This window comes from Marmota marmota, unplaced genomic scaffold (genome assembly GCF_001458135.2).
Source record: "Marmota marmota marmota unplaced genomic scaffold, marMar, whole genome shotgun sequence".
NCBI classification, from domain to species: domain Eukaryota; kingdom Metazoa; phylum Chordata; class Mammalia; order Rodentia; family Sciuridae; genus Marmota; species Marmota marmota.
This window is the reverse complement of record NW_026000294.1, coordinates 5436651-5508739: the sequence shown is the minus strand read 5'-3', so window position 1 is coordinate 5508739 and position 72089 is coordinate 5436651. Positions and strand designations below refer to the sequence as shown.

Here is a 72089-nt window from a genome sequence, read left to right as displayed (position 1 = left end):
TATAGGATCAATGCAGTATTGCTTGTGTCTTAAAGGGGGAAGTAACAGACACAAACAAAAGTACAGAGACAAACAACCAGAGAGAATCCCCCAAACCATGGCCAATATACAGGACGGGGAACAATCCCCTAAGTTCCCTACCTCCACTTAACCATGACTTCTATACCAGCAATGCCATAAATGTCTCCAAGAAAAGGGACCAGATGTTTTCATGAAGGGGAACCAGATGTGTAAAATTATAGTTCAGTGTGTACACTGGGGGAGCTTACCAGATGGTAAAGGTGTTGTGCCTTTACTGTGTTCAGTTTCTTTTTTCTCAAGATATACCAATATGAAGCATTCCCTACCATTCAGGGAGAGAAGGCAGGCAATCCCCTGAAGCAAAACGAGCTTTTGGGACAGTCCCTCAGTCCCCCCCTTTACTCACAGAAATATCTCCTCTGGTTTTATACAAGGCAAATTTATACTTCTCCTGCCATTCTGTAGTTGTCTCTCAATAAATTCACCTTGCATCTTCAGCATGGAAGTGGAGATGCTTAGTGTTTCAGGCCTGCCCAAGAAAACTGGAGTGGTGATTGCTCTCACATTTTATCTGCATTGCCAATATGTTACCAAAAGCTCAGTCCTTGTCCCTGATGCCATTCTAATAAATGAAGACATGTTTTTGACAAAAAGGAAAAAAGAAGTTTCATTGCTTTATTAGAAAAGGAGAAACAGGAGAATTCTGTCTTGGAGGTTATAATTCTGCCCATCAGAGAGAATAGAGGGTTTTAAAGAAGTGATTCATTCCAGATGTTCCCTGAGAGGGTGGGTTGTGATTCACTTGTTAAGTTGGGAGACAGCCATTTCTTAGATCTTCTAGAACCATCCCTGAAGGCTGAATTACTTGGTTTCTGTGGTGTGTGTGTGTGTGTGTGTGTGTGTGCGCACACACACACACACACACACACACACGCTTGTGCTCAAGGACAGATAACTCAGCCTAAGTTGGGGAAGCAAAGATCATCTTATTTCCCCTGAGTTAAGGGAGGGAAGAGGGAAAAAGAGAGAGGGGAACAACAACAACAACAAAGCATGTCACTTTGGGGTTAGGGTTGTGGCTCACTGTAGAGAGCTTGCCTAGCACATGCAAGGTCCTGGGTTCGATCCTTAGCACAACATAAAAATAAATAAATAAAATAATGGTATTGTGTCCAACTACAACTGAAAAATAAATATTAAAAAAAACATGTCCCTTTTAAAATAAGTCTCTGTGGCAGAACAAAAAGTGCTATATTCAAAGCACGAGGTGAACCACTGACTGATACATGATAACTGCTTGCAACAGTTTGTCTTTGGTTGAGCTATTATAAGTCAGGTATTAGGAAAAGGACCACTATCATATTTATATAGGAAAAATTGTCTTATCTTCTAATGTAATTTTTAAAAACAACTGAGGGAGTAAATTATCTAGAATAATATCAGTATAAAGAACAGCATTAGGAAGAAAACAGCCAAAACAGGTTCATCTTCTTCCCACCCTCACCTCCCCTCCTTCTTGGCCAACTTCTCACCCTCTACCAAGAACCTCAGCCTCCTAGGATCCCTTAGAATATGATTCAGATCTTTTCTGATTCTACTAGATTTGCCCCTCAGCCCTGGTGCTATCACTGCACTGAAATCAAAGAAGGAATTGTTATTGATTTCTGCCAGCAAAGAAAGAGCACATTCAGGAGGCCAGCTCATTAGTCTTCAGCAGAGCATAATTACATTTCCAACTTGACAGTTGGGATAGCTTTCTAGGACAGTTAGGAGGTATCCATGGTGTTCAGTCTGAAGCTGTACTGGCCATGCAAAACAAGTTCTAACAAAAGGTGAAACATTAGGACACGATTAAGGCAGACTAGACAGCAATCTAAGTGGTGTGATATGATGAGCATGGACAAGCAGGCCCCAGTACATCACCATCCCCTTGTTCAAGGACTAACAAGGGGACTGTCAGTAGAAACAGTGAGTATGATATGCAGTGCCCTGATGAGATCTCAGATGGTAACATTGGGCAGGTTCCTCCTCATCTCTGAGTCTATTTCTCCACCTGTTTAAATCAAGGGGTTGGGTTAAATGAGCTCCAACACTGTTTATTCTACCTCTAGATAGTCCATGGGTCCAATGTCTGTTTTAAAACTAAATATCTCTTCTTGTAAAACTAAATATGTTTCCACCAGGAAATATTTTAACTATATATATATATATATAAAAGAAGAAGAAAAATGATGGGATGCTAAGAATTTAAATTCTCATTTAATCTTCATAATGTGATGGACATACCAGATCTTATTATAAAATGAAATTATAAGAACATTATGATGAAAAACCAAAGCCAGGGAAAGGGTTAATTTTCCCATATTTTGTAACTGTCTGAACTCTGTAGAAATGTAGGTACATCACTTAATTGCTAGGCCAATTAATGGCTGTCTAAACTATAGCCTTGTAGGCTTAGTTCTTAGAACTTTAACTCTTTCTTGGGGGTTAAATTCAAGTTATCTTGAATTACTGCTGCCTGTAGTGAATGCTACTTCGTGATAACACTTGCATATGTTTTATTGTCTTTGTTCTGTACCTCTGAACTACTTATCGTAAATTCCCTGTGCATGGTCTTTGGTCACATAGGCCAAGAATTCAAACCCACCAATGTTGTAATGGTTAAGAAATGATGTCAAATTTCCTATAAAAGCCCCATATAACCTCGGTTTGGGGCCCAGAACTTCAGAGCACCAGTTCACCTGGGTCCTCCAGCATAAGTAAACCTGAGTTCTCCGACTTTCTGAGTGGTGCTTGGTCTCTTGCTAAACATGAGTTCCATAACAATACCAATGCCATCAGGGAGATATATCCCAATTTACTGACGAGAAAACAGAAATGATGAGATAAAAGAATGAAGGCTAACTCTCAAATGTTTGACACAAAATCAGCATGAAGAAAGGCATCACTTGTAGAGATTCTGTGGGAGAAAAAGACCAGTTTGAAGGAAGAATAATAATGTGACTAATATGACCATAACAGGCAGAATAATAACCTGCCAAAGATATCTACATCTTTATCCCTGCATATTATAAATATGATACATAGTGAAAGGGAAGTAGAGTTGCTGACAGAATTAAGGTTGCTAATCACCTGACTTGAAAATAGGTAAATTATAATGGATTATCCACATAGGTTTAATGTAATCATGAGGTTTCATAGAAACAGAAGAGGCAACAACAACAAAATAACCAAATTTTTTAAATGGGCAAATAATTTGAATAGACATTTCTTTAAAGATACATAAAAGGCTAATTAATACATGAAATGATGCTGATAATCATTGGCCCTCAGGAACATACAAATAAAAACCATCATGAGATACCATTGCACACCCATCAGAATATAGGCTATTAATAAGAAAAAAGAAACTAAGTGTTGGTAAAGAGGTGAAGAAATTGGAATCCTTGTGCACTTCTGTGAGGATATGAAATGGTGCATCTACTGTGGAATACAGTATGGCAATTCCCCAAAAATTTAAACATAGAATTTCCATAAAATCAAGCAATTCTACTTCTTGGTATATTACTAAAATAATTAAAATCAGGCATTTAAATGATACTTGTACCCTCAAATTCATAGTGACACTGTCCACAATAACTAAAAAGTGAGAACAAACCAAATGTCCACCCATGGATGAATGCATAAACAAAATCTGGCATATTATTGAAATTCTGACATGAGCTATATATAACATGAATTAACCCTAAAGAAATCATGGTAAATAAAATTTAAGCTACTCACAAAAAGACAAATTTGTGATTCTATTTCTGTGAAGTACCTAAAACAATCAAATTCTTAGAGACACAAAGTTGAAAAGAGTTACAGAGTACTAGTGGGGAGAAGAGGAGTAGGGGTTATTGCTTAATTGGTACAGAGTTAATTGTTTGGGAAGATGAAAATGTTTGGTGATGAATAGTGATAATGACTGTATTGTAAAAATGTGAATATACTTAATATGGTTGAATCCTGAACTTAACATTGTTAAAATGGTAAATTTATGTCATGTATAATTTACTACAATAAAAAATAAAAAAAAATGGATGAAGGGTACAGAAGACAAAGTCAGAATGATGAAGTGTGAAAAGGTCTCAATCCACTATTGATGAATTTGAAAATGGAAGAGGGGTCCATAAACCAAGGACTCCAGGCAGCTTCCAGAAGTTGGAAATTATAAGGATGTTGGTTCTCCCATAAAATCACCAGAAAAAAGTGCAATCCACCAACACTTTATTTTAGCCTGGTGAGATCTGCGTTATACTTCTGCTCAATAAATATGGAAGCTAACAAATTTGCATTGTTTTCAGTCATTTAGTTTGTGTGAATTTTTTTTTTTTTTTGGTACTAGGGATTGAACTCAGGTGCACTCGACCATTGAGCCACATCCCCAGCCCTATTTTGTATTTTATTTAGAGAGAGGGTCTCACTGAGTTGTTTAGCACCTTACTTTTGCTGAGGCTGGCTTTGAACTCATGATCCTTCTGCCTCTGTCTTCCAAGACTCTGGAATTACAGGCATGCACCACTGCAACCCTGTGTGAAGTTTATATAGCAACAATAGGAGACTAACACCTTGACAATAATGATGATAATAATCAACATTTATTGAATGCTTGCTGCATGTCAAGTGCTATTCTAAGATTAAGCAAAAACAATAATGATGGCAACATGATAGCAATAATAATCATAATAATCCACTTTCTCCTACTCTCTATCCCTTCCTCTCTGGTTCCAGGGATTTAACCAAGGGGTGCTTAACCACTGAGGTACATCCCCAACACCTTTTTTTTTTGTATTTTACTTTGAACAGGGTCTTACTAAATTACTTAGGGGCTCACTAAGTTGCTAGGCTGACTTTGAACTTGTGATCCTTCTGTTTCAGTCTTCAGAGTCACTGGGATTACAGGTATGCACCACTGCATCCAGCAATAATTTACTTTTATCAAGAATTTAATATGTGCCAAGGATTATCTTATGAATTCCATTCAGACCATAAACATTTAATCCTTACCATAATCCAACAAATTTGGCATTAATATTATTGCCATTTTATAGATATGGAAACTGATTAGAAAGAAGTTAAATAAGCTTATTCAAGATCACAAGAGACAAACAAAGGGTTAGAACCCAGTCCATCTGGCTTTAAAACTTATATTTTCAACCTAAGAGTTTTAATTTTTAGTATGATGTTATCTTCATCTATTAGAAAGCACAAGATCTTTTTTTCCCCATGAGGATGCTTCAGACATCATTGATGTGTCCTCCAGTCAACCTAGCTAAGCAGCCCTTAGAAAATTCTCATTCAGAAAATTTTTCCTTCACAGAGACAATGTCCAGGAAAAGTGAGGCTTACATAAGGCACAATGGAGCAAAAATAAGTTTAAGACAATCAGTTAAAATATTAGCTACAGGAGTCGCTGAACTAGAAAGAAATGACCAAAGAAGTGGGATGGAGGAAGAGGTCTTAAGAAATTGGAGAAAAAACAAAGGTAAAAATATCAGAGCAAGGTGATAAAAAAACAAGTCCAAGTTGGTGGCCTAAAGTAAGATAATTTGAGTTGGATGGGAGATACCAGTTAGTAGCTCTGGTCTTCATATCATGGCAAGTCAGATGCAATAATTCTAGGTGAACCTGGGCTTTTTTCAGCTATTATCACTATGGCAAACACGAATATAGCATATGTGATATGCTATTGCTATGGTAAATTTTGGACGTGTGTCAGCTTATTCACAATAATTAGTTTCCTTGTATTACTGATGAGGAATAGAGGTATACAGACAGAATAACTGCTTACCTTGTAAACACAAGTTTACATCTAAAAGGAAGAGATATGGGCCCAGGACATTGGGCTCTCAAATCTGTGCTCTTAGTTACTCCATTCAATAGCTTTCTGATTGATGGACAGCTAGATGCTGGGGATGAGCATGGTGAAGGTAGAGTGATATTGATACAAAGAGCTTTGTCATAATGGATTATAAACTTATTATGGTCATTGTGCTTCTTTCTGCTGACATGCTGTATGACTCAAGACCATTTGTTTAACTCTTCTGTTTTAGTGTTACCCAATTCTGAAATGAAGACACTTTTTTCAATCCTTCTTGGACTACAGTTGTCAGAGGAATGGAGGAGAATGTTTTGGAGGATAAATGAGAAAATACTGAAAAAAAGGTCAGTAGATAAATAATTCAAAACAGGGTTAACCTTGCAGTATTTTGGTTTTGTCGTATAATTTACATGTATACAGAAAGGTCTTTGCTAAACCTGCTTGCATTCAGAAGCAAGTTTTTCTGTTGAAATTGTTTCCGTTTCAGTGACAGTTACTTTCATGTCTTGAAAAATGGAAACCCTCATTTTTCTTGCTTCTAAAGGAGTTGGTGAGCAAATGCGGGCCAATTTGTATTCTTTCTACACTTATTTGCCAAAATTTGGTTGAGGACAAACAAAGATGTGTTCTGAACTTTCATTGTTTTTGTCAGCTTTTGTGGAAGGAAATGCAAACCTCAGAGTTTCTTATCAAGGTCATTTCTTAATGTCCAAGCAAAGATGCTCCTCAAAAACACATTGTGATGATTACCTTGTCTTGAAGTTGCTTCTGTGGAAAATGTTGATCTATATTTCAACAGATAGGAATTTTAGGCTGAGCATACTAAAAACACACTGGGTACCCTGAAGCAAGCCAAATCTTTATTATTTCCCCCTTTTAATTTGTCCATTCAATGGACTTAATGAATACTTCCCCTGGTGCTACCTGGATTCCTGTGAGGCTATTGTGGTTAGCATTACAAATGATGCTATTGATTCAGTAATTGATCAAATATTTATTGAGGAACTACTTTGGGTCAGGCACTACTCTAGGTGCTGGAACTGTAATAGTATTACAAAATAAGACAAAACTCTTGTCATTATAATGCTTATAGTTCATTGGTGGAGGGAGAAAGAGAAGGACACAGAAAAGAAATAGACATATAACATTGCACGTAGCAATAAATACTGTGAAAAAATAATGTAGAATGATGGAATACAGCACTAGGAAGGTCAGGAGAGGCCTCTGTGAGAAGGGACCTTTAAATAGAATCTTGAAAGAAATGTGGAGTTATGCCACTGGGACATAAAGATATGGTGAAACGAATTATGCTATGCAGAAAGAAAGGTAATTGTTGTGGTTTAGATGTGAGATGTCCCAAAAAAGCTCATGTGTGAGACGGTGTAAGAATTTTCAGAAGTAAAATGATTGATTATTAGGTATGGCCTAATTAGTGTATTAATTTGTTGATATGGATTAATTGGGTTGTAACTAAGGCAGGTAGGATGTGGCTGAAGGATTTACGTCACTGGGGGCATGCCTTTGGGGTTTATATTATGTTCCTGGTGAGCAGAACTCTCTCTGCTTCCTGGTGATACTAAGCTGCTTTCCACAGCCACAACCTTCTGCCATGATGTTCAGCCCCACCTTGTTACTGAAAGCTCAGTCCTAGTTCCAGATGTCATTCCAATATGAGGACAAGGTTTTGAGAAAAGGGAAAGAGAAGATTTTGTTGTTGTTGTTTTTGTTTTTCCTTTGCTAACAAACAGGAAATACAGAGGCTGTGATTCTGCCCATCAGGAGGAACAGAGGTGTCCTTGTTGTTATTGTTTTTTGGTACTGGGGATTGAACCTGGGAGCTCTTAACCTCTGAGCAACATCCCCAGCCCCTTTTTGTATTTTTATTTAGAGCCAGGGTCTTGCTGAATTGTTTAGGGCCTAGCTAAATAGCTGAGGCTGGCTTTAAACTGGAGATCCTCCTGCCTCAGGCACCTCAGCCACTGTGATTGCAGGTGTGTGCCACCCCACTGGCAACAAAGGGTTTTTAAAGAGGTGATTCAAAGGCTACATTCCAGAGGTGACCTGAGGTGTGAGTAGTAATTCAGTAATTCCCTTTTCAATTTTGGAGATTTCTTAGATCTTTGGGTCATCCCTGAAGTGTGAATTACTTCATTCTTGTGGTGAGTGTGTGCTCAAAGAGAGATTACTGGGCCTAGGGTGGGAAGGATGGTTAATCTTGTTCTCCCCAGACTACAGAGGGTAGATTAGGGAGGGAGAGAGTAGGGAGAAGGAAAGAGAGAGAAAAAGAAACATATCCATTTAAAAAATAAGTCACAGTAACAGAACAGGGAAGGTTCTATTCAAAGCATGATGTGGACCACTGTTACAGGAGGACTATGAAGTTAGTTCAACATGCTCAGCTACCCAGGTTCTCAGAGGCTGCTGTAGCTATGGTTCGCCTACTGCTTACTATGGTGGCAGACTTTGGCATCAACCAGGTGGTGCTGGTTCTGATGAAATTTAGGATGATGGAGTTAGGGGATAATGGAAGCATCCACTGAAATTTAAAAGGAAGGACAAAGTCCCTGTAGGCTGCCCCTGAGAAGACGATGCATGAAGAATTAAGAAAGAAGCCAAAAGTGTAGTGAAGAATCCTGAGATTCAGAGATGCCAGTATCAAGGTATGCCTGCTGAGAAAAAGTTCAGGAATCAAGAAACAAGCCAAGAGAGAGGCCATGTAGACTGTAATCAGCAAGGCTATAGGACTATAGAGACAGAGTAACTCAAGCATTTTGGAGAGAACAACACATTGCCATGTGTCGCAGATGCAGGATGCAAAGCTACAGGATATGTTTGCCCAGCTGGAATTTGGTCTTGCTTTAGCTCCATCCTTCTCTCTCTCTCTCTCTCTCTCTCTCTCTCTCTCTCTGCCAGGGATTGAACTCAGGGGCACTTGACCACTGAGCCACATCCCCAGCCCTATTTTATATTTTATTTAGAGACAGGGTCTCACTGAGTTGCTTAGGGCCTCATTTTTGTTGAGGCTGGCTTTGAACTCATGATCCTCCTGCCTCAGCCTCCCAAGCCACTGGGATTACAGGTGTGCACCACTGTGCCCAGCTCCATCCCTTTTTTCTATGTCCCTATTTCTCCCTTGTGGAATGGAAATGTTTCCTCTGTGCCATTATATATTGAATATATGTAACTTGCTTTTGATTTTTACAGGGGCTCACTCTAAGAATTGTCTTGAGTGTCAGATAATACTTTGGACTTTTGGGCAATCCTGGAACTGTTAAGATAATGAGGACTCTTGGAAATGTATTTTGCACTATGAGATGGGCATGAGTTTTGTGGGGTCAGGGATGGAATGTTGAGTTTTACATATGAGGTGTTCCCAAAAGGTCATGTTTGCCACCATGCAAAAAATTTCAGAGGTGAAATTATTAGATTATAAGTGTGACCTAATCAGCACATTAATCCACTGATATGGATTAACTGGGTAGGGAGTGGCTATAGGAGGTGAGGCCCTGGGGGCATGCCTTTGGGGTTTATATTTTGTCCTGGGTGAGCAGAGTTCTCTCTGCTTCCAAGTGGCTGTGTCCTGAGCTGCTTCCTTCCACCACAGCATTTTGCCTTGATGTTCTGCTTTAACTCAGGCCCACAACTATGAAGTCAGCCATCTATGAACTGAAATCTCTGAAACCAGGAGCCCTAAATAAAGTATAAAGTTTCCCACCCCCACATTGTTCTTGTCAGGTATTTTGGTCACATGGACAAGAAAAGGTAATTAAAATAGTGATCATAAATACCTCAAAGTGGTAGCATACCTAGCATGCCCAATAAATAGGCAAAGGAGATCAGTGGAGTTGTTGCAGAGTGAATAAGAAAAAGAGAAATGTAGGAAGTGAGGTGAGAAAAGTGACAAAGGCCCAGATCATCCAAGACTTGAAGTTCATGAGGAAGTGTTCAGATTTAATTCTGAGGGAAATGGGAGCCATTTGAGGCTGCAGGAGTGGTACAATCTATGTATTTTAAATACCAGTCTAGTGGGCATGTGGAGAACAGATTTCAGATTTCAGGTAGCAAGGGTGAAATAAAAGAGAACAGTTATAGGGCTATTGATATAGTCCAGGTGAAAGTAATAATCATTTTTGTCTAGGGTGATTGCAGTGTAAATGGAACAAAATGCTATGTTTAGAGTATATTTTGGTGAAAGAGCTGACATGATTTGCTGAAATTTAACCAGATTTGATTAAATTTGTTGATGGATTAAATTTAGTATATAAGAGAGACATTGGTCTCTATGAATGATGTTGCTATATGAAGAGATGTGGAGTCTCACTAGAAGTCAAATACAAGTTAGGCAATGTTTTAGAAGTTCAAGCTAGCAAAGGTAAAATTCACCAATAAGAGCTAGAAAATGAGTGCACTGTCCCCCTTATGTCTACGTTCTTCAGGTCCCTGCTATGGGGGAGATCAATTACTCCCATACCATCACTAGATCGCCTGTTCTCTGGTGTGCCCACCTGCTCTCTAGTATAATTTGAGGCATCAGCAAACCTGAGGTTTCATTTAGATTTTGTTGTAGAACCACTGTGAGATCTTAAGATAGTCTTTTTTCTGTCTCTGAGTTTCATTTTTCTCATATGCTAAGAGGCCTAGCATAAATGATGTAGTAGCTCTAAAAATCTTTGATGTTTCCAACTAAACTGTGCTTAATTTCTTGATAAAACAACAAACCCACAAACAAACAAAACCTCACTGCATAGCATAGAACTGGTTTTTCCAACATATGATAGAACATCTAATGTAATACACAATTAAAATGGATAAGATCCCAGGTCATTTAGTTAGATAGGAATATTTCTTCAAGGTGGAAAGACAGAATTTGAAGAAGAAAAGAAAGTCTTTCAGACACTTAATAGAAGCCTGGAAGAAAAATTTGGCTGCTAGTAAACAGAAGGAGCCAGAGGCCAGCTGTTTCTCTTGGGACATATTAAGGTCTTAGTACAAAGCACAATGGCCTTGGAGTTGCACAAACCTGGAATCCAAATTGTATCATGCCAATTCCCTAAATTTTAGGTTCTTTGTCCATAAAATGGGAGTAATGCTAATCTCAACAGTGCAAATCTCTAATGAATGTAAAACACACCACACTGACTGGATTATAAATTCTCACTAAATGGGAGCATTTTCCTTCCCCTTTCTTCATTCTCTCTTCTATCCCCCATCCTCCCTTCAAATCCCAACACAATGCCTAGTTGAAAGAATGGGCTGTTCATACACACACACACACACACACACACTTACATACATACATGAGATTACACTAAATGACAGATTACACTGAAGACATTTTGTAAAACTCATCTCAACTTCCCACCTCCCATTCTGATAAAAAACACGTAACTATATGCATTAGTACAAGCAATATAAAGGTGAAAATTTGTACAAAATAACCAACACTGGCCTGGGGGCCCCCTGCAGCTCTTCAGATTTATAAGCTTTGGTTTCACCGCCTTAATGAGAAGATCTTTAATTCAGGAAACAACTAAGCTAATTTAATGGTATGTGGATAGCCCCAGGAAACATTGCAATCTTGTTGGGTCTCATTGCCAGTTTGTCTGGCTGAGGAAGAAAAAGGGAGGTGGTAAGGGCACCTTGGGGGACAGTCACCAGCCAGAATTGTTTCTTTTAATTTTAAAATAATATTATTGTATTTTTATACCTTCATTTTATTTATTTATTTTTACATGGTGCTGAGGATCAAACCCAGTGCCTCATACATGCTGGGCAAGTGCTACAACCACAGTCCCCAGAATTGGGTTTTTGATAAGCTTTAATCATTATGTTCTCATATTAGAATGAATCTTGGATAAATTTGTAGATTATCAGAGTTAGAAAGGATAACAGAAATTTTTGGATTCAAAATCTCCATTTCCCCTATCCCATCTGAATGAAATAGGAAGATAATGAAGAGATTGGTCCAAAGTTATTCCGAGAGGAATAAAGTTGGTTCAGGAGGATTCCCTTTCACTTCTCCTGCTTTCAGTGAGAAATAAGCATATGAAGATTTTTCAGAAAGTGATGTGAGCATTTTTAGCTACTCTTACTGTGATGCTTAAACATTAACTGTCGAAGGACTTTTGGTTGCCAACTCAGCACATTTTCAGCTGACAGTGACCATTTACTCAGCTGCAGCCCTTAAACTACTTTGCAAAGGAACTCATAAAGCTAAAGTCAATCTCCCCCAACAGAATATTTCTCTTTTAAGGATGCAAAAATTAGTACATAGAGAGTACCTTGCTCAAGGTCACACTACTAATATTTGGCAAAGTTGAAAATGAAACCAAAGGTATCTAATTCCAAATTCAGTATTCTTCCTACCTATTCAATATTATTTGAAAAACTTCTATTGAGCACTAAGTATAAATGAAAATTTTCTTAGAATAAATGTCTGCATGGGTGAGTGGGTATACCTATGTCTGTTAACCATTTTGTAGACACCAAAGAACTAAAATATCTTGGAATTGGGACCAATATAGAAAAGTATTTTCTTTGTAGAATTAAAAAAAACTGATTGTCAAACTAGCTTGTACCACCTCTAGTTCTTTGGGTACCTATTTTGTGCTGGTCATTGTGCTAGGAATCTTCATATACACAAGCATCTCAATCAATAGGTATAATGATCTTGGATGGAGAAGAGATTATTCATTTTTACTTTTAAGTAAACTGAGGCTGATAAACAACAAAAGACTTGGTCAAGGGGCTGGAGATGTGGCTCAAGTGGTAACACATTCACCTGGCATGCGCGAGGCGCTGGGTTTGATCCTCAGCACCACATAAAATAAAATAAAGATGTTGAGTCCACCCAAAACTGAAAAATAAATATTAAAAAAAATTCTCCCTCTCTCTCTCTCCTCTCTCTTTCTTCTTCTTTTTTTTTTTTTTTTTAAAAAAAAAAAAGACTTGGTCAAATTTACAGCCAACTAAACTGTGCTTAATTACTTTCAAGCATCTCAATCAATAGGTATAATGATCTTGGATGGAGAAGAGATTATTCATTTTTTACTTTTAAATAAACTGAGGCTGATAAACAACAAAAGACTTGGTCAAATTTACAGCCAGTTCATACTCTACTAGTATATATAAACTCTAAGGAAATAAAAGGCATAGCAGGAAGCCCAAAAGAATAAATGTCTATATGCTTCCCTAGAGCAGGCTTTTCAGGATTGGTGCTCAGTTGAGGTTAATACTCTGTGGCATGACAGACAGATCTGAATGTATAGTAGGAAGAATAAAAAAGAAAGAATGATGATCAGTACATATGTCAAAAAAATCAGCTCTGATATTTTGCTATGGGCCCAACTCAGAACTTAGCTTCACTCTCAAACAGAAGATGAACTTGGACCCTGAGGAAGCTGGATGGAGTAAAAGTCTTTAGCATTGTGTAACATGCCATGAACTGTGCTTCTCCTCTCTGGTACTTGAGGAAAATAGAGGTTTTGGAGGAATGAGGTGGAGAAGGCAGTTCTAGGGTAGAAAAAGAATACCTGGCAGATTCCAGAAAATATGAAGGCAAGAAAATTGAGTGTATTTATGAAGGAGCTGTGAGACAGAAGCCAATGCAGCATTTGAGCCCCAGAGAAGTAAAATAAAGACATTGAGTACTCAGGTAGTCAAACTCACAAAGAAAGAGTGAGCCCACCCAGAGAAAATGTCACTGGAAGCAATGAGAAATGTAGGGCAGTAATCCAAATTTTGTACTTTCGTCATCTTGACAATGGAGCCACTCATATTACTCTTACTGGGTTGCTGAGAGGCTGCAATGAGATTATGTGTAGTTCAGTTCTTGATAACAGATAAAATGCTACCTCAGTGTGAAAGATGATCATTAACTCATAAGCCAGATAAAAAAGGGAGAGTATATTTTCATTTCAATAAGCTCAGCGGAAGCTGCTTTAAATGGTTTCTCTTCTAATGCATTTGAAAGGATTCAAATTATAGTAATTTTGTTGGTACACAACAGTTCCAGAGATGTCTATTGTGTAAGCAAGGGCCTTTTATAAGGACGTGTCCTTTGAAAACCAGGAAATGGCTGAGGAAGCAGATAGGCTCAAAGTTTAGCAAGGGGCGGGTGGGGCTGAGTGGGAGAACACAGTAATACTGCCTTAGGCCTATGCCTGCAGTTGTAAGATGGAAGGCAGGTGGCAGAGGGCAGTTGTCAGGCACTCGGCCAGGTACTTGCATGCACATTAATACAATGTCAACTCATGCAGTTCTTGCAAAAATAAGTAGTTGTAAAATGAGGTTCAGATAGATGGTGTTAATTCCACAAGTTAACACAAGTGGTAAATGTCACAGCCAGGAGCCAAACCCAGGTCTTTCTGAACTAAATTTGGTGTTCCTGTCACTACTCATACTGACTTACTAGAGTTTCTGTTGAGTAGAGAGGGAGAAAAGTCTTGGAGAGTTTCACTCACACCAGGCAGTGTGGGGTGTTACCAGAGCAGTCACCTAATTCTTTAAGTACAGCTCCTCCATCAAACATCCAGTGAGGTCAAAGGAAAGTAAGTTGAGGTAAGGTTTTCACATTTCACTCAAAAGAGCAGTTGCTACCAGAGGACTGCATAAAGTTGTGTACAAATCGTTTATATATGTTTAGTTTAATTTGTGCAGAAACCACTAACAAAATTATGTAAATTGATACTCTCCAAAACACTATAGACAAGTAAAATGGAATCCTTTAAAATTTTCATTTAGATGGCAGGAGCATGTAAAAGGAGAAACAGAGATTATAAACACAGGAAACAAACACAAAACAAATAATATAATCACAGACTTAAACATTAACATATCAATAATTACCTTAAATATGAATGGTCTAAGGGTCTAAAATGGTCTAAAAATGCTCTAAAAACTCCAGTGGTCTAAATGGTCTAAAAACTCCAATTAAAAGATAGATAAAGAGCTGGGAATATAGCTAAGTGGTGGAGCACTTGCCTAATACGTGCAAGGCCTTAGGTTCCATTCCTAGCCCTAGAAAAAAGGTTGGATAGTAGAGAAGATTGTGAAACACAATCAGACCATATATTCTTTCTTTTATAAGAAACTCATTTTAAATACATGGTATAGTTTGAATATAAAATGATTAAAAGGATATACAAGTACTAAGGTTTGAATACGGCTTGCTTGTGTCCTTTAGGGTTCATGTGTTGTTCATGTGTTCAATTATTTAATCTTCATTGAGAGGTGTTAGCAGGTGAAAATTAAATCCAACTATGATGTTTATAGGTAGAATCTTTGGGAGGTTATCAACATTAGATAAGGTCAACTGGGCATATTTTCTATGATTAAATACTGATGGCTTTATAAGGAGAGAGAGACACCAAAGCACATGTGTGCACTCCCTGTGTTTTGCCATGTGAAACCTTGTGCCACCTTGGGACTCTACCTGTATGAATGTCATCATCAAATGTAGTTCCTCAATCTTGGATATCCAGAGTCATCAGCCAAAGCAAAATGATTCTCTTTATAAAGTTACATGGCTTCAAGTATTTTGTTTTTATAAGGATTAACCAAGCAAACAATGCAAATGTCACTATATTAAATACAGTAGACTTCAGAGCAAAGAAAATCATTCACAACAAAGGACATTGCATAATGATTAAAAGATTAATACAACAGGACAACACAATGATCTTAAGTGTGTACACACCAAACAACAGAAGCTTAAAATAAATGAGACAAAAACTTACAGAGCTAAAACAAGAAATAGACAAATCCAGAATTATAATATGAGATTTCACCATCTCCTCTCAGCAACTGAAAGAATTAATAGCTGAGAAATTAGCAGAATAACAAATTCAATCAACAGGATATAATTGACCCTATATTAAATACTTCACCCCAAAACAGCAGAATATACACTTTTTTCAAGTGTCCATGGTACATTTATAAAAATACAGAAAATTCTGAGTTAGAACACAAACCTCAACAAACCAAAAATAATTGAAGCCATGTAAAATATGTTCTTTGGTCATAATAGAATCAAACTAGAAATTAGTAACATAAGGATATTAAGAAAATCTCCAACACTTAGAAAGCACACCTTTCATTTACTTGAAAATGCCATGATTTTATTCTTTTTTATTGTTGAGTAAAATTCTATTGTGTATATATGCCACATTTTTTTATCCATTCATCCACTGAAGGGCATCTAGGTTAGCTCCACAATTTACGTATTGTAAATTGTTCTGCTATAAACATTCATGTGGCTGTGTCCCTGTAGTATGCTGATTTTAAGTCCTTTGGGTATAGACTGAGGAGAAGGATAGCTTGGTCAAATGGTGGCTCTATTCCCAGTTTTCCAAGGAATCTCCATACTGCCTTCCATATTGGCTACAGAAAACAATGCTAAGTGAAGTTAGGCAATCTCAAAAAAACAAATGTTGAATGTTTTCTCTGATATAAGGAGGCTGACTCATAGTGGGGTAGGGAGGGGGAGCATGGTAGGATTAGATGAATTCTAGATCTGGCAGAGGGGTGGGAGGGAAAGGAAGGAAGCAGGGGATTAGCAAGGATGGTGAACGTGATGGACATCATTATCCAAAGTACATGTATGAAGACACGAATTGGTGTCAACATACTTTATATACAAAGAGAGATAAGAAAAATTGTGCTGTATATGTGTAATAAGAATTCTAATGCATTCCACTGTCATTTATTTTTTTTAAATCAATAATAAATAAATAAATAGAGAAAAAAAGAAAGCACACCTTCCAAAGTAATTAATGACTTTTGGAAACTAATTAATGACTTTGGAAGAAGTTTCAAGGGAAATTTAAAAGTAAGCAGAACTGAAGGGAATAAAAAGACAAGACACAGACAGAGAAAATGAATCCAAAACTCATATCTAAAGAAGAACTTGTATCCAAAATATGTAAAGAACTCCACCATGTAAACAAACCAAGTTAAAAATGGGTTAAAGGTCAGAATAGATGTTACCAAAGAAATATACAAATGACAAACAAACGTGAAAAGATGATCAACATGATATTGCATTAGAAAGTTGCAAAAAATAGTACTAATCCTACATAATTTTCTGCAAACAATACCACAAGAAGAAATATATGGTAATTCAATTTTTGAGACTAGTATTTTTCTGATATCACAACAAAATTAAAAGAGTTACGAAAAAGTAGATCAGTGACATACCATTCATAAACATAAAACAAACAAACAAATTCAATAAGCTGTGCATACCGGTGCTTGCCTACAGTCCTAATGACTTAGGAGGCAGAGGATGGAGAATTATTGGAGCTTAGGAGTTGTATACCAGCCTGGGCAACATAGCAAGACTTCATCTGAAAAAAAAAATGCTGAAGAAATTATTACCAAAACAAATCCATCAATATTTTAAAAAGAAGTTAGCAATGACAAATCGTAGTTTGTTCCAGAAATGTAAGGTTATTCCAGCATTCAAGAAAAAATATATCATATTAACATTATAAAGAAGAAAAAACATGCAAAAGAATTGTTTTAAAAATTCACTCTTTCAGGATAAGAACTGTCAAAAGGAATTTTCTCAATATGATATGGACTGCCCACAGAATACATACAGCTAACACCATTCTTTCTTCCCAAATTTTTATTGGTGCATGATACTTGTGCATAATGATGGAATTTGTTATTTCATTACCATATAACAATAAAATTTGGTCAATATTACTCCCTAGCACTTCCCCCCTGCCTCCCAGCTTCCCATCCCTTTCAAATGGTGTATTAGTTAAATTTCCTCTACTGATCTCCTTTTGATTTTTTAAATGGTGAAAACTTAATGCCTTCTCCTTAAGGCTGGGAACAACACAAAACTGTTCACTGCTACTACTGCCATAATAGACAATCTTATATGTCCTAGCCAATGAAATAACTGGACACAATTTAATAGTGCAATATCATTTACAATATCTGCAAATAAAATATAAAATGATTAAGTAGAAATCTAAAAAAATATGTACCAGATCTAAATGCTGAAAACTATAAAAGCCTGATGGTAGACATTTTAAAGAGAACTAAGGGAGAAGAATACTTGTTTTGTAGATTTAAAAACTGAAGAAATGTGTCAGTTCTCTCCAAATTGATCTATAAATTTTACACAATATCTTCTTACAAAAATCCTAACAGGATTTTATTTTACCCACTTGATATTTTTAATATAAAATTGTAAGATATGATAAGTCAAACTGAAATAGCTGTGAAAATTTTGAAAAGGAAGAATACAGTGGGAGAAACCTTTCCATTTTTAGTTCTTATTGTATAAACATATTAATGAATACAGAATTATTGGTGGGGGTTAGAAGACACATAGATCAGTGGAACAGAATATGGAGTCCCAAAGCAGACTCACAAGTATAGCCAAGCTAATATTTACAAAAATGCAAAAACAATCCAATGGAGAAAGGATAGCTGTTTCAACCAAAAGTGATTAGATGTCCATGCACTTAAAAATTCATTGACAAACTCACTTACACACAAATATGAACCGTGATGTAAATCTCACACAAAAGTTAATCTATATTGTGTATCTAAATATAAAATTCTGGGAATCATATGTGACTATGCAGGATGCTTTCAGGAAGTTTCTGTGAACAATTTGCCCCCCCTGGTTAGGATGGTGTCTACATGGATCTATCTATGTATGTAATAAAGTTTATGGAAATGCACACACACACACAAACAGAGATACACACACAAACATGCATAATGCAAAGCAGTGCATGTAAAAACAGGTGAAATGTGGGTGACTAATACATGCAAACTGTGTAGTAGTTTAAAATGTTTATGAAGTTATAAATTTATTTCAAAACAAAAAGGATTAAAAGTAAAATTGAATATGTCTGGGGAATATAATTCATTGGAATATGAAATTAACTAGAAAATAGAATGGGACAATGTATATATCAGGATGAAGTGAATATATATTGGATGGAATGAGACAAAGAATGAAGTAAAACATGAAATAGAGTATGTATTGTCCAGTAGAATGAAATGGGCATTTTAAAAAAAGAAATTAGAAATGAAATACAAAACATTTTATGCATTAAAAGAGAAAGCAAAATGTCATGAAATATAGAACTAAACTATGGACTGGAATAGTATATAGATATTGGAAATTGAATAAATTGGATTATAAAATGGAATAAGGCATAAATTGCAATGAAATGGAAAAGTGCAACAGATGAAACTTAATGGAAAATGTCACAGAAATGAACTGGAAGGGGAAAATACATGACATTTAATTAAAATAAAATGTATCTAATTAGCATGCATCAGGTGCTAGGTTTGATCCCAACCATTGCAAAATAATTAATTAATTGATTAATTAAAAATGGGATGGAATACATTATGTGTGAACTGGAATGAAAAGTTATAAAAAATACAAATGAATTAAACATGAACTAAAATATGGAGAGGAGTTGAACATGGATTACCAAAATTGTACAAATTGAAAATTCAAATGAAATAGAATAAAGTAGGGAGTAAAAATTGTGTAGAACATAATGGAAAACCCATAAGAAAAAAAAGATGAGAAGAAAAGGAAATAAAAATTAAATATAATGGCCAGGCAATGTAGCTCATGTCTATAATCCCAGAGACTTGGGAGGCTGATTCAGGAGGATCTCAAGTTCAAAGCCAGTCTCAGCAATTTAGAGAAGCCCTAAGAAAATTAGCGAGACTGTGTCAAGTTAAATTAAAAAGGGCTGAGGATGTGGCTCTGTGATGAAGCACCCCTGAGTTCAATCCCTTGTACAAAAAAAAAAAAAAACATGGAAAATAGAATTTATTATATAATGACTAACTGTAGAATAAAATATCATAAGAAAATTTAATGAAAATAAAAACTATACTGTAAATGGAGTGGCAAATTGAATAAAAATGGAACAAAATGAAACATGCAAATAAATCAAGTGGAATACAGATTGGATAGAATGAAGGAATGATGTGAAAGATGAAATAGAGTATGCCTCATCCAAATAGAAAGAAGTAGACATTTCAATGAAAACAATAAAATCTGAAATGCTATAAAAGGTTATGGATTAAATTTAAAAATGAAATTAATTATAAAATATAGTAAAAATTGAATGTAATATAGAAACACAATAAAGTTCAATATGAGTATTATAAATTTGGATAAAATTCTATGGATTTTCAAATGAAATTCCAATAGATGCAAATTGTATTGAAACTTAGTATTTATTGAGGTATGAAATACAAGACTAAATGAAGGATAAAACCAGACAGAATAGAATATAGAATGGAAAGTGATGAAATGGAGACATCAAAAGGCAAATGGAAGAGGTGAAATAAGGGATCCAATGAATGCACCATGGAAATATAAAGGAATGGAATATAAAATGAAAGTAAATGTAAAAATGCAATGAAGAATGCAATAGAGAATAATTTTAAAATCAATAGATGAAATATAATGGATTGATATATTTGAATTGATTATGAGAAGAAAGAATGAAAAAATGCAATGCAATATTTAACAGATTTTGCTTTAAATATAAAATGGAATTTGTTATGAAATGGAGAATATAAGATGTGAAAAAATGGAATACAGATAGGACAAAGCAATGTAATAAAATGGATGTGAAAGAAAGAGAAACAATGAAATATAAAATCAAAATAATCTCCGGAAATTCATTGGAATACAGGACAGAATCTAAATCTTCTTATTTTAGGAAGTGAAATAAGGTGAACAAAAATGAGGGAAGGAATTATACAGGAAATTAAATCATTATGAAATAGAATTGAATAAATAAATTGGGATAAAATTAAGTAGAAATTTGAATGAATTCTATTAGAATATTACACAGAAATGTAAGAAATAGTGAAAGGAAAAAACTATATCATGGGGAAAAAATACAACATGGAAAGAAAATATGATGCTATAATGAATTGAATTACACTTAAAGTTCATTAGGTATTAAAATATACAGAATAAAATTTCAAATACAGATTGAAATTAATGAAATATGAAATGAAATGAGAACAAAGTAAGAATGAATGTATACTGAAAATCAAATTAAATAAAATATAGAGTGAAATGGAGTTAAATATAAAATGGAGCTGAACAGGAAATGGAATATTGAACAGGTTATGGATTGAAAAAGAAAATAGAATTTACTCTGATTTGGTAAAAAGAATGGAATAAAATATGTAACACAAATTGAAATAGAAATTAAGAATGCAAATAATATAATGTACTAAAAATGAATTGTGGAATGAAACAATGCAAGAAAATGGCATATGGAACCAAATGAAATGGAGTAAAATATAAGGAAGATCATAACATAATTGATAATTATATTATATATAATTATATAATAATTGATAATTTGGAGGTAAAATGTGATAAAATAGGCTATGCAACATAGATTGGAAGAGAAAGGAACAAATAAAATATGGGATTAAATGGAATATAGAGTGGATTAAAGTGTGGATTTAAAATTAAATGAATAGATTTACCAACATAATTTAATGGAATATAGAATGAATAGAAATAGAAGCTGGAATATATTAAGAAATAGATTCTCATTTCCAAAAGATAGATCTGGGAGCAGTGAGTGATGTATGCCTGTAATTCTAGGGATTTAGGATGATGAAGCAGTAGGATCACAAATTCAAGGTCAGCCTCAGCAACTTAGTGAGGCCTTAAGCAACTTAGCAAGATGCTGACTCAAAATAAAAAATAAAAGGGGTTGCGGATGTGTCTCAGTAGCTAATCACCCCTGGGTTTAATCACCAGTACAAAAAAAGAAAAAAGGAAAGAAAGAAGAATTCAGAATATTAAAACAGAATAGAAAATAATAGAATAATATAAAATTGAAAGTTGGGTGGATTAGAAAATGTAAAACCAAAATATGATCTAAACAGAATCATCTATAAAAATAAAAAAATAGTATGGAATATCATTAAGTAGAAAATGGTGGTACACAGTAAAAAACAGAATGGAATGAAATATGAAGTGAAACGAAATATGGAGTAGAATGAAATATAAATTGAAAATATAATGAGTTGATATTTTGAAAATATGCAGTGGAACATGGAATGGTATAGGCATTGGAGGAGAAACTGAATCTTATTATGATATAAAATGTATAAATAAATGTTGAAAAAAACACAAGTGATTTGAAATTTATGGGAATATGAAGTGGAAAATGGGTTGGAGTAGAATACAGAACCAAGCAGTATATGTTATAGAAATGAAAAAGACTGGGATATGGAATAGAAAAATAAAGTAAAATGTGAAGTGTAATGAAATTCAAAATATAATGCAATGTATTATAAATATGAATTTAGATTGGGATATAATCGGATTGAAAATATTATTTATTATGTAATATGAATAGAAATGTCTGTGGAAAAAACTGAATGTACATTATAGAAAATAGAATGTACTGAAATAGATTGGAACATCAAATGGAAAACTCAACAGAATGGAATATATAATCAAATGGCATATGATAGGGAAATGGAATAGAATGAAACATTAAATTGAATGAAATAGACAATGCACTATAATAGAATATACAGAGAATATAGATTGGAAAGAAACATCGTAAATAATGAATTCAATGTGGAATTCAACGTAACATAGAATGATGGATTTTGCATGCAAAATGAAATTTAATAAAATATAAAAAGTTAATTGCAATTAAATGAAATTTAACATAAAAAAGATAAAAAGAATATGTACTATTAAATTAGATATGAAATGTGGGAGTGAATAAATAAAGAATAGGAAATATAGTGGATGAGGAAAAGAAATATATAATGGAATGGAAAATGCAAGAAGGATTAAAATAAGATAAAGTTTGGGATGGGAAATGAACCACTAATTAGAGTGAAAGGTAATATATTACAAGAGAAATGATATTGAATATGAAATAGAATTGAATATTAATTGAGTGAATTAAACTATGAATAGAAATGTATTGGAAAATGGAAAGAAATAACACATTGAAATGAAATGTTATACAAGATGAAACCAATCAAGGTAGGTGGACATTTGTGAATTGGCATTATGAAAAGCAGTGTGGAACCTCTTCCCAAGGAAACAAACATAATTGGTAAAATTAACTTTTAAAAAATATATACTTTAAGTATTTCCTCTATGTTTAATTCTACTCATTTTATAGTTTCAGGTTTCTTTTTTTATCTTCAAACCATTTTGAGTTGATTTTTCTGATGCATATGAGATCAGGGTCTACATATGTATAGCCAGTTTCCCCAGCATGATTTTGGCACCCCTAGGGACAATCAGTTGACTGTAGATGTGTGGGTTTATTTCTGAGATCTCTATTGTTACATTGGTCTGTATGTCTATTTTTATACCATAACCACCCTGTTTGGGTTACTATGGCTCAGCAATATGTCCTGAAATCAGGTATTATGATGCTTCCATCTTTATTCTTTTTGCTCAAAATTACTTTGGATGTTTTGGGTGCTTTGTACTTCTATATGCATTTTAAGATTATTTTTCTTGTTCTGTCAATGATTTTGGGAAATGACCTCAAAAAGCACAAAAACACAAGCAAAACACAACCTATGGGATTATATGAAACTAAAAAAAGACTTCACAGCAAATGAAACAATCAGTAAAATTAAAACACAACCTATGGAATGGGAGGAAATATTTGCCAACTATTCATCTGGAAAAGGGCTAATATATAAGGAATTCAAAGGAATTTAGGAAATGTTACAAAAAACAAGCAATTTTTTTTTGAAAAAATGGGCAAATGATCTGAATGGACACTCCTAAAAAGAAGAAATACAAATAGCCAACAGAAATATGAAAAAAAAATGTTCCATAACTTTAGTCCTCAAATAAGTGCAAATCAAAACTACAATGAGTATTATCTCATCCTAATTAGAATGGTTATAAAATAAAACAAAACAAATATACCAGTGAGGATGTGGTGAAAAACAAACTCTCAAGGCACTGTTGGTGGGAATGTAAATTAGTACTATTATGGAGAATGGTGTGGAGGTTCTTCAAAAACTAAAGATAGATCTACCATATGATCCTGCCATCCTAATTCTGGATATGCATACAAAGGAAATGAAAACAGCATGTCAATGAGATACCTGCACATCCATGTTTATTGCAGCAGTTTTCACAAAAGCTGAGCTATGGAATCAAACTAGCAGTCCATCAAAGGATGAGTGGAAAAAGAAATGTGATATATATATATATATATATATATATATATATAGACAGAAATCCTAATACCATCTCTTCTCTCTCATATATGGAAGTTTTAAAAAAGTCCATCTGAATGTAGAATAATGATTACTAAAGGTTGGGAAGAAGGGGTAGATAAAGGGAGGCTGAATTTAATTAGTGAATTCTGTATGCCTGTATTGAATTATCAATTTGAACTCCATAAACAATCAATAGATAGTTAGACACAATACTTTTATTTATTTATTTTTATGTGGTGCTGAGGATCCAACCTAGCACCTCACGCGTTCTAGGCGGGCACTCTACTGCTAAGCCATAACCCCACCCCTAAATCCACACCTTTTGAAGTCTCTGGAAATTGTGTAAAGAAGGGCATACCACAGGAGCTGGGGTTGTTGCTCAACGGTGGAAGGCTCACCTAGCACATGTGAGGCCCTGGGTTAGATCCTCAGCACCACATAAAAATAAATAAATAAAATAAAGGCATTGTGTTCAATTACATCTAAAATGTAAACATTAAAAAAAGGATATTCCACAAATGGGGAAACATCTATTCAAGACAATTAGTACATATTGTTAAGAACTGTGAAAGTTAAAAAAAAATGTGAACGACTATGATATCTGTGCCAGATTACATTCAGCACAGCAAAAAGAAAATAACTTCAAGTACTTGAAGCCAAGAATACAGGGATCCCTATGCCATACTATCATGAATGTATACATTTATAGATTTGGCTATACTAATCCAGTTATGAGTACTAATTTGGTATAATTTCCTCATGTCAACTCAGCTTTGCTTTTTTCTTCTGTTACAGTGAAATATATTACATATCTGTTGTAAGACTGATAATTAAAATATATATGTGTGCATGTATAGTTTTGTACAACTGCATTCTAAATCAATTTTAAGAAGAAATATACAAAAGAATTATGCCATCTTTTGTAATTATATACATTGCCTTTATTGTATGTATGTATGCATGCATGTATGTATTTATTTATTGATTTTGTGTATTTCAATTATAGTCTGCAGTCACTTACTTTCAGAGTGCTAAACTTCCTTTAATATTTCTGGTAGCATTTGATTGACTCAGCTTTTGGAGGAAGGGGAGGAGAAGGAGAAAGAGGAGGAGGAGAAAGAGAGAGGGAGATATTTATGTAATCAACACCCTGACAATAAAGATATATGATAAGTAAATTGATAAACCAACTAGTCTACTCTAAAATCAGTTATCATAGAACATTTTTCAAAACAGCTTTATTGAGGTATATTTTTATATATTATAAAATCCATCCATTTCAAGTATACAAGTCAAAAATTTTTATTAACTTCACTGAGTAGTGCAGCTACCACCATAACTCAATTTTAGAACATTTCATCTACTAAATAAGATCCCTCATGCCTATTAACATTTAATCCCTTTTCTCACACCCAGTCCTAGGCAACCAGTAATTTACCTTCTGTCTCCATTAGCTTGCATTTTAAGAAAATTTTATGTAAATAGAATCATACCATATGTGATATCTCATATATATTTTATTTAGCCTGCTTTGTGGTTCAACTACAGCACACCATGTGCCACTAGTTCAATTGCTGAACAACGTTAATTATATGTATATACTACAATTTGTTTATTCATTAGTTTATTGATGGATATTTGTATTTTTTCTATTTTTTAAATATTGTAAATGGTGTTTGTATGGATATGTATGTATAGATATTATATGCACATATTTTTAATTATTTTGGTTATATACGTAGGAGTGGAATTATTGGATCATATGGTAACTCTAGCTTTTAGAGAAATTGCCAGACTATTTTCAAAGTGGCTGTACCAGTTTGAAATTCCACCAGCAATGTATGAGGATTCTCATTTCCCCACATCCTTATCAATATGCTTTGTTGTCAAGATCAGAGAATATTAAACATGAGAGGAAACTTATTTTTTCTAGTTCTTAGATAAAATTATAATAAAGCACAGCATTCAAAATTAAATGAGGCTTTTTTAGTGGTCCCTTGGATTCAATGAGATTGTAAACACATTTTGCCCTGAAATAAAAATGCAGTGCTCTATATAGAATAAGCTTGTGATTTTTTAAATAGTATGATCAAAATGAAAACCTACACAAATATGAAAAAAATTCTTAGAGATTTTGAAGACCTCAGAAGATAGGTACACAGTTCTCTTAGGACTAGGAAAAACTGCTTGATAACTGTTGGTTTAAACAACAAGAGTTTGTAGTAGATTTGTGGCTCAGACAAGAATCTAAATGTCATAAACAATCAAAAAATAAAAAATAAACGAGAGATTGGACTATAACCCAAATCTCCTGGGTTATAATTCAATGAATCCTTCTACTCTTGGTGCTATATCCAGTGATCAGAAACACATTTTTCCCTGTAGTCATTGAGCAAAGACATACCAGCCAAATGAGAAACCCTGGTTTACTGAAAGCAGAGGAATAAACAAAATATTTGTATGTATTTCTGTTTATTGTATAACATGAAATGTTTGCACAGTATCATAAATCAAACACAACCCTGCCAATATCCACACATGCATATGGCTCAAGATTTAACAAAATCTCTATAAATAACTCATTCATGAGGGAAAAGGTAATTAAGATGAACCTACATTCAATATAAAACACTGAAGAACTTGGTAGTGAGGTGGGGAGTAGGAGGGGAACAGAAGGTTTGATGATCTCAGTGTGGCAGGGCTGTGTGTTGGCGAGAATAGTGCTGTAGTATCAGACACCCTTACCAAGCCTGGATTTGAGAACCTTGGAGGAAAAAGCTCCTTTCACAGACTACTTCTGGTCAAAATCCACATCAACCAAAAATGCCTACTCTTTGACAGCAACCATTTCCCTCTCCTTTACAAATAAAAACCAATGTTCTTTGCTACTTAAAATATGGACAACTCAACTATTGTCTAGGATCGGCGTATATTGAAAATGATTCTATCATGTGCACTTTTTTGCTTTCACTGACCAACAACCCTCAAGTGGAAAATATAAAAAAGCATAGTGCTCAGGGGCTAGGGTTGTAGCTCAGCAGTAGAGTGCTTGCCTACCATGTGTGACACACTGGGTTTGATCCCCAGCACCACATGAAAAAGTAAACAAACAAAATAAAGATGTTATGTCCATCTACAACTAAAAAAATTTTTTTTTTAAAAGTAGAGTGCTCAAAGATGCTTCCGCTTTAAAAACAATGATCAGGAAACCTTTAAAAGGACTATCTTGGACCAAACACCCAAATGTAATATTGGCTGTGGCCAAATAGCAATTATAAAGAAAAAAAATCCTTCACTTCATGTCTATCCAATATACCTTAAAAAGCAGAGCAAAACAAAACTTAATTGTCCCATTCCAGTTGCTAAATCCAATTGTTAAATTTCAGAAAATTGGAATCAAGGTGGCAAGGTGATTCTAGTATAGTCATACAATGTTCAGACTATAGGCAGGGACAGTGAAGTAGGGTAACTGTTAATATTATTGTGTTATAATTTCTATCTTTCTCACAGAGTGGCAGTGTTAGACTTGGGCTTGAACCACTACCAGGCATATGGTGACCTTTAAACACCTGGGACCTGTTTAGGCTGAATCACCCTCTGTTTGGGTACTAGTTCTTCCCCTACCAGAAGGTGTAGACATGACTAATTAAAGCCAGTGAGATAAGAATAAACTGTCCCAGAAAAAGAGAACAGAGAACCTAAAGGCCAAGGTCTAAACCATGGCTCACACATATTTGTTAATACCTTGGTGAGGCCAGGCTGCTTGGTGCAGACTTGAAATTCAATTGCTTCTAATCCTCCATCCAGTACAATGGGACCTCTTTGCTTTCACCTAGGTGCTTTTAGCACCCTGATCAATGGGCTGCCAAGGGGCCCTTAATCAGTGTTTGTAGATGGACTGTTCTCAAAGATGCATTTAATAAAATCATAGAAGTAGTATTGCTGTAGTGAACACTCTTTGTCAGGGCTAGGACCTGGTGATGAAGTGCACATTCTGCCTAAAGGTACTGAATTAACCACGAAGTACTTGTGGAATAGGAACTAGCTGTACAAGCTTCAGAAAGATTCTCAGATAATGAAGAATAATACAACCTTCAAAGGAGCATGCTTCTCTGATCATGAGATGTATAGGTGGGAACTAAAGAAAAAAAGACATTTCAAAAAAGTATCAAATGGAAAAGAGTGCTGGGACAGCTGGGATCTAATTGACATGTCAATACAAAGAGGGAGTTGGGTCACTTTCCCCTCCTCACTCAGCCTATATGAATTGGGAGTGTCTTTGGGGAATGGCTGGGAGGTAGTTTGAGGAACCCAGGCACCAGAAGGAAAGCCACCTTGGCTCAGAAATGTTACAAATGTAAAGTTGTAAGTGGGCAAACTCCAGCCCTGCTCCCTGCTGGGTGTAGAGAGATATAGCACCTCAAATATAGGCTGAGGCCCAGGAGATCAAGAGGTAAATTGTGTGTGCTGCCCTATGCTACAAACTCAGTACCATTGCTCTTCAAACATTCAGAAAACCCAGAGAATGCCAGGAATCTAAGGGGACCTAGAAGAAGGCAGAAAAAAATCTTATAGACCATCAGGGGGTGAAAGTTACAGGGAGAGAAAAGCTAAAAGTTCCTCTATCCTGTCCCAGATGGATTAAGATACAAGTGAATCATGTGCTATTTTTCAATAGAATATTCTACTACTGCCTTAGTAGCACTTAACAGACTATGGGGCCAAAAATGCCTTACTTGGTGGTGGAGTTTGGCTGCCTTAATCAATCTCCTGAAGCTTGCCCCAGTCTTATGCCATTTAGGCAGTGTTGACAAACAGAAATAACATAAGAGGCCATTCAATAACCCTGCCTGCCCCCCTGCTATATCCAAGAGTAGTTTCTGCTCTATTTGCCTTTCCCTGACCTCCACTCTCAGTCATGGGGTCCACACTTGGGCCTGGGGGTTGATTTGCAGGGCAAGCTCTTTCTCAAAAATGAATTATTCTGGGTAAAGCACTACTGGGCCTCAGTTTTGTCATCTTTAAAATATTCATAACATATGAATGATCCTTTTTAAACTCTAAAGAACAGAAGTGTTATTATTGATAGGTTTGGTTAAATATACACAATCTATTTGTGGAAGGATTAAAAATAATCTGACTCCAGCCTTTATTCCCTTCCATACCTCAGGGGCAAAAAGAAGATAAGACAAACAGGAAGAGTCCTGTCTAGCCTTATAACCCTTCTCAATTTCTGAGCTTTTGAAAGGTGGTGCAAAATTTAAAGTCTTGGCTTCTTGCTAGGAACAGACCAAGCAGAAAATGTACTAGGCTGGTGGTAGCAGATAGGGGAAACTGGCCGTTAAGTGGGGAGGTCAGTCTTGGCATGGTGGGCAATAACCGTACTTCATTCTCATACAGATATCAGGAACTTTTCCTTCCAAAGTGTTGTTTGCTGGAAGAGATATGGAAAAAATCTTCCTATCAAAAAACACTGTCCTTTAGAAAATAAACATTTCAAGATATTGGATAGGGTATGAAAGCATTCTAGTCTATACATTCACACCTATGTCACTGAGTAACTTAAGACCAGTCACTTTCCATCTCTTGAGTTTTAATTCCCTCATTAGCAAATTGGGGATAATAATCCCTGCCTTGCCCACCTCAGAGTCTGTGTAAAGATCTAATGAGATGATGACTGTGAAAGCACATTGCAAAATATTAAGTGCAGCACCCATTAATGTAGTGGATTTCAACATTCTTAACTCAGAATAACTGTGCTCTATCGTCAGTCTTGACTTTTGCTAATTAAGTTAACCTCCAACAACCTGAACTCTAAATGCTACTCCCAAGCAAAGAGCCAGGTTCTTCACTCACTTGAGCACTTTTCTTTTTCAAACTTGACCCACTATGAAGGAATGGACAGCAGTCCAAGTGGCCCAATAGGGACATTAGAGGAGACCTAAAACCCATGGTATTCACCCCTGAGTCCTGAGGGTCTTATCTACACTGTTCCACTAGAAAGCATGGAGAAAGCAGTTCCATTTCATGCTGAGAAGCATGTGAAACTGGTGGTGAACACACAGGAGAAATTGACTGGCTTTTCTCTAAACCAAGAAAGCACCAAATGGTCTTTGAGCTGCCCTAGGGCCAGGCCCCATTAAGAAACTTAGCTCCTCAGTGCAGTGCCCTATCGCAGACCTCAGGAACTTCACTGTCACCTCAAAGACCAAAGCTCTGAGCTCTGACTTGGCCCTGAGAAGCTAGAGAACATGCCCTATAAGGAACAAAAGAAGCAAGAGAAGATAAATTAAACTGAAAGGAATTTTAAGAAAGTCCATTTTAAAAATCAAAAACACACTGATTTGAATCTCCACTGAAGAAGTTTAGAAACCTATTTGTGAGGAGGAAGACCCAGACAAATGTGCTGGCTCCAGAGTTGTCACAGGTACAGAAATTTAGGATGAGTTGGGGAATCATGGCACCAGGCCTCCCAGATGTGTGTGTGTGTGTGTGTGTGTGTGTGTGTGTGTGTGTGTGTGTGAGAGAGTGTGTTGGGGAGAGAGGCAGTGCAGAGGATCTAGAAGGAAAAGGGTTTCATTTTCCTCCTAAAGTGCTAGGAAAATGACAATAAAGTTCTCAAAGGTCCTTCCTTCAGGCCCATGTGACCAAAAATGCAGGCAGGAAAACCCTACCACATATATTGTCTGTCATTCCCTGCCCTTTTCTCTACAATCAAGTTGAGCTAGGAACATGTCCAGTAGTTCCATGGCTGGGGATTCAGGCTCTCCAGGCTCAAACACAGTCAAGAAATGGTGCACATCAGTTCTGGGAAGATGGTACAGGATCAATCCGCTGTTAGTATGGGGTAGGAAATACCCCATTTGTAGATACCACATCCCAGGCCCCTGCAGCTGTTGTGGTATAGGAACAAGGCAGGAGAATCAAAGAATGACTGGACAAGGCTTTTAGGAGCATGAGATACCTAGGGAAATAGCAAAGCAAGTTAGAAACCTGTGAGACAATCTCACTAGCTCACTTCTCTCCCAATCCCCCTCACCCAAATCATGGGTTATACCAGTGAATTAGGATACAATCACATAAATGCATCACTAATCTAATTCTATCCTGTTCTAAACTGGTGAGACCATCCTTCATGAAACTGAGTTTAGTTCTAATCCACACATACTTAAGAGGAACCTAAAGTGGTACCTTCCAGGGCAGAAATGCTACATTTGGGCTTCTGCAGGGATAACAATGCAGAAGAAGCAGATGAGGTCTGTGTGGCCCATGAAACAGAGCTAGGACCAGTACAACAAGGAAAGAGAAAGGTTTTTTTTCTTTATATTTGTTTCAAATTTATCAGTCATAGTTGAACCACACATTTGGTGGTAGTAAACTCTCTGACACGGCAAGTAAGGCGACTACATATACTTTTGGTGGAAGAATAGATTGAACATCTCAAATCCAAAAAATCCAAAATCTTAAATGCATCAAAATTCAAAACTTTTTGTGCACCTATATGACACCAGAATTGGATAATTCCACACCTGATCTCAAGTGACAGGTCATAGTCAAAATGCAGGCACACTAAAAATATTGTATAAATTACCTTCAGGCTATGCATATAAGGCATATATGAAACATAAATGATTTTTGGTTTAGATTTCAGTCCCATTCCCAGATAATTTATTATATATGTGAAAATATTCCAAATTAAAAAAAAAAAAAACAAACAAATTCTGAAACACTTCCAGTCCCAAGTATTTTGGAAAAAAGATACTCAACCTGTATTATAAAAAAATAATGGATTGAATACCTTAGAAGGAAAACTGAACTGGATGATCATAAAGGTATCAAAGCTGACTGGTTTTATACCAGTCAAGGTTTTAAATATTCACTATTCACATTTTTAGGTTGGATGTAGGGAACAGGAAGTCATAGCAGACCTGGCAATATATTAACTGAAGAAACATGGAAATTAGTGGTGAAAAGTAGTTGATTAGTTGAAAATTAGAAATCTGCCCATCCTCCTGCCTCATACTTAAGCCTATGAAAAAGCAACATTGGCTTGACATTAGTTGCAATAGTGGAGTAGGGTGAGCTCTAGAATGGACCCCTTAACCTGGGCTCTAGCTTAGTTAGTTCTGACACTGGTTTGCTCTTATGAATTTGAGAAAATTACTTCTCCTCTCTTTGTCTCTGTTTCTGCCTCTGTAAAATGAGGCTAAGATAGCCTGATCTGCTTACTACAAAGGATTGGTGTTATGATGATCAGATAAATGTAGTGGATATGGAAGGGATATATATAAATTGTGACTGGGGGCAGTGAGAGAAAGAAAAACTAACATGGCTGAAATATCTCTAATGCATCAGACCCTGTAAAAGGTACTTGCACATATGATTTTAATCCAACCCTCACAATAACTTACAAGGTAGATAGTACTTTCCACTGTTTATAGATGAAAAATCTGAGACTCACAGACAGAGAAGAATTTTCACAAAGTTCATATAGCTAGTAGGGAATGGATGTTTGAAATATAAGGCTGCCAGATGAAAAGGCTTCTATATATATTTTTTTCTATCGTACCATGCTGCTTGTTCACATGAGGGATGATAACTATGACTATTAGATAGTGGGGTCCTGAGAGAGCTTGAAAAAATGCCAAGATGGAGACTGGTGTCATGACAACCTGGCCAGTTTCCTGACAATTGTAAGCTCAAAAGTGTGACATCTGACTGGCTGAAAACAGTATCACTCTTATTGCATATAAACCCACCAATGTCCCTAGCTTGCTGCTTCTCTACCCCTAGCCCTATTGAATGATAGTAGTACATGGCAAATTCATTAAGGGTGGCCCCTAATTTCTGGTCTTTCTGCTCCACCTTTCCAGCTCACCTCAGTAGAGTTAAGGGCTAGGAACTTCATAGGGCACATTGAGTTCCCGCCTGTCTCCAGCGCTGTCAGTTGTATTCCCACCCAAGTTTTCGGTTCCAGTACAGGAGGCAGAGCTGGAAAACTTTTGCAGGTCCAGCTCTGTGCATTCGATGGGGGTGTGGACCCAGTGAGAGTGGCTCTCTGAGGCGCAGGAGGCCACGGTAAAGGACTCCTGTGTGGGGAAGCCACGAGTCGAGCTGCAGTCGTCATCCAGGATGGGGTTAAGTGGCTGGGTCTCAAAAATGCTCTCACTCACTGGGGACTCAGGACTGGTCTCCTGGCCAGGTGGCACGGGGAAGAGAGATTCCTCCTCCACTGCTTCATCAGCCTCAAACTGCAACGAACCTCCTGCAACTCGAAGCAGAAAGCTGAGTCACCAAAAAGCAGGGTCTCTTCTCAGCAAGGCATCTGGTCCTCAGCACAAGAGCAGGAGGGGATTTGGGAGCCAGTGTCCACCTTCCCCTCCCTGGGGACCAGAGCACCTTGCATCAGACTGAGGTGACACACTTGAGACATATACTTATGTTGTGGTATCAAATAGAGGCTACCTGGTTCTGGATTAGAGAAATGAATCAATTGTTCAGAGAATAAGAAATACTTCGTGGAAAATAATTTTTGACAAACCTTGCCCCACCATTATATTTATCCCTGGGTGTTATGTCTGTGTACATTATATTATATGACAATAGGGACTCTGAAGATAGAATTAGGATGATGGACTTGAAAATAGGGAGATTATGTTGGATTACCCAGATGGGTCCAAGGTTAATTATATGTCCTTAAAAGCAGGAGAAGGAGGCAGAAGTGACAAAGAGAGTATTAGAGAGATATGGACTCACCCCACCACTGCTAGTTTTAATAATAGAATGAGTCCATGTGTCAAAATGATTATGCCTCTAGAAGTTAGGAATGCTCTTCACCTTATAGCCAGCAAGAAAATGGAACCTCAGTTCTATAATTGCTGGGAACCAAACTCAGTCATCTGCCTAAATAATTAAGGAAACTGATTCTCCCCTAGAACCTCCAGAAAGGAACACAGCCTTTCCAGCATCTTTATTTATTGTGAGGCCCAGTCAAGACTGTTGACCTATGTAAACTATGAGATAATAATCCAATAAATGTGTGGTAATTTGTTATGGCAATGACAGAAAAGTAGTACACCTTTCATGTATGAGTCTGATTTAACATTAGGAGCTTATTTAACATGATTTTCATATACCAAACTCCGGATTTCTGTATTCTTTTGAAAATTTGGAAGGTTTTTACCATATTGAATAGTCCCACATGGTAAGAAAGAGCTGGAGCTGAGTAGTGGATTTCCCTTTAGAGAGGGCACAATTCCTAAAGCTCCTGCCCATTTGTCTTGCACCTTATATTGGATCTAATTCACACATTGACCTCACCTACATAAGTGTGTGACTGCTGATAATTCTTCATTGAATGAGGAAATGCCTAGCCTTCCTTCCCTTTATGGAAACCATGAATATGGAAGCAACCTGCTTTCATATTCTCTGAAGAGTACCACCTTATTATCTTGGAGATAGAAGAGGAACAGAAGAGAGTTACTCATTATTTCTCTCCTGAAGGAGGAGGAGGGAGACAGGCAGTTCTGAAATGTTCCTTCATATTCCATATTGCTGAGACCTGGGGACCAAATGCCTTATTGCCTTTGTTTCATGCTCATGCTCAGGGATTGGGAAACCACTCTTATTTGAGACACTGGATTCTGAAGTCAGAGAGAGGATTGTTCACCCTGAGCCACAATGCCTAGGAGCTACCAGAGAGAACAGGAATTTGAAGTAGAGCTTCACAATAGTTATAAAGAGACAACAGAGAAACACTGCAGCCTGTTAAATGCTAGAATTGTCTCTACTTAAGCCAGGGGCACAGCCAAGTATAACTATTGGTCTTTTTCAAGATAATTGGCAGGCCCCACAGCCAAATTGACCACAGACACCCTATAAAAGGGAGATTTTCCAATATACATAGAGTGAGGAAAAAAAAAAAGTAGTATTGCTTTAAGTCCAGTATCAAGGGGCTAAGGAGTCCTGAGCATCTAGTATCCAGAAAACTTTATCTTCCCCCTTACTAACTCAATACCATTCACTAGTTCTGAGTTCCACTTTTGGTGTCCCTGCTTAGCACTGAAGCTGTACTAAACCGTGGTTTGGATTTCTTTTTCTTTATTTTTTTTTTCTTTCTTGGAACTGGGGATTGAAGCCAAGGGAACTCTACCACTAAGCTACTTCTATAGCCCTTTTAATTTTTTTTTTTAAATTTTGAGATTAAATTGTTTAGGGCCCTGCTAAGTTGCTGATGCTAGCCGCAAACCTGTGACCATTCAGCCTCCCAAATTGCTGAGATTACAACCATATGTCCAATGTTCAGCTCTTGGCTGGATTTCTAATATCTTGCTAGATCCTGACCAGTCACCATCTCACCTCCTCCATATTTGCCCACATAATTAAGTCCCACATTATTGGCTAAAGGGTGAATTTGTGCTGAAAACAGATCACAGTGTTATTGGGACTTTAAATATGACCTTCTATTTGGAATTTCACATGGCCATCTCCTGTAGGCTGTGGTAGATCTCATTAGGTACCAGCATGGTCTGGGAAAAATAAGTTTAAATCTGAAAATTACACACTGCATTTTCTGCTACCTCATTTTGGGAAATTATCACACTGATTGCAGTTACCCTAGACCTTTCCCACATTTATTAGTATAGATAAGCAGAATTGGAGAACTTAAAAATCAATTAATCCAATCATACCTCACATTTTCAAGATTAGGGAGAAGGAGACCCCAAAAATCTAGATGACTTATTTAATGTTACAACAGTGATTCAGAGGTAGATTTAGAAACTTGTTTTCCATATTCTTTTTCCAAGGGGTTCAGTTACCATTATGTCATGCTCTGTTATGAATGCCAGGAACTTAATAAGCCAGGTCCCCTAAACTCTTAGGGTTCTCTTCAGTCACCTTTAAAGTTCCATGCCATCTAATATAGTTTCCAAGGCCATCCCTGGGTTTTTCAGCATGGAAAGGAAAGCCCATTAACTCTCAACCCCAGAAAATTCCTCTTTTCTATCAATAAGAATTTTATTTCTGATTCATGTCAAATGTGAAGCAGCCACCCTTACCACGCTGGCAATGTCTGTTGAAGAACTGCTTGCAGTAGAGGAAGAAGAGCCCCAGGAAGGCCAGGGTAAACACCACTAGCAGACTGCTCACCAGTGCAACAAGTGTGGCCTCCTGAGGGGGCACTGTGGGTGCATTTGCCTTCACTAAGCTCAACTGGAAGGCACCTGTGAGACAAAAATATGGGGCAAGTCAGTCACTGTGGATAGTTAATAGTCATCCCGACACTGGTCCTGGAATTCCTCAGGGCATCACCCTCTCCCTAAGGCCTTTCCCAATTAAGGATGCTGGTTTTACTTCTTTGTAGAGCAGGCAAATTTTAAAGATCAAAACAGAACAACTCACATATACTGCAGGCATGGTATAAATTAATACAATTAACTGAAGATGTACATATCCTATGGTCTTTCCATGCCATATCTAGACACACAAACAGATAAAAATTGATAGAGATACAGACATAGTCTAGACTTTCTTTATTTAGCTTTTGATGATTCCTAAGATCTAGAGACTCCTATACACCTTGAATAATAATAATAATAATAATAATAATAATAATAATAATTTACAATTAAATATTATAATTTATAAAGTGTTTTTAACATCTATTATTTCATTAAACCAAGAAAACCATCCCAAAAGGTATGTAGAAAAACAATTTATAATGAGTCACATTTTTTTCAGATGATATAAATGACCTTTACTGAGTTTGAATGATTTGTGGAAGTTTACATATATATAATGTTGCAAAACCAGCATACAAACCTAACTGATTGCCTTGCTATGACACTCCACAGGAAGGAGCATGAAGGGGTATTCATTCCCTCCAGGAATAAAAGAGAAGTCTTTAGTACCATAACTTGCTGTCACATAATGATTTAATGAAAAGGAAAGAGAAGTGGATACACACACTGAACCTCAGAGATGGGGGTCTGCTTTGTGCATGGGATGCACTCTTGGTCCTGTAGCCCTCCAATGCGTGTCTTTCGGTAGAACCTGTAGTCAGATCATAAAGTATGGCAGAGTGTTGAAATAAGCAATGCACTTAGAGTAGTTCTTCTTGGGAGCCAGTACCAATACCTCTTCATGGGCTCTTTGCCTCCATATTTGTTGTTCACTGAGGCCCAGAAACCCTACCTCTTCCACCATTAATCAGACCATTTAGTCAAAAGGACAGCTAATGTCACAAGAACGAGGAGCACTGCTTTGATATCAATTGCTTTGTGACTTAAGTCTACAGTGAAATTTACTTTAAACCTTGGTCTGTGCTAAGAGTGCCAACATGATGAAAAACACTGTTAATTCATCCAAGATTAACAATGTGCTGGGCACTTTATATAGGGATCCTAGGAAGACACTCTTTCTCTTTTGGGGGAACTTAAGTGGAATATAGTATGATACAATGCTTCAACTAGATTCTCAGAGAAAGGATGAGAGAAACAGAAGAGCTAAAAAAAAAAAGGCTCAGAAGAGCTTGGCCCAATATAGTGGGTTTACCTGGGCAGACAGTCCCCACAGACTGCATTAGAGGTAGCTGTACAGTTTGCCTTCTGGACACGATTGATGATGGCGCAGGTAATGCAAGTCTGACATCTGTGATGGCCCCAACTGCTTTTGTACCTTCGAGGAGGGCAAGCTGTACAGTATGCATCTCCACCCTCTCCATAACCACAATCCTACAGACAGATGGGAGTCATCAACATTGCTATATAGGATCTTGGAGAAAGGATCAGCTCTGAAACAAGTGAACATGGTATAAAGTAGCATTTCTCAAACTGCTAGTTGCAATCCCATTATTGGATCATAAAAATTTTTACTAGGTTGCATCTATCATTAAAAATTGAAGTAGAGGGCTCGGGTTGTTGCTCAGTGGTAGAGTGCTTACCACTCATGTGAGAAGCACTGGGTCCAATTCTCAGCACCACATATAAATAAATAAATTAAATAAAGGTCCATCAACAACTAAAAAACATTAAAAAATTGAAATAGAACAAAATAGAATAATAATATGAAATATTATAGTACATAGCTTGTTGTAAAACTGTGTATTTTATATTAGTCAGCATAGGCTAGTATATACTTTGGTATATACTAATTTCAATGTCTTAGAAGAACCTAAGTGGAACAAACAATATTTCAATGTATGTATGATTACATCAAAATGAAACCCAATATTATGTATAACTATAATACACTAATAAAAACATTTTTAAAAAGAATAAAAGTTTATTTCCTATTCAAACTATCTGCCACCAGGAATTTCCCAAGGGCTCTGCTCTACTCCATAGGGTACCCAGGGTAACAGAGGCTTCATCTTTGTGCTGCCATGATTGGAACAACAAATGAAAGAGATCATTGTGAACTGTGAACTGGCTTTTAAAATTTTCCCCCACAAAAATGACCCATCTCCTTTTGCTCATTTGTCCTAGGCCACACATATCAATTTATAATTAGTAATTACAAGGTTATGAGAAAGTGCAATTCTACAGTGTGCCAGAAGGTGGGGAACCAGAAATATCTGACAAATAGCTGAAATTACTAACCATCGTTGATTTATAAAACTTTTACAGATAAAATATATGTAAGTATATGTTGAATTGTGATAAAAATTATTATTTACTCTAGCTCATAGTACATTCTGGGCATCAGAGGCTCCAACATCTGAAAAGATTGAAGTAGCCAGTCTTTAAAGACTATTCCATCTCTGACAGCCTATCTTCAATAGGAACAAGGCTGCAGCCTGATAACAGTCATAGCTCATTCTCAAGTTATTGCTTCATGGATACTGAATTTGTTTGGAGTGATAAAAAGGTGTTGGAAAATAGATAGTGATAATGGTTGCACAGCACTATGCATGTGATTAATGTCACTGAATTGTACATTTAAAAAGGTTAAATAGCACATTTTATGTTAAATTATTTTATCAAAATTAAAAATTAATAACACAATATATCAAATAAATGGGTGAATTGTATGGTATGTAATCTATATTTCAATAAAGCTGTTAGAAAAATGAAAGCCTTCATAAGTCTGGATCCCTGAATGACTTAGATGAAGTCTATCACTCTTAACAATGATTACAGTTAGAATCAATAATAAACTCTTAATCTGTTGTTATAGCAGCTAGCATTATCTGAACTAATAGGATAGATACATTTTATCTTCCCATGAGATGGAAAAAATGAGCATCAGCCAGCCTCTAAACATTCCTGCCATGCTGTGTTTTTATTTGCCCACTCTGGCCTTACTAAATGCCTCACAACCCCCTTCACAATGATCCCATCTACCATAACCCAAATTTGATGCATATCAGAAAGTATAACATGGGTTTTCAGCATTTTGCTTACAGTCTAGATTTCTTGAGGAGATAAGGAGTTTCTTGGAACCTCTGATACCTTATATGCAGAATTTGAATCATAATTAGCTGCCTATATCCTATACAGAGTGTGCTAGAATGAAAGCAATAAGAAATACAGTGTAGTGATGAAATGCCCTGATCCAGGGTCTGAGAGATTTAGTTTTTTTTATTATTATTATTACTTGTTCAAAACATTACATAGCTCTTGACATATCATATTTCATACATTTGATTCAAGTAAACTCTCACTTCTATCAATGACCAGCTATATGACCTCAGACAATGGGGTGGGGTGCTCAATTGTCTTGTAAATAAAATAGGAAATAGTGCTACTTAACTGATAAACATGTTAACATTATATAAGCCGAACAAATGAACAAAGTGAGTACCTCAAATCAATTGAATAAAGCTGAACTTTTTAATGTTGTGTTGAATACCTGGATGGCCATGGGAAAACCAATAAATTTTAATCCATTCTTCACACTCTAAAGAAGAAAAAGTTTCAGATGCATCAGTTGTTTAAATATAAAAAAAATGGCAATGTATGGTGGCTCACATATGTAAACCCAGCAACTTGGGAAGCTCAGGTAGGAGGGCTGCAAGTTCAAGGCTAGCCTGAGCAAAGCAGGGAGACCCTGTCTCAGAATACAAAAATCAAAAGGCCTGGCGATATAACTCATTTTAGAATACCCCTAGGTTTAATTCCCAGTATAGTAAAATCAAATAAAATATGAAAACCAACAGTACTGAAAGCAACATATAAGCAAACTTCTCCTTAATATGAAAATGAAGAAACACATCCTAACTATAACCCCAAAGTCCAGAATCTATGAGGGAAAGATAGATAAACCTAGTTACATAAAATTTAGAGAAATTTTTGGAGGTCAAGTATTTAATAAGCAAAATAAAAATCAAATAATTAACTAAGAAAATACATACATTTGTATCTCAGATTAAGATTTATATCCTCAGCAACCAGGAGGCTACGACAGGAGGATCACAAGCTCAAGATGAACTTCAGAAACTTAGCAAGATCATCTCTCAAAATAAATTAAAGAGGCTGGGGATACAGCTCAGAGGAAGAATATTCCTGGGTACAATCCCCACCATCATTTTAAAAAAGAATTTAATTTGCAAACCATGTATACAACAAAAGACACTATCTGACATACATAAAGTGCTTAATCACTGAGCAACATCCCCAGCCCTTTTTTATATGTTTATTTTGAAACAGGGTCTGGCTACATTGCTGAGGCTGGCTTTGAACTTGCAATCTTCCTGCCTAAGCCTTCTCAGCCTCTAGGAAGACAGGTATGCAGCCTGGAAGTTAAAAAAACTAAAACCTGAACTACTATAAACCAAATTACATTCTTGGTCATTTCCACAGAAATGATTTTTTTTAAGGTCACACAGAAAGCTGTATGGAAGTGTTCATAGTAGCTTTGTTCCTAATAGCCCAAAAGTGGAAACAATTCAAATATCCTTCAGTGAATGTTTAAACAAACTGTGATGCATCTATACTATCAAGTACTATTCTAAAACAACATAAAACAAATTATTGAAACATGCAACAAATCTGATTAATATCTAGAGATTTATGCTGAGTTAAAAAAAACAATCCTAAATGGTTGTATATTGTATGATTCCACATATATACTATTTATGAAATTTCAAAATGACAGACAAGGACACAGAGGACTCCAGTGGTTAATGATGAGGAGATGGAAGTTAGGGAACATGGGTGTGGCTATAAAAAGACGACATGAGGTAACTTTGTCATATAGAAATGTTTTGTATTTTGACTATCTATATCAATATCCTGGTTGTGGTATTGTAATCTAGTTATATAATATGATACCAGAGGGGAAAATTGAAAAGTATACATAAGATATCTATTATTTCTTATAATTGTATGTGAGTCTACAATTATCCCAAAATAAAAATTTTGTTACAATAAAAATAATTTAATTAAATAAACTGTGGAATACATATAATGATGTATTTTGTAGCTATAAAAAGGAATGAGGACTATCTACAATGGAAAGATCTAATAGACATAGTAAGTGAAATCAAGTATGCTTTCATCCAGGAAAGGAGTAGGCTGTCCCAATTTCACACACACAGACACATGCATGTAAACACACACACATATACATACACACAAACAATAGAATGATAAAGCACCAATCTCAAACAAAAAAAGAAAACATGGAGGAGAATTACCTACAAGGCAAAGAGATAAATATGTTGAATGGGACAATGAGACCTTCATTAATATGCACTTTATTTTATAGAATTGAATTTGAGAGATTGCAAATATTTTACATTAAGTATAAAAGATTAAATTGAAAATAAAGCAATCCTTAAAATTTTAAAACTGAATGCAAAAAATTAATCTAAAATGAATATGTTCATGAGTGTGTGTGTGTGTGTGTGTGTGTATATATGTGTGTATATATATATATATATATATATATATATATATATGTATATATATCTTAAATATGTGTGTATGCAGTATTTGTCACCAGGCCTAGCACATAGTAAATCCTTAATGAATGAATGAACTATTGTTCTTATGGAAAGCCAAGTTTTGCAATATCTGGTGTACTAGAATCAGAAGACTTGAGCCTGACTCCTTACTCATTCACTTGCTAGAAAAGGGAATGTTGGGGCTGGGGATGTGGCTCAAGCGGTAGTGCACTTGCCTGGCATGAGTGCAGCCCAGGTTTGATCCTCAGCACCACATACAAACAAAGATTTTGTGTCTGCCGAAAACTAAAAAATAAATATTAAAAATTCTCTCTCTCTCTCTCTCTCTCTCTCTCTCTCTTTTTTTAAAAAAAAGAAAAGGGAATGGTGGCGGCTAGCTTATATTTACTAAGAATTAGCTAATAAATTGATTGATTAATTGACACTCCCCTTTGTTATATTAATTCATGAAGCATTCATTAAGTGACTACTATATGCTAAGATGCTATTCTAGATAGTGTGACTAAATGATTGAACCAATCACATAAAAATCCCTATTCTCATGGACTTATGTACTCCATAAATCTTCTAAGGTTGCATTACCAACCCTATTTTACAAATAATAAAACTTGAGGTGCAAATGGTTTTGTCAGAACAATTGGCAAGCCTATGAAACCCTTTCCCTGTGGGCCTGAGACTGCACGCACATCCACAACCAGAGATACAAGGCTTCACAGAGCACTCACAAGAGTGACTTTGCCACAGTTAATTAAGTACCCTGCCCAAGAAACCTCTTTGTCCTATGAGTCTTAAGACTACTGCATTGTCTGGTGACTGGGTTACACTGGCACATTGTATCCTACTACTATAACTAGAAGTCTGGGAAGTATTCTTCCTCCTTACAACTTAGAGATTTCTTTCCTTAAATCTAAATGAATCGGGAGACTTGGCCAAGGTAAACCCTCAGCAAAGAACAGAGGGAGCCCCAGCAACACTAGATGCACCACCCAAATCAAAAATTGTATCACAAAGTCTCTAAAACTCAAATTGTCTTTAGGCTTGCCACCAACAAAAGAAGGCCAGGACCTGCATGTTAAACCTAAATGATGATTGATAAAACATAGGATTTAATAAAACTTTGAATTTCCTAGCATAAAGTAATTGACCAAATACTCAGGATACAATGGAAAAATATTATACCCATAATAAAAATAATCAGGAAAGCCACTCACAACATGAGAGAGAAAAGACAGTCAATTGACACCAAAATCCTCACAAGAATTTTAAAGCATCCATAACCAAAATGCTTTCACATGCAATCACAAATTTTTTAACCAAAAGAAAAATTAGAACAGCTAGCAAAAAACCAAAAGTTATGATGAAAACTTACTGCTTGTTCTCAATATTAGAGAAGAGATGATAGAATCAGTGAATTTGAGGACAGAACAATAGAATTTACACAATCTGAACTGGGAGAAAGTAGAATAAAAATAAAATGAGCAATGCTTTGGGGAACTGTGGGACTATGGAAAAGATCAAACAATCATATCATCAGAGTCTCATGAAAAAAAAATGTGTCTGAACAATTTTTCAAAGAAATGAAAGTTGAAATCTTTATAAATTTGTCCAAAGACATACAGACTCAAGAGGATGGAGCAAATCACAAATACAGTAAGTGCAAAGAAATATACATCATAATGACACTTACAAAAACAAAAGACAAAATCTTATAAATAGCCAGAAAGAGATGACATTACCTATAGAAGAAAACCAATTCAAATGACAGTGGATTTCTATCAAAAGCCGAATGCCAGAAGCAAGCACCACATTTTTAAGTGCTGAAAAAAGAAAAAAAAACCTGTCTACTGCAAATTCTATATCCAGATAAAGTATATTTCAGGAGTACAAGAGAAACAAAGATATTCTCAGCAAATAAAAACTAAAAGAATATGTTGTTGGTAGACCTACCCTGAAATAATAGCTAAAGGGAGTTCTTAAAGCAGAAATAAATAATAGAATAGGGAATCATGGTGCATCAGGAAAAAAGAAAGAACAAGGGAAATACAAAAATATGGATATAAAATGAACTGTCCCTTTCATGAATTTTACAAATCATATTTGATTATTAAAATGAATATAACAAAATATTATGTCTTATACTCTTTTTTAAAAAATATTTACTTTTTAGGTGTAGATGGACACAACACAATGCCTTTATTTTCTTTTATGTGGTGCTGAGGATGGAACCTGGGTCCCGCCCGTGCTAGGTGAGCGCTCTACTGCTAAGCCACAATCCCAGCCCTTATGTCTTATACTCTTAAAATGATATTTAAAGCTGGGAAAGTAAAAGAAACTAGATGGAAGGGATATATCCATACTTCACCCCAAACAATAAAAAACTGAAACCAGTAAATCCTGAAAAGTCAAATGTGAATATTGTAATATTCAAAACTACATCTAAGAATATAATACAAAAATATACCAAAAACTACAAATAAATAAAGATGGGGTTCTAAAAAAAATGTCCATGTAACCTGCAGGAAAGCAAGAAAAGACAAAGAGGGGACCAAGGAGCAGAGAGAAAAACAAACAATAATATGGCAGACTTAAACTCCAAAATATCAGTAATTATCTTACATATCAATCATCTAAGTAAACCAGTTGAAGGCAGTGATTAACATAATGGATAAAACCAAAGACTATTAAATTGCCTTCAACAATCATTTCTTGAATAGGTGGATAAATAATTTCTTAATAAATTAAAAAGAAGCAAATTATGAAAATATTATTGAGACTCTTCTGCCCTAATTAGATCAAGACCCCCAAATGCTTTTGCTATTAATCAGTTTTACAACCAGAAATCACTGATTTTTTAAAATTTTGTAATGCTAGCATTACATTGATAGGAAATGTTGCTGACAGTAGTAAAACAATAGTTATTGTCAAAAAATAACTTATACAATGTAAAAAAAGAATACTTAATTATAATTAAGAATGGTTTATTGGGGCTGGGGATCTAGCTCAGTTGATAGAGTGTTTGTCTAGCATGCACAAGGCTCTGGGTTCAATCTCCAGCACCACCAAAAAAAAAACAAAAAAAAAAGTTTTACCTTGGGGGACTGGGGTTGTAGCTCAGTGGTATAGAGTGCTTGACTAGCACATGTGAGGCACTAGGTTTGATCCTCAGCACCACATCAAAATAAATAAAATAAAGGTATTGTGTCCATATACAACTAAAAACATATTTAAAAAGAATGGTTTATCTTGGGAATGCATAGCATTTTCATTTTGGGTATTGATTTTTATGTTATCTAAAATGACAAAGGGAAAATTATATTAAAAATCCATAGATAATGGTAGAATGAAACAAAATTCAAAATCATTTCTGATTTTAAATATATTCATATTTATATTATAAAAAGGACTTTAAAAATACTCTGCAATATGTCTGTCTATTCAGGTGCCTTACATGAGTAGGGAATGAACAATAAGCAATGAATATTCAGAATAGAAAAAGAAGCAATCAGAAACAGTTCACAAAATTGGAAATGCAAATGGACAAACAAACAAAAAATGTTGGGATATTTCCCTATCAAATATAAAAAGTAAAAACAAAATTCTCATAAAGTCCTCATAAATTAGTAATTTAATATTACAGAGGAAGGCATAAAATTAATAGACAATGGGAACATGCATTATTCATTTGTGGTTAGGCTTCTGGGACATGGGAATTCTATGCACTGTTGAAAATAAATGCAATTGTAATGGAAATTAGTAAAAAACTTCAGAAGTGTTATCTGCTAATATATCTCAAAAATCTTAAAATTGTATTTAGCTTGGAAATTAAACTTCTAGAAAATGTCCTGAGGAGACAGTGTTAATTTTCTGAAATGATTTATTTACTGTGATATTTATAATTCATAAGTGAAATATTAAAATAAATAAAGGTATCTGAAAAAAACTTCATCTCAGATGCTTCTAGCTATTTATCCAAATATCATTGGTCACCTTCCTCCTTCGTAACAGAACAACAATTTCATGCTAAATAGCAGGATGACCAGCCTCAATAAGGAATTTTTAACTTTCTTCGTCAATCATGGTTATCCCATTCTTGTTGGACTGATACTCATTTCCCAGTCTTGGCTTCTAGCTAGGGATAGCTGTATCACCAAGGTCTGGACCATAAGATAAAATGGGAAATCAGAAAATAAAGGCAAGCTATTTTGACCCCCCATCCCTGCTTCCTGACTTTGATTATGGTGTGAAGATGTTATGCTTTGAGTTGTGGCAACCATGATGTCACAAACATAAGGACAAAACAGGAAGGTACCCAATATGAATGAAAAGAGACTGAATCCTTAATAACATGGTTGATCTGCCCAACAAACCAAAAGGATGCCTGTCTCCAGACTACCTACATATGTGCTTATTTTAAGATTGTGTGAAGCTTTATGTCATATTTTTTTTCACTCTAAATATATTGATAAAAATATTGGTAAAAAATATTGATAAAAAGTTTGTTTCCAATTTTTCTCATTAAGTTCATTTTTGAATAGCACATAAAATATAAACATTGTACATATTAATGGGGTAGCACACTATTGTCTGATACATTGTATACTAGCTTTTGAAGTGTACAATATATTATTATCTATAATCATTTACTGCACAATAGCACAGCAGAACTTCTTGCTCTTATCTAACTGTAACTTAGCAAACAACCATTGGTCAACCTTTCCGCTTCCCTCCCTTTTCCTATTTTCCCCAGTCTCTGGTAACCACCATTCTACTATCAGTTTCTATGAGATCAAATTTTTTAGATAAAAAAATTTTCACATGAGTGAGATCAAGTGGTAGTGTGTTTCTGTGCCTGACTTATTTCACATGACACAATTATCTCCAGGTCCATCCATGTTGACACAAATGAAAGGATTTCATATATATATATATTGGCACTAGGGATTGAACTCAGGGGCACTCAAACACTGAGCTACATCCCTAGCCCTTTTTTAAATTTTATTTAGAGACAAGGTCTCACTGGGTTACTTAGGGCCTCATTAAGTTGCTGAGGCTGGCTTTGAACTTGTAATCCTCCTGCTTCAGCTTCTCAAATTTCTGGGATTACAGGTGTGCACCACCATGCCTGGCTTCATTCTTTTTTATTGTCTAATAGTATTCTATTTTTTATATGTAGCATGTTTTCTTTTTCTGGTCATCAGATGATGGACACTTAGGTTGTTTCCAATTTCTTGTCTATTGTGCATAGTGCTACAGTAAACATTGAAGTGCAGATGCCTTTTCACCATACTGATTTTATTTCTTTTGGATATATAGCCAGTAGTCGGATCATATGCTAGTTCTATTTTTCCATTTGTGAGAAATTTCAAACTGTACTAATATACATTCCTAACAGCAGTGTGCAAGGTCCTCTTTTCTTCACATTATTGCCAGCACTTTCTATCTTGAGTCTTTTTTTTTTGGGGGGGGGGGGGGTTAACAGGGATTGAACCCAAGGGCACTTAACCACTGGGTCACATCCCCAGCCTTATTTTGTATTTCATTTTAGAGACAGGAACTCGCTGAGTTGCTAAGGGCCTCGCTAAGTTGCTGAGGCTGGCTTTGAACTCATGATCCTCCTGCCTCAGCCTCCAGTTGGGGAATTACAACGGTGCACCACCATGCCCAGCTTCTTGAGTCATTTTGATAATAGCCATTCTTACTGAGATAGTGTATCTCACCATATTTTTGACTTACATTTCCCTAATGATTAGTGATGTTGAGCCTTTAAAAAAATTAGTTGTATATATGCACTCAATGCCTTTATTTGTTTTTATGTGGTCCTAGGATCAAACCCAGTGCCTCATACTTGAAAGGCAAGTGCTCTATCACTGAGCTCCAACTACAGCCTATGTTGAGTATTTTTATATATCTATTGTCCATTTGTAAGTCTTCTTTTGATAAATATATTATTTCAACTTAGAACACCCTATTTTGTTCATAGGCAAAATCATTTGCCCACAGCAAAGATGGGACTCAAGCTCAGGTGTATCTGGCTCCAAAGTTTATATTTTTATTTTTGCTGTACCATTGTGATTTTGGACAAGTCACACAACCTCTTTGAATGTTGGTGGTCTCATCTATAAAATGGGGCTCATAATACCTTCTTGATTGGACTGTTGTAAAAGCAAATAAGGTAATGCACATGAGAGCTCCTTAGACAGTACAAACTACTAGATAGGTAGAAGCTATTTATATATAAAGCTTTTAGTGGAGTATTTAAATTACAATTCATTCTTCTTCTATAAGCTTTCTTGTGCTGCTGAAGTAAATGTCATAGAGGTGCTGAATCAAATGTACATTTCATGGTGGGCTTCTTTTCTAAGCGCTTGGTAAGAGCAGTTTGACAGATATATTTTTTCCCTTAAAGAAGTTCAGCTTTGTAAATATGGATGGCTTTTAAATTAATGGTCATGTACATGACATCAAAATTTGTAAGGCTTTTTATCATGAGTTTTTTGAAGGTATTTGAAATAGATTTTTGTCAAGGCAAGTAGCTTCTTCCATTGAATCCATTCTAATATCCAGCATGTCCTAACTTCTGGTGGACTTTCCTTGGTCCTTGAATCCCTTTATTGACTATGGGGGTATCCACTGTGGGATACAATCTTATATGTAAAGAGAGGGAAGGAGGAAGAAAAGGAAAGTGGTGGAAATATCGAATGATTTTAACAAAATTACATTTTATACATACATAAATGTACCAAAGAGAATTTCACCTTTACATATATGTAGAAAGTATCAATAAAAAAAATGAGTGAAAGGAAGTTTGTTAGAGCAGAGGAAATACAGTAGGGGTAGGGAGGAGGAGAAGGAAATATGGTATGGAATAGGGATTGAAATAAAAAACCTTACATATATGATTTTGTAAAAATGAACCAAACTAATGTGTTTAACTGGAAATCTCTAATAATAAAAATAAATAAAGTTAGAATTAATGTTTATACCCTTGATATACCTGGGCCTTATTCTCTTCATTTTTTTTAAGTACAGAGGTTGGAAGAATGTGGGCTATATAATCACTTTATTTTCTTTCAGACATAGGATGATGCTACTCTCCTATTCAGAACCCTCCAAAGCGTTCTTAGTGCACTTAGGAAAAAAGATAATTTCTCATCATAGACTTCAGGTCCCCACATGTTCTCACTAATATGTCCCCCTCTCTCACTATATACAACTGTCCCTCTCACTCACCATACAATGGATGCATAAACCTTCTGCCCTGAACATACCCTGTTCATTTTCATCTTAGGACTACACTAGCCATATCCTCTTACCAGAAAGCATAGGCTTAGGGAGTCCTTCCCTGGCCACCTAGTCACTCAGTATTAAATCATCCTACTTTAATTCTTGCCATAGATTCAGGTCTATATTCTTTATTTATCTATATATGTATCTCAATTTTATTTGTATCACTAATACAAATCCAAGGTTCATGAGAGAAAACACATTTGTCTATTGTACATATCCATGGTGCCAACAACCATGTTTGCATAAAACAAAATGTGAGTCTAGAAAAACTGCTGGCTATTTTCTCCCAGTCTCTAGCTGAAGCCCAAATTTAATATCACCCCTAGTTCAGGTACCAACAAGAGACCTACAGCAGGAACAATTGAGCAACTCCATCCTTGCACTTATCATCTCTGCTTTGCTGGCCATTTTGTTCTGATCTTACCTCTATTTGGAATGCTAGAGTTTTTCTGGTTCCTCAATCCTGAATCCTCTTTTGCGTAGCCTTCTCAGTAACCCAGACCCTCTAGACAGAGGATACACTTTAGCCTTTGTGGTTCTTCTTTCTACTTCCATCCCCAAGACCTAATATCTGGCTCCTAAATACCAAGTAGGTAGTTCTATCTTTAGTTGACAGATTTCTCTAATGCTTCAGGATCCTCCTGAGCCTCTGCATTCCATATCTCATGTTGAGATATACCTTGTTATCTCATGTAACCTGATCCTCTAGCTAACTTCCTGCTAAACAATGACTACTAATGCATACTCTCTGGATTCCATGTCTTATCTGCTGAACTGGATCAGTCATAGCTGGGAATGACTCTCCTAATCTTGGTCCCTCTAAGTTGAGAGACTGATTACTAAGATGTCAAAAAACAGTATATTAATTTGGAGGACTTACCTTGGAGAGCTCTTGTCCAGGACCACACTGTTGGCATGTGGCACACCGTCCCCATTGGTCCTGGTACTCATTTTCTTGGCAATCCATGGTAAGAAGGCTGTAGGTACAGAACACAAGAACTAGGAAGATAATGGGAAGGAATAGCAAGATAAGTTGTGGCTTCCATGATGCTTGACTTCTGGGTTATCTAATCTCATGTTCTTAGTTAGAGGGGCTAAGAAGGCCAGCACAAAACATCTAATGCTTATATAGCTCTAAATCTTCTAAATGCTTTATATGTAATAACTCAATTCTTAAGTAATTGTATAAGAGATCATTATTTTCTCTATTTTTCAGATGAGAAAATTGAGGCAAGAGGCCAAAGAACTTTCCCAGAGTTTCACAGTTGTGATGTTACCAAGAACTGAACTGGTAAATAGAATAACACAAGTAGTGGGCTTATGTCTGGGCAGGGGGACATAAACACTGTAATCTATGATGTGTGTTTTAATAGTATGGAAAGTGTTTACATCTGTTATTATTATACTTTATTATTTAATCTGTACATTAATCCCTGTGAGTGAATCAGTATAAGGATTGTCATCTTTATTTTATGGATGGCAATCCTAAAACATGGTCCTCCTTTGCCAACAGTGTCTTCAGTACTTCTGAGGACCATTAGCTGCCATTGCTCCTGTCCTAGGTAGAAAGGGAGGGGAAGATGACCCATCATGCAAATATCCTTGTGTACTAAGGTGTAGAGAGAACAGAACACTATTTTAACAGAGATATGTTAGAAGAGAGATGAGAGATGGCCTGGGGCAATAGCACTTGAATTGTACTTACATTTGACATGTATGGATTCTAATCTTGTCTATAGGATAAGGATAACCCTTGTTTACCCAGAACTAAGAGGTTTCCCAGGACATGGGCTAAATTTATTTAGCATTAAAACGGAGATTCCCAAGCAAGGTGAAAAGGTCGATCAACATACTTGACTCTTTCATTTCGACCTATAATCTGAATGAATTATTTCATCTTTTCTGGCCTCAGTTACTTAATCTGAGTAAAAGGCACAGTATATTCCTTACCTCAATTAAATATCTCTTGAGGGGATTAAATGAGCTCAGGTTCATCAAAATATCCTGAAGGCCTTAAAGAACTATACAAAATAAGACACTGGTAAGTATTCAGACAGGTAATCTTCTACAAAGAGGAATTTTAATGAATGTGGCTAAAACTATTGATAAATGAGGATTTTCCTTCTTAAAGATCAAGGTGTTCTCAGGTCCCTTTGTGCACTCATTGAATACCATGGTGAATTTCAGGTGGTTTCTCAAATACTGAAAGTCCTGAATTTGTACTTCATCAGAAAAGACAGCACATGTGTACCTAAAAAAGGCCAACACTCCTCTAAGAGTCTTCAATGGAGGAGGGGTAAGACATCCTGACTAACATTTTTGCTTCAGTAAAACTTTTCTCTATGTAGAGTGGGCTATTCTTTCCCACTATTTCATTTAGAGGGAATTGGCCTACAAAATCCAATCCATTTTTGCACAAGATATCCTCTCCTGTTTTTGTTTGATAACTTTGCCCATAGTGTTAGCCTCTGGAGGCAAGCTCCCCTCTCCTTACTACCCACCTTTCTCATTGAGCACAAAAATCATCATTGGTCTCATATAGTCTTATGACAAGGTATTTCAGCACCATGGGAATAAAGCCATCATACTGGTCTGGAAATCTCTCCTGTATCCTTTTCTTGTCCAGAAAATCAGGAAAATATTGGCAGGAGCCCCCAAAACAACCCACTTTTTGAGATAAGCTCTCAAAACAGGCATCTGAAATCTTCATGGTAGTTGCTGCTGGCCTTGGAATGTCTGGGGCAAACTATTGGTTTGGTTTCAAGAGACCTACCTACCTAATAAACATGAACCTTAACACAGCCCTATAACCCTGGTTTTGGGATTCTCCCTAGGCAAAGTAGGCCTATTGCCAAATCCCCAAAGGAATTAGGGAATAAATAATAAGACTTAATTCCCTCTCCTTTTTTGTCAAACAATTAATTCAAACCATATAAATTAATTTGTCTTGTGTTAGAAGCTTAATAAATTGCCTTTATTAAAGAGAATAAAATCACATGGATCTTGGACAATTCTGAAGAAGTTAGTATATGGGTAAAACTGCTTAATAAGGGTTAAATTTCACTATCCTGGGACAATGTGAGACTTTATATCAAGTTTTCCCCAGTGGTCAGCAGTATCTTGCAACAAATGTAACTGCCTTTTCATTTTAAGAAAAAGAACAAAGAATAAGTAGGTTTTGAAAAATCAGCTGCTCATGTATCTGTAGGTAGGTATTCTTCTAAAGTATCACCAAAGATGCAGCTAAATCCCAGAAACTTCTAAGTTGGCATTGTAGACAGACCTATAAAATTCCCAGAGTAGAGACCATTTCATGTCCAGTACCTGAAAGAGTGGTACCTCAACAGTCCTTATTATTTGTTAGCTTGTCAATGTGCTTTGTTTCTAGGACTATGGTAAAAGACGCACATGTGTTTAGTCACCTATATTATTTTTCTCACAGATAATTTGAAAATTAATCATTTTCAAACAATGATTAATAATTCTATCAAAAGAAAAAAGCAAAGATCTGAATTAGTGACATGCGGACTTGTGTTTGAATTCCAACTCTACAATTTAGTAGTCATGTATCCCCAAAAAATGGTTCCGTCTTTCATGGCATCAGTTTCTTCATCTGTAAAAATGGCAATTTAAAATAATAGTTTCTACAAATAAAAAAAAAGAATTTCAAAAGGTAAAAAATAAAATAAAATAATACCTTCCTTATAGATTATTTTAGAGGATTAAATGCAATAATGCATGTTAAAGGCCCTAGTATAGGGCTTGGTGCTTATGAGACAATTGATAATTAGTAGGTTCTCTTCCCAATCCTCCCTGGTTTAGAAGGGCCCTTTTCCCCATCCCCTTCAGAAGGGTGGGGTTACACTATGAGCAATGTACACTGGCCTCTCTTCAGATTTGTAGGGAAGAAAAGGGAAACGGGTCTCTTTCTTTTACATTGACCCACCCCAGCACAAAGCACGAAGCTGGAGCATGAAGACCATGCCTAAGACACTAGTGTCATTACAGCATCTCCCTCCTTACTAACTGCTGCCATTAGTGACTTAAAGCTTAAGGACAAGATTCCCCATAATACCTTCAGTTACCTAAGTCACTTTGACTAAAAGGAACATTGTTCTCAGTATTTGCTGGATATTTTTGATCAAGATATTTTGTACAGGGTGAACTTGGTTGAAAAAAGTTTGAAAACCTTTCTGAGACAATTGCCTTTGAAATGAAAGTGCAAAAGAAATAAAATTTGATTTATGGATAAGTGAGGATGTCATTAGAGACTCTGTTGAACAGCGGATCATTTTCAACAGAACAATCCCTCCCACTTCTACAATCTGAGGCTCAAATTTTTTTTTTCACTCCAACTCTGACATCTGATTTTGTTCTCCTATTATTTCTATCACTACATTAGTGTGGGGCAGGGAAATAAGGTAAGGGTCAGGCATCAATTTTCTCCTCCCTTTGAGTATGGTACATTCTAGAGTTCTTCTGTGAAGACTTCCACTCACTTAACTGTACTGTTTGCAGGTTACATCTTGAAAAACTGCCTCTAACTTGCCAACAACTCAAGAAAAGAACAGACAAAGGAAATGTATAGATAATGAACAAAGCCCAGATAGTTGCAGTGGACAAAAGTCTATGGTTTATGATAGGAATTCCAACTCTATCCTCAACAGAAATTCCCCACAGAAGTTTGGGAAGCTCAATTAATTTCTTCATCCATAAAATGGGGATATTTCTATCTTACCTGTGTAATGTTTAAGAGTAGTTTGGACATCACGGGTAATGTGGAAGTGCTCTAGAAACCTCATGTAGGTCACATACTGGGACTGTTTTTTGTTAATGTACCACATATATCCATAAAATATGAAGCAAACTGATAAATTTTTACATATGCATATACTCATGGAAACACTACACAGATAAAGATACAGAACCTTTTCATTATCTCAGCCAGCCACCCTCAAGCCCCTTTTCCAGTCAACCCCATTCTCCAGGTAATCACTCCTCTGGGTTTCTGTCACTATGATTATTTTTACCTGAACTTGAACTCCATATAAATTAAATAGTACAAGAAACACCCTTATTTCTGGATTATAAAGCTTTTCTAGTAAGAAACATTAAAAAATTCTGTAATTTTTAATTGTTTTCTTCTAAGAAAATATAAGTGTAAATATTTATGACCTTGGATTAGGTAATAGTTTCTTAGCTATAATACCAAAAGCACAAGAAAAAGAAAAAAATAAATTTATGCTTAAATTTAGAATTCAAAAATTCAAAACTTTTCTGCTTCAAAGGACACTATAAAGAGATTAGGAACGAGGAGGGAAGATGACATAATGAGTGGCTGGATTTGATTAGTTGACACTGTTTACATGTGTTGAAATATCACACTGAACATCATTAATATTTATAGTTAATGCATTCTAATTAAAATACTAATAAAATGTTTAAAAAATTAAAAAGTGAAAAGAAATTAGAAGACAACTCACACAATGGGAAACAAAAATTTGCAAATCCTGTACCTGATAGGAGATTTGCAACTAGAATATACCAAGAACACTTACAACTAAAACACAGACAACACAATTTAAAGTGGGTAAAGTATTGAAACAGATGTTAATCCAAGAAATATAAAAATGCCAATGAGCCTATGAAAATGTGCTCAGTATCATTAATAATAAGGGGAATACAAATTAAAACTGCAAGAGGGCTAGGGTTGTGGCTCAGTGGTAGAGTGCTTGCCTCACACACATGAGGCCCTGGGTTCCAACCTCAGCACCACATAAAAATAAATAAATAAAGATTAAAAAATTAAAACTGCAAGAAAGTATCACTTTATGTGCACTAGGCTGACTATAAAAAGATTGGACAAAGAAGTGTTGTTGTCAAGGATGTAGAGAAATTGGCACCCTGATATAAGGCTTGTGAGATGTAACATGGTGCTACCCCTTTAGAAAATGTATATTTTTTTCTTCCTCAAAGTGTTAAATATAGAGTTACTACATGACTCATCAATTCCATACCTAGGTATATACCCCAAAGAATTGAAAGCACATGTTAAATTCATATAGGAATATTCCTAGAAGCAATATTCATAATATCAAAAGCAGACAAAAACCCCAAATGTCAATTAAAATGATAAGCAGATAGACAAAACTTGGTCTATCCATGCAATGAAAAATTATTCAGCAAAAGTGAAAATCCACAAAGCCAAGCACAGTAGCACATGCCTATAATCCCTGAGGCTCAGGAGACTGAGGCAGGAAGATCAAAAATTCAAAGCCAGCCTCAGCAACTTAGTGAGGCCCTGTGTCAAATTCAAAACTAAAAAAAAGGATGGGGATGTAGGTCAGTGGTTAAGCACCCCTGGGTTCATTCCCTGATACAACAAAACTAAACTAGACTAAACTAAACATAAAGTGCTTAATAGGTGCAATAATGTGGACGAACCTTGAAAACATTATGCTAATGACAGAAGTCATATACAAAAGGGCAAATATTATATGATTTCATTTATATAAAAAGTTCAGAATAGGCAATCCATAGAAAGGAAGCAGATTTAGTGTTTTCCAAGGGTTGGAGGAAGGAAGGAATGAGTGATTAATGGATGTGAATTTCTTATGTAGTGATAAAATGACCTGGGATTAGAGAGGAGTAATGGTTGTATGATGGTTGTATGAATTACCAAAACTCAGTAAACTGAGTAAACTCTATACACTTAAAAAGGATAATTTTTGTGATATGTGAATTATATCTCATTTTTTAGAAATGATGGTTCTTCCATTTTTTATTTAATATTGTGAATTTTCCTATACTATTCCAATACACCTTATCTAAGTTAGCCCCAAAATATAAAAAAAGGAAAAAGAAAAAGAAAAAATGAAAGCTGCAATGAATATTCTTTTATATGCCTTTAAGTGTAATGTTTTGTTTAATCCAAACCTATCTGGTTAATTATATATATCAGGAGAGCTGACAAGTGGCCACATGACTAGTGTATCTTTATTTGGCCTTTGTCATGTGGATGCTGTCCCTGCCCATTACCTCTGTCCTGGTTCCCCAAAAGATAACCTAGAAGAGTAAGAATGTAGCAGACAGGAAAGAGGAGAAGCAATGAGGCTGACATTAATGATAATCCCCACATTAGCTCATTGTGCCCTGAATAATTGCCTCTGGCCAAGTTTCTGCTGGATGTGAGGTGCTCAGGCGCTGGGGGTGCAGCTGCCTCTGGCCACAGCTTGCGGCTGCTGCTCTTCTCAACTTGCACACATGCCTATGGAGTGAAACATGCCCTCTCTATCTAGGATGGGTAGGCAGAACAGGATGACAAATCTAAATTAAGAACTCAGGACTTAAGGATATTTGCTTTGCCTGGACAGTGCAGAAGGTCTGGGATTAGAAAGGGTGAGGAAGACAGCAGCTGGTCCATGCCCTGCCCATTCCTCTCCTGTGAGCCCACTCACCCACCCACATGCACAGGACTGGCAAAATCAAGGCAGTTGCTCCACCTGGCCTTGAGGATACTCCTTTCTTGAAAATCAAATTTCTTATCAGTACAATGCCTTCATCATTTTCAGATATTGGGCCTATCAGCCAGATGTTGCTTTACCATTTACTGGTGGCTGTCAGCCTTCCCCTTTCTGGGTTGGCCAACAGTCACTCCTATCCCAACCTTCTCTTGTTCATAAGCTACTTCCAAACTACCAAACATCTTCTTCCAGCCCCACTGTTTGTGAATTTTATATTTCCTGTTTCAAGTCAGTATGGTGAATGGTCCCAGGCCCAGCTCTGCCATCAGGAGCATATGACTACCCAATGCCAGGTCTGAGGTTCCTGTTTGTAACATGAGGGAGCTTGCTTAGCCAATCTCTTAAACCAGTGGTGCTTGCTATTGGCTGCATCTTGGGGGCTCCAGAATATACTTATACTTGGGACTCAACCCTGAGAATCTGATGTGATTAGTCTGGAGTGTGACCTGAAGATCTGGAATTTATACAGCTCCCCAGGTGATTCTCATGTGTAGTTAAAGTTGAAACTATTATATTGATAAGGAGACTCTTTTGGGTCTGACCATGTCTGTTTGTCTGAATATAAGGTGCAGTCATAAAAGGTTTACCCATCCCCCATATAACAGAAAGAATTCTATGGAGAAGTAACCTGTGTCATACCCATTTTTTTTCGGGGGTGGGGGGGTCCTAAGAAAAATAAGAAAGGTAAAGGGGATGGTGGTATGAATATTTTAAAATATGCCACATCATGTCATCTCCAACTTCTAATTCCATTAGCAACTCCTGCTTCCACTCATAAGTCAAGTGCCCCCAATGAATGTTGAGGCCTTAGACAATTTGCCTACCTTAACTTCCTCAATTACTTCTTTGGCCCCTGCTCTCCTTACTTTCTTCACTGCAGGCATGCTGGCCACCTTCCTATTCTTCAAATTTCCTAGGAATGCTCTCACCTTAGGCCCGTCACACTTGCTCAAGCCAGGAATATCCTTGCCCATGACCAGTGCCCTCAACCTCTTCAGTTCTTTGTCCTTGTAACATTATATTGGTAAGGCTTTTCTGACCACTATTTTAAAATTGCAACTTCCTACCATACTACTTATCCCCCTTTCCTGTTTTATTATCCCCTATAGCACTTATGACCTTCTGGCCTGTCAAATATTTTGATTATTTTTATTGTCTATGCTTTCCCTAACTAGAATGTAAACACCATGAGATGGGATGCCTGCCATGTTCACTACTTCATATTTGATGATTAGAACAGTACATGGCATATAGAGCACTAAATAAATATTGGTTGATGAGCAAATGGTGGAAATCTACAGAATAAAGGTCACAATCTTCTGCCTGAGTGAAAGATTTCATAGTTCATGAGGGGTTTCATATTGATTTATTTAACAGACCTTCACAATTACCCAAGGAGGAAACTAAGGATTATTATCACCAATTAACATACTTACAAAGAGAGAAAAGATGAGGTTCAGAGAAAAAGTATTACTTTGAGTTTATTTAGTTAGTAAGAAGTATTCAAAGATAATTTAGGGCCTATGAATGAGACATGCTTTCCAAGGTAGTACTGAACTAAAATAGGGAATAGAGATCTTCCCAGCCTTCACTGAAATTTCATTTTTCTTCAGTGATATTTTGTGTGGGCCAAAAAAACCTCATTTTTGAATACTAATTTGATTGTGCTTTAAATAATGGTTTGACAGGATTACTATCCAAGCCTTAGATAAGAGGGCCAGGACAAGGGTGGTAGCAATAGAAATAGAGAGCAAGTGGCATTAGGAGATATAGATCTTACAAAGTGAGCACCAAGAAAAAGATATTAGCTAGAGAAATTTCTGGGAGTTGCTGGATGGGAAACCATAAGAATCCCAGGGTCATGAAGATTGTGGGGGACTTGCTTGGTAGGAAAAAGGTAATACACTATTTTTAAATCTTACTAAGTATGAAGAGTTGGAGGGGACAGAAGAACATTGCAATGGTTATGTCCAGCAGGCAACAAAAGTATATAGAACATAGTTTGGAGTTACAGACAAGTCATGTGTATAAGACCAGAATAGTCATGCTTGCTCATGACTTCATATCAGAAATCAATTCTGTGAGACTTTTTAAAAAATACCAGTTTCCAAGACTTAATAAATCAAAACCTCTGGGGTTTAAGAACCACTGGCTTTGGGCTTGGGATATAGCTCAGTTGGTAGAATGCTTGCCTTGCATGCACAAAGCCCTGGGTTCAAACCCCAGCCACACACACACACACACACACACACACACGAACCACTGGCCTACGTAAATTGTGGCAGAGGATCAGGTAGATAAAGAAGAACGCTAAGAACAAAACATTGAGTGACACCCATATTTGATTCTAGAAGAGGAATAACGACCATTGGTAAACAAGTAGGGTAAGCCAGGGAAGAAAGAACAGAAACGGGACAGGATAGTAAAGATAGTAAATGACAAACTTTGAAGAAATTAGGGTAAGAAATTCTGTCAGCTGTTGTGAATATAAGGAGGTGGAGGAGTGTTCAGGACTGGGGATGTGTTATTTTAAGTTTACTTCATGTGTGTGTGTGTGATGAAAGTAAATTGCATTTTTATGTTCAAGTATGCTAAAATATGTGCCTGGAATAGAAATAACTCAGAGGTGGTTACTACAGTTTTTAACAGGTTTCACTCTCTATTTCCAAAATGGCTGAAGAATTTTAACTGTTAGTGATAGTAACATCTGGTCCAGCTAAATCAGGATTGGCATAACAACAAGGGTAAATGAAGGGAGCTGGTGCAAAATTAAAGAAACCTCACCTGTTTGCTGTGTCTTTTATTCCAGTGCACAAAGTGAGAAGTAATGTCCCAGCTGGGGGAGAAAAGAAAAAAAATAATCATATTAAAAGAAGTTGTCACAGTACAGAAAGAATTAATAACCAATTGAACTGTCCATTTTCACTCACCAAAGGCAAACACTAACCATATGAGTCAAGTGCTTCTTTTTCAAAATACACACACACAAACACACACACACACACACTGCAAAGAAAGCACAAACCTCAAAAGACAAATGGAGCTTAGCACTGTAAATTAAGTAAAAGTAAAAGCTAAATATATATAAATATTTGGTTAGAGCCTGGCAATGAGTGAAAAAGACTTTTTAAAAGGAGGAAAAAGAATTGTGCAACTGAAAATATAGACATAATTAACAAAACAAATGGGATGAAATTAAGACCAATAAACTTTGAGCTGATTATAAGGAGAAATATCCTTTTAATGATTGCTGAGACAATCTTCCCTAGTGGGAGCAAAGATACCAAAAATACCCTGGATGATGTTCCAGGGAAAAATGAGATAATGTATGTGAGAGTACTCTGGAAACTCCTGATTGTGTTACACATGTGAGGAGTTGCTATGATTGTTGTTATTATCCCACCCAGAACTTGGGAGCAAAGGGCAATGGAGACAAGCTTCAGGCCAGACCAACATTTAGCCAAAACTCAAAGCCTCCACTTTGCTCTACTGTCACCCTAGCCAAAGTGAGTCACTTATTTGTGTACTGACCACCATAAGACACCATGAAATTATTGTATCATCAAAAATTAGTTACTCCACCAGCAGTACTGGGAGTGGAGATTCATTAACTTCCCAAGGAGGCTGTTGGCTGGGTTGTCCCAGCTGGGACTTGAATTAATTTCTTTGCAAAGCTGGGAACTGGACAAAATTCAGTCAAGTGTTCTAATTTCTGATTTCTATTAATTTTTTGGTCTTGCCCCACATTGTCTCCACCCTGTCTAATTTACCAAACAATCTAGAATAATTGTATCTCTCTGAATATAGCAATAAAACAATCCCTTTTCCCCCCTAACAATCCAAATTCATTTATTCCATACCTTCCTCATAGGCCAGGGAATGAAACATCCTAAAGAAGGAGGGTATTTGCATAAAACCCAGGGCAACAAACATCCTTATGGTAAGACATGGTGAATAAACCCATAGAATGAGACCCATTTGTACAGGATGTGATACTTCTGCCAAAATATTTATTGCCCTTTAAAAAGAAGACTAAGAAAAGGAAGAAAGAAATACAACACAGTGAGTTTGAGAGGGTAAGGTGAAACTGAAAAGAAGAAACTTGTTGTTTCATATGTAAATACACATTCTCTGAAATAATTTCCAGCCTCTGACAATCTAGAGTCAAAGTGAGTTTAAAACTCATCTTAGTCCCAGCTGCTTGTCACCCAGTAAAGGAATTCCATCTATTTCTGCTTGAACTCCTTTAGTAACAGGCAGCTCAGTACTCACAAAACAGCACATTCTAATATATTTTTTCCTTCTCTTTGAAAACTGTTTAAACTTTTCAAACTATTAAACAATTAGAAATATAGAGTCACAGAATTCTGAAAGGATTCTTCAGTGTAAACTAATTCAATTCCCTTATGGTCCAGATGAAGAAACTGAGGCTTAGAGAAGGAATAGAATTTTCCCAAAGTCACATAGTTGGTTAGTGGCAGAGTTGGGACTAAAATTCAAGTCTCCATGTTCAGGCCCAGTGGCTTGTTTATTTCCCATAAATAAAGAGAGAAATGGGCCTAGCTTCTGGATTGATTACTCAGTGACCATGTTACCAAGGCTTCAGCTTCTTGTCTTCACACCCACAACCTAACATTGGCTCATTTTACCCTAAACAGAACAAATCCAAAGGGTGGACTGGGTCAGGGAAAGGTGGCTCATGGAAGGGAAGCAGTGCTGCCCACTCTTTTGGCTCATCCACCATGGTGACTAACAACCTCCTGGAAGCAATGACATGTTACTGCTTAATTCCACCATATATTACATGGCAATTCTTTTATTTGTGAGAATGGTATGATGACTTTTGGGGATACTTGGGGGACATAATACCTGTTAACACTCCAGGATGGATTTTGAGTCACTCAAAACTCACTTGATAAGTGCCTTCTATGCTAGGAATTCTATTAGAACTTAGTAACAGGAGGGAAAACCAGAGGTTTCCACCTGTAGGAAATCATGTCTGGTGGGGAAATTGAGAATATATACTGTTAACTCTAATCCAAGACAGATTATGGCCATCTTCATATCTCCCAGGAGAACAGAATAGTTACGGTCCTTTTATAGACTGATGGCAAGAATAACCTATATCCTTCCTGTTAAGCTCCCAAAGGGAAAATACATGGATTTTCATAAAGAGAGCAAAGAAAAATATCTTCTGCTTCAAAATTAAGCATTAGCTCTGAGAAATAGCTCCAAAAGATGTCTCACCATCTTCAGAAGGCATTCAAGTGGAGCAGGTCAATAAGACATCGAAGGAGAGTCATGTGGCCAGTCACAGGCCTTTCCCCTGGGTCTAGGAACTTTGTTCCCTGAATGGTTTCAAGAGAACTTTCAAAGGAATGTCTGGCATAAGGTGATTGGAGGATCTTACTTCCTCTTGCCTCCTTCTCTAGTGCCAGAGCTGATCTAATTGCTTAGCTGTCGCCATAAACCCAAATAGCTACTGAAAATCAAAAAACAAACAAACAAACTTGAAGTTAAAAAAAAAGTGATTCCAATCTTGGCTCAGACACATACTAACTATCTGGCAAGTTTCATTTCTCTGCCTTCCCTAGTTGGGTTGAGGTGTCATTGGGATTATGGTTTAAAAAATACATAAACATTTTTTTTCTCACATTCACCCATCATATTACTTTCGCAGTGTTCCACATCATTATGAAGGTGTTACCACCCCAATTTAAATAGTTCAAAACCTCAGACACATATCTGATTTGACTCCATGTCATGTGAGAAATGGAAGCAATTTGAGTGTTTTGACCTAGGGACAGAAAATGTACGTAATCTGGCCTCTGGTCTCAGATCTTTGAAGACCTCTCAAAGAAGATAAAGAGCAGACTGCTCTGGGTGGTCTCAGAGAGAATAATTAGGACATCTAGGGTCAAGTCATAGGTAAACCAAGTCCAGATTACCAAAAGGGAAAATCTTTAACAGTCAAGGCTTTCCTTGAATGGAATGGGCTCTTTCAAAGAGCAGGGAAGAGAGCAGAATCCAAGAGATTGTGAATCTCACACTCTTCTTTTTTAAGCCCATATAATTTATCAACTTCAAATTTCTGAAGACTCAACTGATGTGATACCTTGTTAAATGAACTGCCTCCTTTCCAGTCCCACAGCCACCACCTCAGCTCCAAGGCCTTGTCCCCTCTCTGTATATAGTTTATCCACCTCTTGATTTCTTCTATTCCAATATGGCTGACTTATGTTCATAAGATTATTCTTCCTATAGTACATATCTGGGTTTATTTAGCTCAGAAACTCTTAATAGCTATCCACTGTCTGCCAAATCAAATTGAAACTGAAATATCCAAAGTCTTTTGTGGTTTACCACCAATCTAACATGGCAACTTTAACTTCCACTTTTCTCCTAATTGTAAGTTAAAATCCATCTCAGCTGGTGTTCTTTTCACGTGCTCCAAGCTTCCCTGTCTTCAAGCAGTTGTTCCTGTTGTTTTCTTTGCTTAAACTGCCTTCTCTCCTATTCTCCACCTGTTGAAATCCTATCTGTACTCCACGGTCTAGCTTAAATAATAATAGTTAACATTTATTGAGTGCTTATTTTGGGACAGCCACTGTGCTAAGCATGTGCAAGTATTTTACATGGATTATCTCATTTAATCCTCACAACAACCCAATGAGGTAGGTGCTATTATTATCTCCACTTTAGCCTGGAGTTTACTAAAGCTCAGAGAGGGGGAAGTAATTCTGTTTGTTCAAGGGCACACCAGTTAATAAATGGTGGGGATGAAATCTGAATCCAAAGAGTTTGCCTCTGGAGTGCTGACAGGTGTTATTATTTCAAAAAACAATCCAAAAGGTTCTCAGATTTTTTCTAACTCAAGTTGATAGGATCCTTACTTGAGAACCTCAGAGCACTTTGCTCCTTAAAGATCTATCTTCTATTATATTTACTTGGGTTCTTGTACCCATGATGAGCCTGACAAGCCCCATTGGCCACAGCCTAGATTTTGCACTTCTCACTGTCTCAAACTTGATGGCCCAGAGTAAGTCCTTAATAAGGTCGTTAAGTTAAATTGGAGGAATATTGAAGTGAAGGAAAGGTCAGGAGAGTTATCTAGAGGAGATGGTCCACACCCCCGCTACCCTGTATGACATTGGCCAGTGCTACCAACACCTGTCCAAATCAGACCCTTCAGTCTATTTTCCCAGCCTGTTCTCTGGCGGGTCTCTTCTTGTCCCCCCAGTTCTCACAGCTGCCTGGGCTTTGGCCAGTGTTTGGGGTGAGGCAGGATCAAAATATCACTGCCCTGGGCTCAGCTTCCAGGAGTGAGGGATCAAGTGAAACCCAGGCGCGCGGGTGAGGGGGTGGACTGAAAGCCCCCATACAGAGCCAGCATGCTCTTTACACAAGCCCTGACTTGCCCAGGGACCACGTGGGTGGGCCAGCAGTTTAGCTTCCCTCAGGGATGCTGCACATATCTGATCCACCCCCTCCTCCCTTCTGCTAACTCCCAGCCTCCTCCTCTTCCTTATCTCCCAAGCCCAGATGCTCAAGGTAGTTTGACAAGTCCGGGCATGTTCCCAGTGGCCATCCAGGTCCAGTAAGAAGGCTCTTACAGCGGGGTATTGGTTCGCTAGGGCTGTAAGAATATCAGCCTAGGTTCCTGGCACTTCAGATAGTGTTCCCTGTACAAACGGATGAACTGGTAGAGAGCCAGGGGATGCCTTTCCAGCCATTCTGACTTTGCAGCACCCAAGGAGGGAAATCCTGACCTGGTCCTGTACTTCCAAATCTAAATGCCACAGGTTCCGGCCGGCCTGCCACTCCAGGGTGTGCTCCCACACGTGCCCAGTAACGGAAGGATGGGTCTTACCATCACAACAATGAAATTCCCAGACATATGCACCTCAACACAGAGCAAACATTCCGCTCAGCCCCTGCCCCTCAGTCCCCAGCAAGCATATCGCACTCACAGTAGATGAAATCCGTTGCTATCAAAGCTCCGCTCCACTCATTTCATATCCACGTGTAGCAACAGCGGATCAAATCCACCCTCTATTCCTTTCATGCTAAGCCTACTTCCCCCGCCCCTGTGAGGTTTCCGGGGCAGCTATTGGATTACCTGATGTGTCTAGGCGTGGCTATGCAAAGAAACCCCGCCCCTGAAAAGGACACTGTGAGTCTGGGGGGTAAACAGTGACCCAGCCACTGATTGGGCTGGAGTTGCAAAGCTCCTGGGACTGAAGCGGGGGCGAGACGGCAGAGGGCCAGGGAGTTTGGTTCAGCCCAGTCTGTGGGAACGGAGGGAGGGTCAAGTGGTTGGAGGCAGCTAAATGGAGCTCTGCTCTTCAAAGTTTTGTGCATGAGTTAGCAAGGCTGGAGATTGACAGGCAAACTTAGTGTTGCAAAAGTAAGGATTTTTAGACACACGGAATAGCTACTTCCCAGCTCTGATCCTGCCTTAAAAAAAAAAAAAAAACCGCTTCAGAAAACTTTTGACTGGAGGAGGAGAGGTAACATGAAGCTGGGGAAAGACCACTGAAAATTAAGGAAAACTGACTTCTGGACGTGGCTCTGAATTTCTGCACACCCTTCGCCTTTGTGGAGCCCTAGGTCTCCGTACAGGGAAGAGGGTGGACTACCTAGTCTCTAAGGGTCATTCTAATAATCACCCTTTGGGAGTTTATAAGTTTATGATTTCGCTGGCAGCAGTGGGGAAATCCTGGGATGTTGTCCCTGACCTTGAAGAACTTGAAGAGGGGTTAGACAGGACAGACTAGACACAGAGAACAATAAGCAGTATAAAATGCATGAAGCTATGCTTGTGTGGGGATAGGGAGTAAATAGAAAATTTCTGTAGCTTCCTGTCAATTTTGTGTGAAACAAAAATTGCTTAAGAAAACTAAGTCTTTGATACAAAATCAAAAAAGGGCTAAACTATGGGATATAGGGTAGAAGGGCACTGGGGTGCAGTAAAAAGGAGAACTTAGAATGGCTCTAAGCAACTTAGTGAGACCCTATCTCAAAATAAAAAGTAAAAAGGGCTAGGGATGAGGCTCAATGGTTAATCACCTATGGGTTCAACCCCAGTATCAAAAAATAAAAATCAGACCAGAATGTGGTCATCACTTAGACTGCTGTTATGGGCTCAGGCATAGAAAGAGAATTGCCAGAGTTGTAATTTCAAGTCTGTTCCTTACTTGTTGTGTGACCTCCAGCAAGTTACTTAACCATGTTGTATCTTAACATATTCATTTGTAAAATGGATACAATAATAATCTCTTCCTTGGGATTATTTTGGGGAGTGCATGAGTTTATATAAAAATAGGGTTAATAAATATAAGAAAATTAGAACAATGAGTGGGACATAGAATATAACATACACATGTTTATTAGATATAAATAACACACACACATAAGCAATTTAGGGTCCTTATATCTGTGAGATTAAAATGAAAATAGTTGTGCTGTGTAACTATTAATTCTTCCCAGAGGAGTCAAATGAAGAGTTACAGGTGGAAAACTCAGCTTTATCTCCCAGAGAGTAGACTCTTTCACAAAAGAGGGGCCCTTTGCTTTTTCTCCATCTTGTGCTACCCAGATCTGGCTTACAGACAGCCCAAAGAACCCTGGCTTTGGATTTAGGAGTCTTGGCAAAATTAACTTCATGTGTAAAAATCAAGTGAGTGTCTTTCTCTCTCAGCCTTTGTAACCTAAAGAGATTCTTAGAATAGATGACCTTGAAACTCTAGAGCAGTGCTTTTTACATGTTAATATATACACAGAATCACTTAGGAAATTTTATTAAAATACAAATTCTGATTTAGTAGCTGTGCTGTGGGGGCCCAAATTTTGACTTTCTAACAGAGTTCCCAAGTGATGCAGATGCTCCCGGGACACAGAAAATTTCAAAATCAAGAGTCTAGAAGGTGGTCAGGGATAGCCTTTACTGAGCATCTGTTGTGTTCGTCAGCATTCCATTACTGAAACAAAATACCTGAGATAACAAATGTATATACAGGAAATATTTATTTTGGCTCACAGTTTTGGAGGTTTCAGTCCATGTTTTGTTGACCCTATTGCTTTTGGATCTGTGGCAAGGGAGGAGCACATCATGACAGGGCGTGGAGATATAGTGGGGCAAATCCAATCACTTTATTGGCAGGATGCAAAAGGGAGAAAGAGGAAGAGATCTGGGTCCCATTGCCTCCCTTGAGGGCATATCCCCCAATGACCAGAAGGCCTCCCACAAGACCTTACCTTTTAGAAGTTCCACCACTTCTCAATTATGGCATAAGCTGGTGACCAATTCTTTAACACTCATCTATAAATCATGCAAATGTGCCCCTTTGTAACTTAAAAAAGTCCTATGAAATAGTGATTACTATTCCTTATGGATAAAGAGGATTCTTGTACTCATGACACTGCCTGGAATACTGAAATCAACCTGAGATGAAGGTACTAAGGAAACTTCAGAGGGTACTAGCTTTTGTCAGATTATTTTGAAAATGACTAAAAGCAAAAAATATGAAGCTAACACTGCCTTCTACCACATCTTGTCCAATAATACTATGATAGCTGGCCCTCACAGAGCACTTTTCAGGCACTGTTCCAACTGTTTTGCATGGATTAATTAATTTAACCTTAAAATAACCAATCAAGCTAAAAGCATTGGAATCATCCTTGACTCTTTTTTTTTTCACCTCATATTCAATCCATCAGCACATCCAATCATCTCTGTCTCCAAAATATTTCCAATGCCACATCTTCTCAGTACCTTCACTGTAATTACTTTAGTGAAAATAATCATTACAGGACTTCTTGATCTTATAGTTACACTACTACAGTCAATTCTCAGTAGAGCAGCACAGTGACCCTTTGAAAACATAAATCAGTCCAAGTCTGTCCAAACCATTCTACTGTTTTGTTAGTCCTAGTGTATTTCAAGGTCTTTGACTATCATCAATGAGAGTCTACAATCTGCCCCACTTAATCCCATGCTCATCAATCTTCCCATATATCTCTAATCTCATTCCTAGCACTTCCCTTGATGACCATACTCAACCATACTGGCCTCTTTGCTATTTATTCTAACACTCAAAGCATGCTGCAGGCTGGTCTGTGCACTTGCTCTCTTTCAGACTAGACATTTTTTTCCAAGCTATCTTCATGATTCCTTCCCTCACTTCCTCCATATTTATACTCAAATGTTGTCTTATAATTTCTTACAATACTTTCCTGAATACCCTAATATATGCTAAGGAAATTTCCAGAGACTTTTGGACTCCACTAGGTAGACTTTGCCTCAGGGTTAGCCCCAAGTATGTGTGGTGCAGTGTGGCAGTGGGTAGGATTAAGGCTCTCAGCTCTGAGTTATTCTAGCTTCATTGTCAATCAGAACTGAAGCTGGGTCAGCTCATTTCTTGGGGACTCCCTGCAACATTTCCTTTCATAATGGGAAGGAATTATTTTATTTACCCAAAACAGAGTAATCCCAAACAAAGGGTTTCTCTGACTTCACTGTTGTAACTTCCCTAATCTGACAGCAGCCCCCACCCCAACTATTTCTGGGGACAGAGAGGTTCTTCTGTAGCCCAGTGAGAGATCTGGGGCTCCCTGCTGCTAAGTTTTAGCTCTTCTCAGAGGTTACCTAGGGTTGCATACAGTTTAGAGAAGACTGAATAGTCTCTAATTCTAGGGTAACATGCAGGCAGGGGGACTTCTTATAAAAGAACCTCATTTTATTTTGTCAGACTGGTGCCCTTATAGACCCTCTGGAGCCTGGAAGAGGAACAGAGGTAGAGGCTGAAGCACCAAGAGATGCTGGTTTCTGTGGGGCTGCCACTTTGGACTGCAGCATCTTGAGGGATGTCCCTGAATACAGGATCAGTTTCTGGTGTCCTTTAGTAAGCTTGTGGGGAAATGTATAGATGACTTTAATCATAGATGTCAGTTGCAATGGCATGTACATGCTTGGGTCTTCTGGATTAGAAAGCTGGGACATAAGAAAGTTATTTCTAGTTATGGCATTTTTCAAAATTCATTTGATTTCTAGCATAGTTCATTTTTAATCTTTTCTCTCATTCTTAATCAGCTTCTCTTCCACTTGCCCTGAGTTACTGTTTCAGGCTCACTCCTCTTAGTCAAGCACAAAACCAACCCTTAACCTCTTAGTAGATAACTTTACCTCCAGTTCTGCTGAGAAAATAAAAAAAGCTACAGGCTTCAACTCTCCAAACAACTTCTGATTTCTCCACCTTCAAAATCATTCTTGTCTCTATCTTGGAGCTTCTTTCTGTCCCAAACTAATCTCTCTATCTGTGTTACTACTTCCTGTCTGATCTACTTTCCTTTTCATGTATCTTTATAGTCTTTCTTTGCCTAGATCCTTCCCTTAACCTGTACCTTTCCATTCTGAACCAAGATTCTGGAAAGAGGTTTTCATAGTCCTTTCATATCCTCACATTCATCTCTCCATTTCTAAACTCATTACATTCTGCTCTCCTCAGGATCACTCATGAATTTCTTGATATCAAACCTATGGATTATTTCTGTATTCTCATTTGAATTCTCCAAAATATACATATTTTTGACTCTTTTTTTCCCCTCATTTTTCCTTTGACTTTCATGGAAGCTATTTATTCTATATTCAGGCCTTTAATTTTTTTTTCTAGATTCTCCTTACCCACTTGCCCACCAAATGTTGGAGTATTTCAGAGCATTCCAGTTTGTCCCTCTTGCCTGATTCTAACTTCTCTCATTGGAGTGTGAACCTATGTGGTAGACACCTCCTATGTCATTTCACTAATTAATTCCCACATGCAAAATAACACCAAGGGCATCTTAGGCAATCAATATACTTTTATATATTTTATACTGTACATAAGTATATGTTGAATGAATGAATTAATAAATAACTGGATGAGTGAGCCCAAGGAGGTTAATGTTCACATTTGAATACAACCTTCTGTATGTGCTCCTAGGCCTCAAGTGTGTCACCATATTGGAGCCAAAAATATTGGAGCCATACACAAAGTAATAGGAATAGCCAAAACTTGATCATTACTTGATCAACTGTATATGTTAAGCCCTGTGCTAAATGTCTTACATGCAAGATCTCATTTAATCATCACAATACTCTTATGAAATAAATATCATTATATCATCCCTATTTTATAGATGAGGAAATTGAGGCACAGAAATGGCAACTAATTTTCTGTGGTACCATAACCAATAAGTGGGAATTGACATAGAACTCTTAAGGATTGTTAATTCCTGAAAAATTCACTGCCACACGCAAAAGTGAATTCTTTCTTTCATTTTCTTTTTTTTTTAAATTTTTTGTTTGTTTTAATTAGTTATACATGACAGTAGAATGCACTTATATCCTTTGATATATCATACATAGATGGGATATAATTTCTTTTAACCCAGAAACTCTTTCCACCATCTCTTGGAGAACTATTCTAAACCTCCACCTTTTCCCTAAAAGTCCCTCCTTAGGCATTGAATTTGTAATCCAGAAAATGGACTTTTGTCCAGTTCATCAAGAAAACAGATGCTATTAAGCAATTAATCTCTTTACCTCCTATCTATATACATGTAAGTTCATTCTCCCCATCCACCGCCTACCATTCTCTGTCTTTCTCCACACCCAGCCTAGTTTTTCCTTTTGGAGAAGAGAAAGTAATGGACCAAGCTTCATGGAATATCTCCAGTCTTTCTGGTATCATTTTTTTCTCAGCATTTTTTTGGTTCTTTTTAGATATAAATGCAGTAGAAGGTATTTTTTAAAAAATAATTTTTAGTACTAGATGGACATAGTACATTTATTTTATATTTATGTGGTGCTAAGGATTGAACCCAGGGCCTTCCACATGCGAGGTGAGCACTCTACCACTGAGCTGCAACCCTGGCCTAGTAGACAGCATTTTGACATATTATACATACATGGAGTTTCTGGTATCATTTTTACTTACCTTCCCTCTGGTGCTCACTCTCTCTATGAATACATTCAAATCCCTCCCACTATAAAATTAAGTCAATCCTACCTCTACACTTCCTCCTCCTTAACTAGAAGTCTCATTTCTCTTCCTTTCTCAGTTAAAGTTTTATGCAGAATAGTCTGCTATTCCATGACTAGTCATTATTTCCATGTCTTCACTTTCCACTAGCTCCCCAATCTGTTGCAATCTGGCTTCTAGCCCCATGTGTTCTCCCTCAGGCCACAAGGGACCTCTTTACTGCCAAATTTTAGGGAATATTTTCTCTCATTTTCTTATTTATCCACAGCTTTTTCCAGTGTTGGTTTCTCACTCTTTTCTTTGGAAAAAATTCTTTCTTGTGTTGGGGAAAGGAAAAAAAAAAACTCTTGCCTGGTTTCCTTCTAATTCTTAAACTCTTCCTTTTTAGATTGTGTCTCAGCATAGTCTCCTTTGTCTCATGCCATGTATGATTGGTGAGTCTGGGTCCCTCACCACATTTTATTTAAATGAACTCATTTACCTCATAGAACAACACTTTAAAGTAGTGTGGTAGTCAGTTTTTCATCACTATGACCAAAATATCTTACAACAAAGAACTTAGAGAGGGGAGATTTATTTTGGCTCACAGTTTTATATGTTTTAGTCCATAGTCTGCTGGCTCCATTTCTTTGAGCCTGAGATCAGGCTGAACATTAAGACCTAATGACATGGTGGAGGAAAACTTCTCACCTCATGGCAACTACAAAGCAGAGTGAGAAGAAAGAGAGGAAGGGGCTGGGGAAAAGATAAACCCTCTAGGGCATACCACTATGATCTACTTCCTCCAACTAGGTCCCCTCCCAGTATTATATTTAAATTATTAATCAATCAAATAGATTAATCCACTGATGATGCTAGAGCACTCATAATTCAATCATTTCTTAAAAGTCCCACCTCTGTACATTGCTGCATTTGCATTGGGGAACAAGTCTTCAACATATGAGCATTTGAGGAACATTTTAGATCTAATAACAACTATAAGAGTTAGGTATTATTTTCTTCACACAGAAGAAAGCAAATCAAAATTAGAGAAGTGGGCTGAAATGTCTAGGGATACATGGTAAGTACACACTCAATCTAGAATGAAAGCCAGGATCTGATTCTCAGCATGTCATATCATATTGCCTTTCTTCAATAAGTAAGGGCATAACATAGCAGTAAAGTAATGTTGGATTCTGAGTTGGTATTCCAGATTTATCACATACTGGCTTATA

The 72089-nt window shown here is 36.8% G+C and overlaps 1 protein-coding gene across 1 annotated transcript; it reads right to left on the bottom strand.

Moving 5' to 3' along the window:
* Window positions 1-30927: 30927 nt before the first annotated feature.
* Window positions 30928-64949, bottom strand: Eda2r (ectodysplasin A2 receptor). The gene is made up of 8 exons (XM_015501652.2): window positions 64825-64949; window positions 59639-59690; window positions 50212-50308; window positions 37691-37869; window positions 37104-37189; window positions 36196-36360; window positions 33015-33401; window positions 30928-31100 (listed from the first exon to the last, which is right to left on the bottom strand). Exons 3-7 carry the CDS (start codon window positions 50296-50298, stop codon window positions 33025-33027), a joined length of 894 nt encoding a protein of 297 aa, XP_015357138.1. The 5' UTR covers window positions 50299-50308; window positions 59639-59690; window positions 64825-64949; the 3' UTR covers window positions 30928-31100; window positions 33015-33024.
* Window positions 64950-72089: the final 7140 nt, after the last annotated feature.

Coding starts and splice junctions, on each gene's coding strand:
- Eda2r (XM_015501652.2), bottom strand. CDS start 50,298: ATGGATTGCCAAGAAAATGAGTACCAGGACCAATGGGGACGGTGTGCC. Junction 37,190..37,690: donor TGTGGGGACTGTCTGCCCAG/GTAAACCCACTA, acceptor ATCTGACTACAG/GTTCTACCGAAAGACACGCA. Junction 36,361..37,103: donor CCCCATCTCTGAGGTTCAGT/GTGTGTATCCAC, acceptor TTTGTCTCACAG/GTGCCTTCCAGTTGAGCTTA.